This window comes from Nicotiana tomentosiformis, chromosome 9 (genome assembly GCF_000390325.3).
Source record: "Nicotiana tomentosiformis chromosome 9, ASM39032v3, whole genome shotgun sequence".
In the NCBI taxonomy this organism is placed as follows: Eukaryota; Viridiplantae; Streptophyta; class Magnoliopsida; order Solanales; family Solanaceae; genus Nicotiana; species Nicotiana tomentosiformis.
This window is the reverse complement of record NC_090820.1, coordinates 76,521,097-76,582,044: the sequence shown is the minus strand read 5'-3', so window position 1 is coordinate 76,582,044 and position 60,948 is coordinate 76,521,097. Positions and strand designations below refer to the sequence as shown.

The following is a 60,948-nucleotide window of genomic DNA, read 5'->3' as shown; positions in this document are numbered from 1 at the left end:
AATTATCATAGCCAACCACGTCAGTACTAAGAGAGCCTTCGAGGGCTGTCACGTATCGTCAGTATGATTCCAACAAAAGACAGATTCAAGGTCGAAGTGATATGACAAGATATGAAAGACTAGGTCGAGGAGTCAACAGAGATCAAGATCGAGGATGGGCACTCTCCTCAAACAGAGTAATAACAACTTGTTTTGGGATAAGACTTTAAAGAGAATATTCTAGTGAATATTCTCTAGATTTGTACTACTAGTGTTTTGTGGCACATGTCCCCTTATAAATAAAAAGAGACATAGTTATAGGAAACATGTAACACACATTTGTAAGACAACATATTGATATTCTCTGAAAACTCTTGCTTTATTATACACATACAAAATATACCTTTTTCTTAAGACCCTTGTCTAACTTTTCTCCCACTATCCAAGGAAAATCCAAATATTCAAAGGCTCATCAATCATTCATCATCGTTAGAAAGAATACCAAAGAATCTCATCCTTTTCGGGTGACTCACATGCTTTTATTTACTTAAATGCCATTTATTGCTATTTATTGTTATTTAATGCTATCTCTTTCATTTTTGGATCATCGAATATAATAGCGTTGTCACCATTTATTGCTACTTAGATAATACCCGTATTATCTTGCTACAAAATTGGTTAATATATCTTTTGGATATTAATATTTGTTAAGGTTAACTCTATTTTATTAGAAAATCTAATTGTTTAAACCTAGATCTAAATTTTAGGTCAAACAGTTTGACGCCGTCTGTGGGAATTTCTTAGCTAATCTTTTAGTTTCCATTAGATCTATAACTCACATGATTTTCTAACCCAATGAGCCACAAAGGTTTTATCCTCTCTGCACGTATAGAAATTTCCATGGCAGGTAACCAAGGAAACAGAACAAGGGAAACAAATGACGTTCCCTGTAACCTCATGAACGCCATCAATGAGAGCTATGAAACACAGGGCGAGGATGTGACGCCAACTGCCTCCCCAGGCATGAGAGGTCGCCTCCTCCTCACTGCAGTACAACAAAACCAAATGGGAAAGGAGCTTCCATGTCTGCAGGAGAAGGGACGCCACCTGCTATGAAATGGTTGTTCGAAGCATGGCTAACCGATACCCTACTAAGCATGCTCAACAAACAAGACCCATGCACAACCGTAGAAACCACAAGAGCCAACACAGTACATCGTGGGAACGAACCAAGCGATCAACCAGACCCCCCAACTCCAGGTATAACTCACAATGTTACTGACAGTGCAAGTGACAACATCCTCACTGCTGTTTTGAAAAGAATGGAAGAAATGGAGAATGAGAATAAGACACTCAGACACCAAATGAAAGAACACCAATAGCGAGTAGACAAGATACTGAGCGCCCCTAAATTACTGCCAAAACGGGACGCCGGTAGGTGCGTAGAACAGCCATATAGCAAGGAAGAGGCCTCGCATACCATACCAAACACCTTCAAAATGACACCGTATCTCAGAATATATGATGGGACAACTAACTCTGAGGACCATGTGACTCATTATGTCACCGTCATGAAGGGAAACGACCTCACCAAAGAACAAGTGTCCTCCATTTTGCTAAAGATATTTGGCGAAACCCTCACTGGAGGGGCACTAATATAGTATTCACAGCTGTCAACGCGTTCCATAGAAACGTTCAAAGAAATGGCTGACAAGTTCGTGATAGCATATGCCGGGGCCAAGAAAGCCGAAACGAGAGTAAACGACATCTTCGCCATCAAGTAATCCCTAGATGAGGGGCTGATGGACTTCCTCGCCCGATTCAATAGGGTAAGGATGACCTTGCCAAATATCTCCGAGGGGATGGCAGTCGTAGCCTTTCAGAATGGGTTGAGTAGAGAGGGTTCAAGAGCAACCAAAAAGCTGCTGAGCTGATTGACGAAGTATCCTCCAACCACTTTGGATGAAATACATAATGCCTATTGTGCCGAGGTCCGAGCAGATGATGAAGACCTCAACGGACCAACTCAATGACTCATCTTGGTTCAAATCGAGCCCAGGAAAGAATGAAGAGATAACATGAGGAGGTATCACCCAGTCTCATAGCCAAATAGGGAATGACATTAGCCTTATGTTAGGGAACCCGCCTATCCTTCCCTTCTTTATGATAATGGCCCATTTAGGCCGAGGTCTTTCAGGAACGAGAGATGTATGCCCTTTTTTTTATCTGCTCACAGTTTTTGTGTTTCGCCTACAGAGATAGTCTACGCCCTGGAGAAGTTTGGAACAAAGGTAAAGTGGCCACCAAAGATGAGGTCCGATCCGAGCACCAGGAAATCTGACGCCCTCTGCGAATTCCACTAGGAACGCGGACACAAAATAGAAGATTGCATCGCCCTAAGGCAAGAAGTAGCGAACATGTTGCAGCAAGGACACCTCAAAGAACTGTTGAGCGACAAAGGAAAGAGCACCTTTGCCAGGGGTCGAGAACGTCAAGGCCCGCTGAAGCCGTCCTCACCAACTGACATCATCAATATGATTATTAGAGGCAGTGATGATACCTCCATTAACGGCATTAAGTTCGCTGCCATCCACAAACTCAAAAGATCGATCACCCACGAAAAATATGACGGGCTCAAAGAAAGTATCATCTTCGACGAGTCAGATACCGACAACTTGACTTTCCCTCACAACGATCCTCTAATCATCACACTAACCGGTTTTAACAATGCAGTTGAACAAACCCTGGAGGAAATTACACTCCCCGTCCTTGCCGGTGGCATAACTCTGGAGACAATGTTCCACATCATGGACCAGGCCACCGCATACAATGCCATAGTAGGACGACCATGGATACATCCTATGGGAGTCCTCCCCTCCAGCTTATTCCATGTGATCAAGTTCCCAACACCTTGGGGAATATTTAGCATATGAGGGGAACAACGCACGTCCCGGGAGTGCTATCGCATCGCCATGGATAGCACGACAATTCAACAAAAGAAAGATAAGGAAAACTAAGCATAGAAATTAGCAGGGTTGAGGTCACCACAATAAGGAGCTAGGGATGTCATTATGGACCCCGAAACGGTCGAAGCCGCATAATCAACTATAAAGGACCCCGACTCCGTTCAATTAGACCACTGTGACTCTCGCAAAAAGTCCTACATCGGCTGCAAACTCCGAGAACCAGGTAGATTAAGTCAGTTCTTAATAACTAACGCAGATTTGTTTGCTTTCAAATACGCAGATAAGCCATGCATCCCCAAAGAGATCGCCACACATAAATTTAATGTCGAACCCTTCCATCTCCTGGTAAGGAAGGTCAAACAAAAGTTCAACCCCACCATCAATGATACCGTCCACAAGGAGGTAGAGAAGCTATTAGCAAATGGATCCATCGGGGAGTCAAAGTATCCCAAATGGATAGCCAACGCGGTGATGGTCGAGAAAAAGAATGAGAAATGGAAGATGTGTGTGGACTTCACAGACCTAAACAAAGGATGCTAGAAAGATTCATTCTCGTTGCCACATATCGATCAACTCATCCACGCAATGGCCAGGCACGAGCTGCTAAGTTTCCAAGATGCATACTCGGGCTATAATCAGATACTCATGGAAGAAGAGGACCAAGAGAAAACCACGTTCATCACCCACATGGGAATGTATTGTTATAGGGTCATGACGTTTATGTTGAAGAACGTAGGGGCACCTATCAGAGGTTGGTCACAAAAATGTGCAAAGATCAACTCGGCAAGACCATGGAGGTATATCTCGACAACATGCTGGTTAAATCCGTAAAGGCAGAAGACCACATCGACTACTTGAAGGAAGCCTTTTACATATTGAGACAATAAAGAAATGTATATTTGGCATAGCCTAGGGAAAACCTTTGGGTTTCTTAGTATCACAGCTAGGAATTAAGGTCAACCCAGATCAAATCAAGGCTATCAACGGGATACCTGAGCAGTTGACTACTAAGAAGTAAGTTCAATGATTGACTGGTCGAATCGCCGCCCTATTGAGATTTATCTCGCAGTCGTTCAACAAATGTCATAGATTTTTTGGCGTACTCAAAAAGGATAACGGCCTTGAGTGGAAATCTGGATGCGTACAAGCATTACAAGAACTAAAGGAGTATCTGTCATCGCCGCCTCTACTCTCGAAGCTTGAACTCGGGGAACACCTCCTTGTCTACCTCGTCGTCTCCGAAGTAGCAGTAAGTGCGGTTGTGGTTCGAGAAAGCAAAGGTACACAATCTCCTATTTATTACATAAGTAAAATACTTGTCGATGCCGAGACCAAGTACCCACACCTTGAGAAATTGGCCCTGGCATTGGTCGTAGCTTCACGAAAGCTTGGACCCTATTTCAAGTTCCACCCTATCTCAGTCGTCACTACTTTTCCTTTAAGAAGTATTTTACATAAACCTGAGCTATCGGGGAGGCTGGCCAAATGGGACATCGAGCTAAGTGAGCACAACATCACATACCAGTATCGAACAACAATAAAGTCACAAGTGCTCGCCGATTTCTTCCTAGACTTTAGCGCAAAAGTAATGTCCGAGGCTGAGAAAGAAGCCGCTCAGGTTTCTCTTCAAATAGAAAACCTCTGGGTCCTGTACACCGATGACACATCCAATGCTTCCGGATCCAGACTAGGACTCGTACTCGAGGTCCCTACTGGTGAAGTAATTCCCCAGTCCATAAGATACCCGAATATGACTAACAACGAGGCTGAGTATGAGGCTGTAATCACAGGGTTAAGGCTAGCACTCAAATATGGGGCAAAGCAGCTGAAACTCTGCTGTGATTTTCAGCCCGTGGTCAACCATGTTACAGGGACTTATCAAATCAAAGAACAAAGGTTGCAAAAATATCAATCCGAGATTTGTACGTTGCTGCTTAATTTCAACGAATGCCAGCTCGACCAGATTTCGCGAGCTCAGAACATCGAAGCAGATGGCCTTGCCAAACTGGCTGCCACCACCAGAAGCATTACAATCAGGGATAAAAGCATAGTCCATCTCCTCAACTCGTCAGTAGACCAAATTGAGGTAAAATTTGTAAGTTTGATCTGGGACTAGCGCAATTGTATTATTACCTACTTGCAGGATGGCACCCTCCCAAATGACAAATAGGAAACTAACAAACTAAGAATGCAAGCGGCCAGATACAACCTTCTTTATAACGACTCATACAAAAGAACATATGATAGCCCTTTGGCGAAGTGTTTAGGTCCGAATGAAATCCATCACATCCTCGAGGAAGTACATGAAGGCCACTATGCTCATTCTAGTAATCGAGCACTCGTCAGGTGTCTCATACGGGGCAGGTACTACTGGCCCACCATGAAGAAAGATGCCTAAGAATATGTGAAGAAATGCGAGCAATGTCAGAAATATGCCACAATAATTCAGCAAGCGGGCGAACACCTTTATTTGGTCACCTCTCTATGTCTATTCATCAAATAGAGAATGGATATCGTAGGTTCACTCCCGCCAGGGTGAGGTAATGTACAATTTCTTTTAGTTTTAACTGACTATTTCTCTAAATGGATTGAAGTAGGAGCGTTCACCCAAGTGCGCGAACAAGAGGTAATCACCTTCATATAGAAAAACATCATCTGCCAATTCGACCTACGTATTCAAGGAAATAAGCTGCGACAATGGGCCCAGTTCACGAGAAAAAAACCAGCAAATTTTGCGAGAAATAGCACACTAAGAGGATACTTTCAACTCCTTATCACCCAGTGGGCAATGGGCATGCAGAATCATCCAATAAGTCCATATTAAACATCATGAAGAAAAAACTTGACGAAGCCAAGAGACTGTGGCCAGAAATACTCCCAGAAGTATTATGGGCGCACAGGACCACACTGAAGACGAGCACAAGAGAGACGCCCTATTCACTGGTCTACAGAACAGAATCAGTTATATCGGTCAAGGTCGGAGAACCCAGCCTGAGGTGCTCCCATGAATGCATCACCAACAACGACGAGAGTAGAGGACAAGAGCTCGATGAGGTACATGAATGAAGAGATATGGCATACATAAAGATGGTCACCCAAAAACAACGAGCGGAACATTACTACAACAAAAAAGTAAAGGTCCGACCGCTCAAGATCGGGGATTACATACTCAAAGCCAAAACCCAAGCAAACAGATATGCACGAGAAGGCAAATTGGGAACCAATCGGGACGGACCATACAAAATTGTAGGCAAAGCGAACGAAGGTTCATTCCAACTAGAGAAAATAGAAAGAAAATAATTACTAAACAATTGGAATACCAGCCACCTCAAGTACTTCAACTTCTAGAAAAAAAGAAGTGCCCCCAAGTCGTACTCTTTTTTCCCTCACTTGAGTTTTGTCCCATTAGGATTTTCTCAAGGAGGTTTTTAAGGAGGCGACAAGTGGGCCACTTCGAGTTGGAGGGTACGAGAACATACTGATTTTTTTATTGCCTGACTCGTCAAGATTTTCCAAGTCTACCAATGAAAGGGACTAGATATAATGGGACTGGAACACCATCCAATACCCAAAATTGTAACTTTCTCCAAAAATTTCCCAAGGGCAAAAATAATGTAATCTAAGCAACGATGTCAAAGTAATAGAAATTCACGTTTATCGAAATTGCTCTAACAAAAGTTTAAGTTTGACCAAGCTCGAACAACACCTACCGGCCCTCAGCTACAATATACCAACAACAACAACAATCCAGTAGAATCCCACTAGTGGGGTCTGGGGAGGGCAGAGTGTACGCAGACCTTACCCCTACCCCAGAGGGATAGAGAGGCTATTTCCGGGAGACCCTCTTTTTAGAGACAATAGATTCTTAAAAACAATAGAAACCAGAAAAATAGTATCAGCATCGTAAAAGATAACAAATAAATGAAAAGGCCAAAATTTGAAAGACATCAAAAATGTGAAACACAAAAAAAAACTCTACCAGTCCTAGACAACATACTATTAGACTAGCCGGCACAACAAGGAGAAACGCTCGACTACCCCCTAACCTACAACCCAGACGCTAGCCTCCATTTCATCCACCCCACCCAGATACGGTGCGTGACATCCCCGCCGATCTCCCCATATCTCTGGATAACAGAACCTAGGTACTTGAAACTCTCTCTCTTAGGGATGACTTGTGAGTCAAGCCTCACTTCCACGTCCACTTCCCCCGACACTTCACTGAACTTACACTCCAAATATTCTGTCTTGGTCCTACTCGACTTGAAATCTTTAGACTCCAGGGCTGGCCTCCATACCTCTAGTCTCTCATTAACGCCGCCTCACGTCTCATCAATCATAACTATATCATCAGTGAACAACATACACCATGGCACCTCCCTTTGAATATGGTGTGTCAGTGCATCTATCGCCAGGGAAAATAAGAACATGTTGAGCGCAGAAAAGGCTCTGAGTCACCTCCCATAGTCCGAAACCGAGTCTTAGCACCATCGTACATATTTTTATCGCCATAATATAAGCTATCAGCACACCTTTCACCTCCAGGCATCTCCAAAGAATGTCCCTAGGGACCTTGTCATACACCTTATCTAGGTCAATAAACACCTTGTGCAAATCCCTCTTCCTATTTCTGTACTGTTCCACTAACCTCCTAAAATGGTGAATAACTTCCATAGTAGAACGACCGAGCATGAATCCAAACTGGTTCTCTGATATAAACACCGCCCTCCTTACCCTCAATTTCACCACCTCTCCCATACTTTCATGGTATGACTCAGTAACTTGATACCCCTATAATTGTTACAATTCTGGATATCGCCTTTGTTCTTGTAAATCAGAATCATCGTACTCCACCTCCACTCATCTGGAATCCTCTTCATCCTCAAAATAACATTAAATAGCCCAGTCAGCCACTCCAAGCCTGCTCTACCCACACACCTCCAAAATTCTAGTGGGATCTCATATGGTCTGGTAGCTTTGCCCTGACTAATCTTACGCATCGCTCCCAACATCTCCTCAACCTTAATACACCGACAGTACCTAAAGTCTTGGTGACTATTGGAGTGACCCAATTCCCCTAACAAGATGTTTCTGTCCCCCTCTTCATTCAACAGTTTATGAAAGTACGACTGCCATCTTTGCTTAATCTGGGCCTCTTCCATCAATAAAAAACCTTCATCGTCTTTGATGCACCTAACTTGATCCAGATCATGAGCCTTCTTCTCTCTCGCTCTGGCCAGTCGAAATAACTTCTTGTCCCCACCTTTGGCCCCCAATTCCTCATACAGCCGCCCAAACGCACCAGTCTTAGCCTCTATGACCGCTAATTTTGCCTCCCTCATAGCTTCCTTATATCTTTCTCTGTTCGTTCTCCTCTGCTCCTCGTTGATGCTCTCCACTAACTTAAGGTATGCTGCTTTCTTTTCTTCCACTTTACCCTGGACCACGTCATTCCACCACCAGTCTCCTCGGTGCCCGCCAGAGTAGCCCTTCGAGACCCCTAACACCTCTCTCGCCGCATCCCTTATACAATCCGTCATCGCCGTCCACATAATGCTAACATCCCTACCACCTTTCCAGGATCCCATATCTGTTAACCGCCTCTCCAACTCCTGTGCATTGTCCTTAGTCAATACTCCCCACCTGATCCTCAGTTGACCCTGTACAAACCTCTTATTTTTCTTTACCATGATACCGACGTCCATCACTAGGAGCGTATGTTGTGTCACGAGGTTTTCACTCAGGATCACCTTACAATCCTCGCACAACCCCTTATTGCACCTCCTGAGGAGGAGATAATCAATCTGAGTCTTAGCCACTATACTCCGAAAAATAATCAAATGCTCCTCCCTCTTAGGAAAAATAGAGTTTACAATCACCAACTCAAAAGCTCTAGCAAAATCCAACACTGAAGTTCCTTCTCCGTTCCTATCCCCAAAGCCGAAACCACCGTGCACCTCACCATAGCCACCAACAGACAACCCAATATGACCATTGAAATCCTCTCCTATAAATAACTTCTCTGTAGGTAGAGTACCCCATACCACCTCATCCAACACCTCCTAGAAGTGACTTTTAACCTCCTCGTCCAAACCCGCTTGCGGTGCGTAAGTGCTAATGACATTTAGAGTTATCAATATGTCTTTCACCCGCTTAACCTATACCATTGACTCTCTGATCTCTCTATCCACCAAAATTCCCACTCCGTTCTTTCCCTTCAAGCCTTTGGAGCACCACAACTTATACCCATCCGCATTCCTCACCTTCGATACTACCCTCATAGTATCCTGAACACAAGCTATATTGACCTTCCTCTTCTGGAGAATCTTTACCAGCTCTATAGACTTACCCGTCAACGTCCCTATATTCCATGATCTAATTCTCAACCTATAAGAACCCTTGCTCCCATTTCCCTCCTTGGACCCCGTCCCCCCTTCCCCTTGCCCTACCCCCTGCTCTACCACCCGCTCTCCCCGAGGACATGGCCCTACTCTTCCATTACAAACCACAATCGCTATACCTACGAAAGTCTAGAAGGAAAAAATGCCAACACAGATCAAGAAAAGGTCCAAACTCGAAGGAAACAAATAATAACTACAGGCCCACTACTAGAATGCCTAGAGTAAGTATGAACTGCTACGACGACAAATTAACTACAACAGGAGAAAGAGAAACAGGGGGCGGGAGGAACCAATTCTCGCGAATATAACCTGGACTTTCGACATAGTGTACTCCGTTAGCTGAGAAACCCGATGTACTGCCCTTGTTCCTGCCAGCTGACCTACTCTGCTGCTTTTGCGAGTGCGCTTACCGCCCATCACCAAACGGCCACAAAATTCTACTTGCAAACATAAAACATGCCACGGGACCAAGAAAAATAAAGGTTATGTTCGACCAAGCTCGAACAACACCTACCGGCCCTCGGCCACAACTTCACGAAAGGTTAAGTTCGACCAAGCTCAAACAACACCTACCGGCCCTCGGCCACAACTTCACGAAAGGTTAAGTTTGACCAAGCTCTAACAACACCTTACGGCCCTCGGCCACAACGTAACGAAAGGTTAAGTTTGTCCAAGCTCGAACAACACCTACCGGCCCTCGGCCATAACTTAATGAAAGGTTAAGTTCGACCAAGCTCGAACAATACCTATTGGCCCTCGGCAACAAACTAATGAAAGGCTAAGTTCGACCAAGCTCGAACAACACCCACCGGCCCTCGGCCACAACTCAACAAAAGGTTAAGTTCGACCAAGCTCGAACAACACCTACCGGCCCTCGGCCACAACTTAACAAAAGGTTAAGTTCGACCAAGATTGAACAACAACTACTGGCCCTCGGCCACAGCTTCACGTAAGGTTAAGTTCAACCAAGCTCGAACAATAATTACCGGCCCTCGACCACATCTCAACTAAGAGACATACTAGACCTATATAAACAAAAGGACGATATGGACCACGGATGTTCAACCCAAAGGCAATGGCCACCTAGAGAACGACAACAATAAAAGGATAAGGAAGAAAAACATGCAAACAAAAGCAAAACATACAAGTACAGAAACAAATCACAACAAATGAAAAAGGTACAAGTAAAACAAATATCAACTTTGATATTCCTAAATAAAGAGTTATTTTACAAAAGCTCTTGATGACGCCATCAAAAACACATAAAAAATTTAAAACAAAACTACTTGACATCGTCATCATGACCTTCAACACCCTCTCCAGCTCGGTCTTCAACGACGTCACCACTCTGACCATCGACATCATCACTGTCTCATCCCCTAACATCCTCTCCATCCTCACCGTGAGGTTAAACGAAATCATACCAGGCATCATCCTTGGGCTAATATATGCCCTCTTCCTCATCCTCCTCGCCAGGACGAGGCATTGCAGGGTCATAGCCACAAGCAAGCCGAGCCTCGCAAACCTTAACCCGAGCACCCTTAAGATCCATCTCGAAAATGGAGCCCGTTGCATGCAAGTCACAAGTCAGGCCTTGGCATGGATCCAATATTCGTACAACTCCCAAGGGATGTAGGGGAAATTAGAAGCATTAGATGAAGAAGGTCACGCATGCAGTTGGGATTTCTCAGCCTCTAGAGCGACAGGTCGATCATAAAGCTCAGAGGTTTGCTTGTCTAGCTCCCTGATATTCTCCTCAAGCCGGTCCTCTTTAGCCTTTGCCATTGACATGTCATTCTCCCGCTCAGAATGAAGGAGTTTATTCGCTAGTTCGAGGATCTCCACCTTCCTCCGATCATCCAACTGAGAAGACTCCGCTTACTCGAGCTCCTCCTGCTTCTTGGCAATCTCACCTAGAGAGGCTCCATCTGAAATTGACACTCATCTAACTGGCCTTGAAGCTGGACCACTTGAGCTTGAAGGTCACTACATTAGGCCTTCACGCCCTTACTGAGCTCCAGCTCCTCTTCTTTGGCCCTCAACATTCCCTCAAGAATACTGAATGTTTCCACGGCTGCCATCAGCTCCTCGTCTTTCTTCTTGAAATATTATATCAAGGCCAAAAAGTTCCCTCCCTCAAGAAGCCGATCTAGAAGCTCTCGAGACTTCCCACGACACGCTATATATTTTCCTCTAAACGTCACATAAGTTACTTTAGGTCTATTCTCCCTCCGAGCACTCTCAATCCCTAGAATAATCGTCTGCAAAATAGAGAAAAGACGTTAGAACTTGAAAAGAAGCTAAGGCATAAGGAAAAAGATGGATAACAGTCATACTTACCCTGAGAGCAAGAACGGCGATGTTCTTCGATAAAGTACCGTCGGTTATATTCTTGAGGGTCTCACCATCGGCTTCAAAATAAAGAGGACCGAGAGTGGGGACTACCTCCTTGGTATTTACAAGAAAATCATGATCCATTGGGATATCGATGGTCCTAGAGCCCCCCTCCATCCTCACCTCAAGTTGGGTGAGCCCCTCGTTAATCATTCTTAGCTCGTCTAGGTCCATGTTGGAATCAGATCCGACGTCCTCTTCGGTGACGACTTTCCCTCTATCACCGACTGACAAAGAGACATCCACTATAGCCCTGGAAGACAAAGTCTCCTCTTGCCTCAAAAGTGCGGGGCCACCGTTAAGTGCCCCCATCACGGCCGTCTCCCCCTCGAGACGTACCAACACATCCACGACCACCTCTTCCAGTAGCGGAGCCTCGATGCTTGCCCCAGCATCTTCTCTTATATAAATCATCGCCGTCTCTCTAAGGATCATTTATTCCTCCATCGAGTCAACGGTCACCAGGATTTCCCAGCATCCACGGCTCTTATCTTGCGAGGTCTTAGATCCTCATCACTAGGGGAGATTTCATCATCCTCATCAATCAACGGAAATAGCTGAGGGGGAGAGGCAGCAATTGGGACGGGTGTAGATTCTTGGGTCGCGGTAGCCAGGACAAGGGCGGGTAGCAACCCTTCTCCTAAACGAGGGCACATGTGCCCTACTGCTCCGCGAAGACCCCCTAACCGGACATGGAAAATGAAAAAACATGAAAGTTAACAAAGTCAACCAAACATACAAAAAGTGGCAATGATCATGACCAAAAAGGAAAGATACCTGTGGAAGGGAGAGTCGGTCTGAACTTCTTAAAGAATCCCATCCAATCACGAATCCTTTTGGTGTGAGGGAGAATTTGCTCGACCTAGTCGGTGATGCGTATGGCTAGAGGGGGAGGATTGTTGTTGGCTACAAGAAAGGAATAATTACATGGCTATCACAAAATAGGCGAAGAGATGCAAAAGGTAAAAATGAAAGGAACGTAGACACTTACGTGTGTGATTCCAAGCCTCGGGGAAGCCGTCGGCGTTGGTCACGATGTCCTCGATTCTGACATAGAGGAAATCGAGTCAGAATTGGCGGCTGCCCTTGTTATCCATTTTTACCACCAGGCACTTGCCTCCATGGTGGCGGAGGTTCAACATCTTTCCTCTATAAAAGCTAGGGGCGAACAAGTGCACAAAATGCCGCACTGTCACCCCGACACCGGCGACTTCGGCAAATTTGGTCAACATTTTGGTGACCTTATAGATGTAGGGAGCGAATTGAGTAGGTCAAATGCTATAGTGGCGAAAAAACTCTTCCACCAGTAGGAGAAGGGGGAACAAGTAATCGATAGCCAATGGGTAAACGTAAAAAGTACAGTACACGGGGCGGTGAACATGCACTTCGTCCCCCTCAGCGGGGATCGGTTCGATATGGCCTGGGAGGCCTAACCTGGCATTAAATTCAGCCAACTGATTGGGCGCCATTGTTGACAAGAATTTTCTAGGCACCGCATTCGGCGACCGTTGGAAATCGGACCTGGCTTCGGGGTTGCGGGGGATAATCTCCTCCACTGAGGGAAAAGATTCATCCTCTACGGTGGCAGCTACATTCTCCTCTTGATCAGGAATCACAACCACCAACTGAACGACGTGACTCCCTTCACCAACATCAAATGATACATTCGACATGTTTATGAGAAAGCAAAGAAGGATACTAGGAAGATACAAAAGAGAGCAACAATGCAGAGAAGCGAGGTTCAGAAAGGAGGTTTGCAGTCTCAAAAGTTTGGGAGAATAAAGTTTCTAATTCGGGTTTGGCCATCCCTATTTACAGAGATTTGAGGCACCAATTCCGAAACAATTTGTCATAATGAGCACCAAACACGAAACGACTCATCATAGTTGGAACTGGAATTGAAACGAAAGATCTAATCAAAAGTCACAAGCAAATCGACGCAATGCATCAGGAACAAGCATCATCATGACGCATGATATCACCCCCTCTCTTGGACCAGGTGGTTCCAACAAATCAACCGGGAAATTTAAGGGATTTGAAATACGCGACCCATAGAGAGTCACATTGCTTGGTCGCTACAACGACCACTGCCTATTTTATCTGTTCGGCAAGCTCGACCATGAACGACATTATACGCTCATTGAACTTGCCTGCAAAGACGACCTCAACAAGCGGGGGACTAACTGTATGGGCCAAAAATTATCTTAGTCAACCACGTCAGCACTAAGAGAGTTGTCAAGGGCTGCCACGTGTCGTCAATATGATTCCAACAAAAGACAGATTCAATATCGAAGTGATCTGACATGCGATTAAGCACTAGGTCGAGGATTCAACATAGATCAAGGTTGAGGACGATCACTCTCCTCAAATATAGTAATAATGACTAGTTTTAGGATAAGACTTTAAAGACAATATTCCAGTGAATATTCTCTGGATCTGTACTATTAGGATTTTGTGGCACATGTCCCCTTATAAATATAAATAGACATAGTTATAGGGGACATTTAACACTCATTTGTAAGACAACACATTGACATTCTCTGAATATTCAAAGACTCATCAATCATTCATTATTATGAGAAAGAATACCAAAGAATCTCACCCTTTTCGGGTGACTCACATGCTTTTATTTATTTAAATGCCATTCATTTTTATTTATTATTATTCAACGCTACCTCCTTCATTTTTGCATAATTGAATATAACAATGTTGTCACCATTTATTGCTACTTAGATAATACCCGTATTATCTTGCTACAAAATCGGTTAATATATCTTTTGGATATTAATATTGATTAAGATTAACTCTATTTTATTTGAAAATCTAATTGTTTAAACCTAAATCTAAATTTTGGGTCAAACAAATATCTTAACTTTTACCAATTTAATTTTTATTAATCAGAATTTGATAAACACAAAAGATATGAGAATAAATAGTATTACAATATGTGTCTGATAAGTAACATGGAATTTTAAGAGTAAAACTACAAGCTCAACAGAAGAAAAAAATAATAAAAACAAGAAATACCAATATTTTTAAAGGCTATTAACTGGGGTGAATAAGGCAAAAAAATATAGAAAATTATTTAGTCACGGTGGGATTCAAAACAATGATATAGAACCTCAGAAGAAGAGTTTAAAGAGAGATTACAAATCATAAGACAAAATTGAGCCCTCTCCCAAAAAAAGAAAGAATCTTCTCATATTGAAGGAAAATTAATAGAATTTTACATGCAGCTTGCAAGGTGAAGTTAAAAAGGAAAGAAAAAACATCTTTTTTTTGCCATGCCTCATCATCCATCATTCTTATACGTACTACAAATGAGAATGCACCAGCTTATAGTTTGAATAAATATTTTCGCATTCGGAAGAAACTTTGCAAAATTACACAAAATTTTAGATCCAAGAAAATCAAATCATATCACTCATTGGAGCTTTTTTGTGGATGTTGCCAAAGAATCTACCTGGAACATAGAAACCAAAAGTGGGTGAGAACCACCAAAGTTCATAAAAAAGGTTAAAAAGCTTAGCTCCCAGTTGAAGATGAAAGAAACAAAATGAAATGTGCTTCTAACTAATAATTAAGAAAATTTATAGCATACAATAGTATTAGTGTGTGTTGAGAATTAGGGTTTTGATGCTTAACAGAGTGTGTTCAATGAATGTGTGCTAAGAACTAGGTCTTCAAGGTAACTGCTGAAGTACTCTAAACACTAGGTCCTCAAGGTAGCTGTTGAAGGTTCTTACAAGGCAGTAACTTTCGCACAAAGTTACTATAGTTCGAGATTGCTGGAAAATGGATGTTAATGTGATAATGTGATAAGGTCCTTTGTCCAAGAAGATATGCTCGCATAAGTGATAGACAAGAGTCACAAGATTTGTGGAGTCCTTGGAGCTGTAGGAGTCATATCAAATGAGAAGTTGAATATGCATAGGACTCTCAAAAGATCTCGGAGTCCAGTGAAGTTAAATGCTTTCCTGATGGACTGAGAACACTATCCTTTTGCACGTCAACTGTGGAACTACATTTTCAATACTCAAGTTGATTACTAGTCTTAGTGTTCTTCTTGAATCTGTTAGTTAGTGTGTATTAGGAAATCGAGTTGTAACCAAGATGTCATTCATAATCTGTTAGTTGGAGCAAGTGTTTGAGTGTGCAAGTTAGAATAACTTGTAATTCATTCAAATAGTTGAAGTAGGAGAATTGTGTGGGTATTGATTTACAGGTCTTGTAATCAGTACATTTGGCTCATTTAGTTTAGTGAAGTTGAAGCTAAAATCCTACGTGGTAGGTCGTAGTTTTTACACCTTTGAGCGGAGTGATTTTCCATGTAAAAATTGATGTCTTTGTTTTTATTGTTTATTCTATTTACACTTAAGGAGTAAGGTAAAGAACCAAGTTCTTTAGTAATTTAGGAAGACACTCAAACTAATAATTGGTATCAGAGCATGTTTTCTCAAACGTGGTTAACACCTAGAGAGATCTTGAAAGTAAAATTAGTGCTCCACCTAGAATTAACGAAGGATAGTAAACTACTAGACCATCTCTATTCAACGGAAAATACTACAGTTGGTGGAAGAAAAGAATGGAGGATTTCCTAATGGCTGAGGACTATGAACTATCGACAATAGTGAATCGAGGACCACTGACTCCCACCAAACAAAATGGACAAAATGAGACGATTCCCAAAGACCCCTCTGAATTTGTGGCAGCAAATTTCAAGATGATGGAGAAGAATGCAAAGGCCAAGAAGATCCTCATCTGTGGAATTGGTCCTGATGAGTTCAATAGGATATCCTTCAAACTGCATATGAAGGAACTAATCAAGTGAAAAGATCAAGGATTGAGTTGCCTATGAGAAATTATGAGCTCTTCTCTATGAAGGAATCTGAACACATTCAGGAGATGATGACTAGGTTCACTATAAAAACAAATGAACTAAAGTCACTTGGAAATGTATTCACTTCTGAAGAATTGGTTAGCAAGGTTCTAAGGATTCTCCCAGCTTCATGGGAATCAAAAGTGACAACCATCCAGGAAGCAAAGAAGTTGGATAAGATTTCATGAGACTCATTGATTAGAAATTTAAAGACTAATGAGATGAGAAAGCTAGAACTACCGAAGGAGGAACCAAAGAGGGATAAGGCCTTGGTTCTTAAGGCATCTGAAGAATATATATCTAACAATGATGAACTGGACTTAGAAATGCTTCCTAAGTTCAAAATGTTCATGAAGAATTCCAAAAATGTATGTAAGAGAGAAAACAGTGGCAAACCTAAGCAGATTGACTAATTTTCATATGATGGGTGCTACAAGTGCAACAAACTAGACCACATGGTCATAGACTGCCCAATGTGGGAAATTGAATGAAAGAAAAATAACCGAAAAAGATAAAAGGGAAAACTAAAAGAGAGGGGCCTAAACAAAGGCAAAATCCTAGGCAAAGGATTCACTGAAGCCATGAAACAAGCCTTTCTAGCAGCATATGAGGATATTGGAAGTGATAAAGAGGAAGAGAAGGAGGACGAGTCTACAAGTCTTTATGCTATGATAGATGAACACAAGGTAGTCGAGACTGAACCCCCTGTATAGCTAGGAATGCACATTGGAAGACCTCCTCTGTTTGATAGACACCACTATGGTGAATGGAAAATGCGTATGGAAGTGTTCCTTTAGGCCACTGATTTTGATCTATGGATAATCATTATTCATGGACCAATTACCCTTACCAAATTGGATAGTGATCGAAACAAGAGTGTCAAGAGAGGATGATTATGATGTTGAGGATCGTCAGATGATCCAGAAAAATGCTAAGGCCAATGATCTGCTCTAGAAGTTTACCAAGAAGTGTCCTCTACAAGGTGTCCTCTTGCATCTCTACTCATGATATATGGAGGACGTTGGAGGCTGATTTTGAAAATAAAAACATTAAAGTTGCCCTAATGGTGTTTGAAGAAATCCAAATAAAAGAGGAAGTTATAGGGATGATGGCCATGAGCGATTCGGAGGCTGATGAAACAAACCAGGTAAGTATTTCTAACTTAAAAGAAAATATCCATACTATGTCTAAAGAGCAGCTAATGGCCATAATAGTGACCATGATGAGTGAGATGGAAAGGTTAAGTGCTGGAAATGATCAGTTAATAAGCAATCTTTCAAGTGTTAGGCTTGACCTTAAAAAACTTGAATCTGACAAAAGCTGGTCTTGAAGGACATGTCAAAGATCTTAAGAACCAGGTTCTTGAGGTCACATCTAAAAATGAGCAGCAATCTGCTGCACATAGCAAGGGAATAATGAGTGATCTGCAAGACAATCTTGAAAAAGAATTAAAAGAGCTCAAAATAGTCTTTATGATGCTGACTGCAGGAATAAAGTATTGCAAGAAAATCTTAAAAAGGCAAAGTATGAACTATCTAGGCTAAGCAAGTGGCATAGATCCTCAGATGCACTAAATTGGCTTAATGAAAATTGAAGCACTAATAAATCAGGAGTTGGTAATAGGAAACTTGTACCTAGGTTTGATTCCAAGTATGTAGGAGTTTCTAACAATTAGATGTTCACTCAATGTGGGAAGGTAGGATACTTAAAAGATATTTGCCCTGCATTAATTCTTGCTCAGTTCAAAAACAACTTTGGGCTACTTAAACATGTGGAGAAGAAAGAAGAACCAACCATCAATTACCTTATTCAAACTAAGTGGATTAAGGTCAATAATAAAAGGACTGTTAACACTCCCCCCCTCTGATCAAGAAGAGATTTGATTCATCATTTTTCCAACAAAAAAGGGCCCAAGCTTGTCTAGGTTCCCAAGGCTAACTTGTGATATTTGTTGCAGGCTAAAGTGAGAGGAAATAATCAAGATTGGCATCTGAACAATGGATGCTCAAGACATATGACTGGTGAAAAGAAAAACTTTTTCTCACTGACAACCTTCCAAGGAGGAGTGTGTCATTTGAAAATGAAAAAAAGGACAAATAACAGGTATTGGCAAGGTTGGTAAGTCACTCTCTCATACTATAGAAGATGTGTACTATGTAGTTGGAATTAAACATAATATTCTCAGCATTTCTCAAATGTGTGATAAAGGTAATGAGGTAATGTTTAATTCCAACATCTGCACTGTCACTAAGCTGGATATTGAAGAAATTGTTCTGATAGGTACGAGACATAACAATGTCTACAGGATATCCATTATGTCTCTTCCTCAGTGTGAGCATACATGTTTGAGTGTAGTGGAAGATGATCCATTATTATGGCATAGAAGACTGGGACATGCCAGTCTATCTTAACTCAACAAGTTGACAACAAAGGACCTGGTCCTTGGAATACCAAAGTTAAGTTTACCTCAGACAAAGTATGTGATGCTTGTGCCAGAGGCAAAAATGTAAGGCCATCCTTTAAATCTAAGAAGGTTGTTAGTTCTTCCAAACCCCTGAAACTTCTTCACATGGACCTATGTGGACCAATGAGAGTTAAGAGTAGGGGAGGAAACAAATATGTGTTTATGATTATTGATGATTACTCTAGGTACACATGGACCTTGTTTCTGACATATAAGGATGAAACTTTTGATATTTTTTGAGTGTTTGTCAGATTGATTCAACAGAAACTGAGGAGTGTGGTTTCAAGTATAATAACAGACCATGGAATTGAGTTTGAAAGTTCCAAATTTCTTGGTTTCTGTAGCACTCATGGAATTGATCATAAATTCTCTACACCCAGAACTCCACAACAAAATGGTGTTGAAAGAAAAAATAGATCTCTAGAAGATATGAGCAAGACTATGCTATTTCTAGTGGACTGCCTTAAGAGCTTTTGGGTTGAGGCTACTGCCGGTTACTTGTTAAGCAGATGTATGATCAGACCCATTCATGAGAAGACACCCTATGAGTTACTTAGAGGAAGAAATCCCAACATCACTAACCTAAGAGCTTTTAGATGCAAATGTTTTATGCATAACAATGGCAAAAACAACTTTAGGTCAGTTTGATGACAGGCGTGATGAGGGAGTTTTCCTAGGTTAAGCACCATATATTAAATCATACAAAGTTTTTAATAAAAGAACTATGTGTGTTAAAGAAAATGTTCATGATAATTTTGATGAATCTAACAACATGCTTGAGAAAGGTTTGTAGGATAAAGACTTTGATACAGGGCTCACTGATGAAGGAACCTCTGGAGAATCTGAACAACAACCTGAAGGGGAATCGGGAAATCATGAGGGAGATGAGAGTGATCAGGAAGAAGATGAAGAAGGGGAAACTACATTGACTGATAATCTAACAGGCGAAGCTACAACCACTGACTCTGGTCCTTTAGGTCACTACCTGCCTGAATCATCTCTGGGTATGCAAGTTAGGCCATGAAAACATCAAATATCACACCCCCTTAAGAACATTATCTCTGATCCAAATGCAGGAGTGGAAACCAGATCATCTCTGAGAAACCTGTGTGCACTAACTGCATTTCTCTCACAAATTGAGCCTAAAAGCATAAAGGAAGCCTTAAAGGATCCAGATTGGATAATAGCCATGCAAGAGGAGCTAAATAAATTTGAGAAAAGCAAGGTCTGGCATATGGTGCAAAGACCCAAAAACAAAACTATTATAGGTACCAGATGGGTGTTAAGAAACAATCTGGATGAACAAAGAAAAAATCACAAGGAACAAGACTAGACTGGTGGTTCAGGGTTACAATCAAGAAGAAGTCATTGACTATGATGAGACATTTGCTCATGTATCCAGAATTGAAGCTATATGAATGCTAATTACTTTTGCTGCACACATGGAATTCACTTTATATCAGATGGATGTGAAGAGTGCATTCCTGAATGGTTACCTGAAGAAGGAGATATTTGTAAACAACGTCCTGGTTTTGAAAGTGAAGAGTTCCCTGACCATGTTTTCAAGTTAGACAAGGAATTGTATGGACTTAAGCAGGCTCCACGATCCTGGTATAAGAGGCTTTCAAAATTCCTCTTAGCTAATAACTTTTTAAGAGGTAAGGTGGACAACACATTGTTTCTGAAAAGCAAAGGAAAAAATATTCTGATTATTCAGGTGTATATGGATAACATTATCTTGGGCCTACTACTAAAGCTATGTGCAAGGAATTTGCTGAAATGATGGGCAGTGAGTTTGAAATTAGCATGATGGGTGTATTAAATTTCTTTATTGGCATGCAGATTAAGCAGACACCTACTAGAACCATGATCCATTAGTAAAAATAGATCAAAGAACTTTTGAAAAAGTTCAACATGGACTCTTCAAAATTAATTGATAGTCCAATTGCCATTGCAATAAAGCTGGATCTAGACGAAGAAGGCAAGGGTGTGGAGAAAAAGCTGTACAGAGGAATGATTGGATAACTGATTTATCTTACTACAAGTAAGCCTGATATTGTGTTCAGTGTGGGTCTGTGCGCAAGATTTCAGGCAAATCCCAAGGAGTCGTACCTAAAGGCAGTCAAGAGAATACTGAGATATCTTAAAGTGACTCCTAATTTGTGTCTATGGTATCCAAAAGTATATATCTTTGATCTAGTTGGTTATGCTGATGTAGACTATGCATGGTTTCACGTTGACAGTAAAAGCATTTCAGGAACAACACATTTTCTTGGTTCTTACCCAGTGTCTTGGGGAACAAAGAAGCAAAACTCAGTGGCTTTATCTGCAACTGAAGCAGAATATGTAGTAGCAACATCTTAATGTGCTAAATTGTTATGGATAAGGCACAACTCAAGGACTATTATATTTTTGTTTATTGTGTTCCTATTTTTGTGACAATACCAATGTCATAAATATTGCCAAAAATCCTTGTCAGCGTAAGAGAACCAACCACATTGATATCAAACATAATTTTCTGAGAGATAATGTTGAAAAAGGGAATATCTCAATCATTTTTTGTAAAACTGAAGATCAAATTGCTGATATTTTCACTAAGGCACTGAGTAGTGATCACTTTGACAGAACACACTAGAACCGGGATTAATCAATATCTCCAACTAGGTTAAACCCAAATGACTGGCTATAAAAGAAGTCAGTAAGAGTAGATAGTTGAGTATAAAATGCTTGATTCAGTCTCGTGCCTGTCCTAAGCACACACGCTCGCCTAGAAAATCTAGCTGATGAATATTCTTATGATACTAACTTATTGTGCTAAAGCTTTAGTGTAGAAATAACTAAGGAGTTGCAGAGGAGTTGGTTCTAAGACTCAGGTACGTGCGATTTTGTTTTAAATCATTGGAACTTAATGACTGAAATTACTTCTACACTCAGACTCCCTAATCTTGTTATCATCATTCCTATTTGTTATCAAATTCGAGGATCAAGAGGAAATGCTAGAGTAATTAGAGTCCAATTAATTCTAAAACTCCAGCAGTCAAAAGTAACCGTTATTAGAGTTCCGTTAGAACTCAAATTCAGTAACCTTCTCTCTTCTAGTCTAATTAGGACTACCCTCTTTAAAAATCCTCTCGTGGTACATCTCTCAAACCTCACTGTTCCCTTCAAAACCTAAGCAAGAACCAAAGAAAATTCTTCGTTCTATCACCACCATGACTAAGTCCAGCCAAACTACCTCAAAAGCAAAATACTCATCTAAGACTAGGAGATAAAACCACAATTATGAAGTCCAAGCCTAAGAAGAGTGCAAAATTCTATCAGTGGTCTTGAACCCACACCTATTGCATCTGCACTCATATCCTCTAATGTACCTACACCATCATCTTCTGGTACTGTTGCACCTACGATTCATACCTCCACTGGACTTTTATCCCTAAAAACAACTACTCATGCACTTGTATCCATCTCATAAATAACCTCCAAACCCACTAAGGTCAAGGCTACCTCAAGGATATCAGTAAAAAGTGGCAAGGTAGCGATTCATGCTACTGTTAAGGGGGGATCGGAAGTTAAGGGAGCTACTGCTCTAGGGAATCTGTACCTGTCAAGGTTGATCAAGTAAAATCTTCTCCATCAAAATTTAATGTTCTAGTCTCTGCTATCGAAGTTTCCCCTTTGGAGGTTGTTGCACCCCTGAGTGACACACCACATATAGAAAGCACTACTGTAGAAAAGGAAGTGGCGACTCAGGATAGAAATTTGGACACAATTAATGACCTACCATGGTTGATGGGAATGTGAGAAAGAAATAGAGGTTAAAGAAGGTTTCGATGAAACTTCTTACAGTTGGACTGATGATGAGGATGATGAGGAAGTTCATGGACTGATGATGAGGATGATGAAGAACAACAGGTGCACGTGAGAACTCTTAGTACTTGTGAGAAGATGAGTGAGAATGAGGAGGAATCAGGTGAATAAAAAGTAGGAGAGGTAGAAGAATAACTAGGTGAGCAAGTGGGTGACTCTGAAGAAGAAGAAAAGGAAAGTGAGGGAGAAGGCTGACTCTGAGAGTGAAGGTGACGAAGATGAAAAGGAAAGTGAAGGTGAGGGTACTGAATCTGAAAGTAAAGGGAAAAATGCAAGCAAGAAATCTTAATGCTCCATGACTATTGGGAACACAGTCATGGCCCCTATAGAAGAAGTTCATGAAGTGGAAAGGCTGGAAGAACCTAGGTCTTCTTTAACTCCTTTTGTTGGAGATGAGGAGGCTGACAGTGATAAGGATGATATGCCTTTGTTTGAGTTAGGGAAAAAGGGCAGGAAAGCCTCTATAAAATCTGCGAGATCAGTTCCACATGCAAGAAAGGAAGTGGCTCCTCTCATAAGGACTCCTCTCACCAGGATCAAAAGAAAGTTATTTATAAACAAATGGTCAATGAGTCTAGGAGTTCCAAGAAAATAAGAGAGAAAAACTCTAATGTCGAAACTATAGTTGAGTTGGATGAAGAGGATGAACCTGGTCCTTCTCAAAAGGCTAAGAAACAAAATAGTGAAGAAGCTTGCTGCTAAATCCACCAAAGCAACTACTATCTCTTAGAAGGACATCAAAGGGAAGAAGAAAAATGTTGTGTCTACTGCAGTTGACAGGTTCACTGAGTTCAAGAATAGAAAAGTGTTGAATGGGAAGATACTTACCAATACTGATGAAAAGGGCATGGACCAGTTGGTTGAAAAACTTTACTTGCAGGGTTGGACACATATGTTTGTTAAACCCTTTCCCCTATGTGGGTTCCTGCAGTAGTCGAGTTTTATGCTAATCTCTAGTCTGTGAAAGATTTTGAGATGGAGTTTGATGCTGAAGAGCTTGGGCTGCTACTGAAAATTCCCTACCTTGGATTTGAAAACTATTTGAAGAATAAGTGGCATGTTATTGACAATGATGTGGACACATGCATTATAGTTACCAGAAAGTTTTCCTAGAAGTTAAAGCCGGATGCTCCACAGAAGGTGTACAAGACTGACATGACACTTTTTCACAAACTGCTATTTCACTTTGTGAATTCCTGCATTCTACAGAGATCTGAGAGAAGGCATGAGGCTACCCTACTTGATATGGATGTAATGGAGTTGTTGGATACTGGTAGAGCCATAAACCTTCCCAGCTTGATGATTCAGCATATGGCAAGGGCTGCAGACACCTCCAAGCCTAAGCATGTGATGCCTTATGTCTTCATGTTAACTAAGTTATTTGACAAACTCAATATAGCCTTGCCTGAGCTGAATTTTGGAAATCATAATGATGTTATAGATGCTATTACACTCAAGAAGTGTGATTATGATAAAATCATGGCTAGAGGGCCAACTGGTTTTCCCGATTTAACTGGATGCAGCAGGGCGACTGGACTCTCTAAAAGGCTTGAATTGGCTTTGGAAGAGAATGCTAAGCTTGGGGAGAATAATGATGAACTGCGAAAGGAAACTAGGCAGCTTAGGGAGGAGCTTAGAAAGGATAGATAACCCCATGCTCAGCAGATTTTCACCCTTGTGAAAGCCTTGACCCCCTCATCTTCTCACCCTTGATCCTGGTCCTTTACCCCTTATCTCCAGACTGTGTTGTTAACCTAATGGTGTTTACTTTTGTTGTTCTAGTTCTGGACTGTTTGCAGGATATTTAAGCTTATTTTGTTTTAATGTTTTGGTTCAATTTCTCACTACTTAATGAACTCTCTTATGTTGTTTACCTACTTCTAACATAATTTTTATCATCAGCTTTGTTTATTTCTCTTGATATATATTGTGCTTGTGTTGTAGCCTCGATGGCCATGAATCTTGCATTAACTATACGTAGATTGTCTAACAACTTTATTTTTATTTGAGGATGCCAAAAGGGGAAAGATAGAGTTGGGGGGTGTTTGATACACTTGCTCTGAATTGGGTTCCAATGTATTTGTGTCACCTTGTGTTGGTGTTGTGTTGTTCACATGTTGCTACTGTTGTGATGAGATGTTTATGAATGCCATTACGCCATTACCTCGTTTATGCACACAAAGTTTGTCATCATCAAAGAGGGAAAATCCGTTGAGAATTGTGGTTTTGATGATTAACAAAGTGTGTCCAGTGAATGTGTGCTAAGAACCAGGTCCTCAACGTAGCTGCTGAAGTACTCTATGAACTAGGTCCTCAAGGTACTTGTTGAAGGTTCTTACAAGGTAATAAATTTCGCACAGAGTTACTATAGTCCGAGATTGCTGGAGGAAGGTTATTAATGTGTTAATATGATAAGGGTCGTTGTCCAAGAAGATATGCTCGCATAATTGATAGACAAGAGTCACATGATTTGTGGAGTTCGTGGAGCTATAAGAGTTCTATCAAATGTAAAGTTGACTATGCATAGGACTCCCAAAAGATCTTAGAGTCTAGTGAAGTTAAATGCTTTCCTGATCGATTGAGGACATTATCCTATCCTTTTGCACGTCAACTATGGAATTACATTTTCAATACTCAAGTCGATTGCTAGTCTTAATGTTCTCCTTGAGTCTGTTAGTTAGTGTGTATTAGGAAATTGAGCTGTAATCATGATGTCATTCAAAATTTGTTAGTTGGAGCAAGTGTTTGAGTGTGCAAGTTGGAGTAACTTGTAATTCATTCAAATAGTTGAAGTAGGAGAACTGTGTGAGTATTGATATACAGGTCTTGTAATCAGTACATTTGACTCATTTATTTTAATGAAGTTGAAGCTAAAATTCTACGTGATAGGTCGTGATTTTTGCATCTTTGAGCCAGGTGAGTTTTCACACAAAAATTGCTCTCTTTGTTTTTATTGTTCATTCCGTTTACAGTTAAAGAGTAAGGTAAATAACCAAATTCTTTAGTAATTTAGGAATACACTCAAACTAACAGTGTGGAAGATGAAAAAATCGAAACTGAAATGCGAAAACACTACTGGCTAATAATTATGAAAATTTAGTAGCTAAGAAGCCATTTTTTTCTTATGGACAAAATCGTTAGCTAGTAATTAAAAGGAATAATTTCAATAAATTAACTTTTGAGTTAGTAGGGTATTTTGATCATTTAGTTTTTAAAGAATGTTGTAATAAAATAACTTCATCTAAAAAATTTCATACTTATAATATAGTATGATATGATGATGATTGGCAAGCTGTGGAAAACATGACTCATGTTCCTCTGACTTTTATATGCCTTAATGAAGTCATGTTTCCTAAAAGAAGAGTGTTATTTGTACATCATACCCCTTTACAATTTATAACTTAAGAAAATAAATTTTTTAGATCTCTTATATGTAAAAGACATGTCTCTTACACGTAAAAGTAAATCTCTCATGTGTTAAAAAAAAGAGGTAGGGTCATAAAACTAAAAACAAGTTTGTAAAGAGCCACAAAACCAATTGACCTATTTGACAGTATAATAAACTATATAGGTGATGAAACTCGAGACCGTTGAAAAAATCGCATAATTAGTATTAGTATTTGATTTTTTCCGCAAACAATTACTTATTTAGCTGTGGGGACGAATGATTTTAAGATAATAAGACATATGAAGACTAAGGGCGTTTGGTGAAAGAAAAATATTTTTAACAAGATTTTTCAGTTTTATTAATTTTGGTAGGCTTAAATATTTTGGAAAATATTTTTCTCATGAATTCATGTTTCTCCAATTGGAGAAAAATAATTTCCCTAACAAAAAGAGGAAAATACTTTCCAAAACTCCTTTTCAACCTTCCCCACCCTATTTCCCACCCTCACCCTCCACTCTAACCCCTTACCCGATGCCACCCCCACCCAGACTACCCCACACCATTCCCCCACGCATACCCTCACCACTGCTATCCCGACCCATAGATCGCCACCTACCACCCTCCCTTGCCCTTATCCATGTCTCCCAAAGTGTTTGTCTAAATTATATATTTAAAATAAATACTACTACCTAACAAACACCAAAAAATAAGTTAAAAAACCACTTATTTTTCAAGAAAATATTTTCCTACGTGCCAATACTCCCTAAATGATTTTTAGTGAGATATTGTATTTGCTAAATAAGGAAAAATTAGCTTAAATTAAGTAAAGTCAAACTGAGATAAAGCTATAGCCATACTATATTCAAGAAACAAGTTTGTGTATGGGTAAAAACGAGGCTAACGAGTACCCCGATGCAAGGAGTTGGAATCGAGGCAAGAAGCCTCTCGCGTCAAGGCCCAGGAAAAACACATGCCCTCGGAACCATGGAGACCTCGCCCCCGGGTCCGATTCGAGTTCTACTACCCTGGAGTGCATTACCAAACTGCCGCACACGATTAACGAAGGGCCGTGATATCCGTATCCAACTGGATATCATGGCATGAATCTCGGCCCGTATTGGCGATGGATCAGTGATTAGCGAAAAAGAAGATTTCTTACCTTTCTTAGAATTGTACTTAGGGTAAAACTCCCCTACTATATAAAGGGGAATCTGATTATTCATTAGACACATTGTAATACATATACCAAGGCAATATATACCTATTTTTCTCTATCTCTAAAGGATTGTTCAAAGTTCTTATTTTGGTTCACAAGTTCTTCATAAGCATTGGTTCGGAACCGAAAACGAGATTCTCGTTAAGCCCTTAACCCAGCCTGGTCATCATTGGTTTGGTTATTTATTTTATCTTTTATTTTCTTATCTTACGTAGTTAATCATTTGTATTGAATTAATTCACATATTCTTAAAACAACATACAAATTCAATTTTTATCCATTTTTAAGGGGAAGCATTTTGGTGCCCGCAGTGGGGCTAAGGATAATAGTGGTAATTTGATAAATATTTTCATAACACACACTATATTTTACGCTTATTCTTTAATATTTTAATTTCGTATTTACCTAAGGATGTCGAACTCTCAATCTGCTCACTTCAATGTTGATATTGAGTCTGGCCATCATGGCGAAAACAACAATATAACACCTAGGAAAAATGTGCCTCATGCCGATCCCAACAGAGCCCCAGTCACAGACCCTATCGATTCTAACTCGTATGTGGCCATCGACGCCAACCTTCCGACCGACCTTTGAGAACAACATTTGCGGAGGAGCCTGACCAATGACTTGAGGTATGCCCAAAGGCAAAGGCGGAATGATTAATCTGGGGGTGATCTCCGAAATGTTACAAGCTCAACATGCGGCGATAGCGCAGCTGCAGAACCAAAGTTGCACCCCCAGTAGAGTTGAGTCCAAAGAATATCGGGAAAACACCCGAAGGAATGAGCAAGTCACGGAGAGGCCGGGTGAAGCTGAGCCCGAGACCAACCCTGAAATCATTAAGATGCTTGAGGAATTGACAAAGCGGGTGGAATCGGGGGAAAAGAAAATTGAGGCCAACGACAAAAAAGTGAAGACCTATAACTCTAGAGTTGATCAGATCCCACGAGCACCCACAATATTGAAAGGCCCGGACTCCAAGAAATTTGACCAAAAGCCTTCCCCCCCAAGAGCAACACCGAAACTAATCACGAAGAAGTTTCGTATGCCCGAAATTATGAAGTATAATGGAACCACGGATCTAAACGAACACGTGACCTCCTACACGTGTGCCATCAAGGGAAACGACTTAGAAGATGACAAAATCGAGTCGGTTTTGCTGAAAATATTCGGAGAAACCTTGTCAAAAGGAGCAATGATATGGTATCACAACTTACCCCCTAATTCTATTGATTTATTTGCTATGCTCACAAATTCCTTTGTAAAAGAGAATGTCGGGGCCATCAAGGTCGAGACCAGGAAATCAGACCTTTTCAAAGTAAAACAAAGAGAGAATGAAATGCCCAGGGAATTCCTATCGAGGTTTCAAATGGATCAAATGGATATGCCTCCGGTAGTGGACGATTGGGCTGTTCAGGCATTCACCCAAGGATTCAACCCCCAAAGCTCCTTGGCTTCACAACCGTTGAAACATAATTTAATAGAATACTCGGCGGTAACTTGGGCCGATGTCCATAACAGGTACTAATCAAAAATTAGAGTTGAGGACGATCAGCTCGTGGTCCCCTCTGGGTTCATTTATCCCGTCAGAACTAATGACACGACTAAGAGGGTCGTCGATCATGAACCAAGACCGGACAGAGACCGGTATCAACCATATAATGGAGATCAAAGGGGTAATGGATATGGACGTAACCCTGTAAAAATGAAAAAATGAACAATCGAGGCCACACTAGCCGCGGTCTCATGAGCAAAAACGGTTTCAGCAGGTCGCTCAGGGCCAGGGAGGCACCAAGGTTATCAAAATACAACTTCAATGTCGATACTGCCAGCATTGTATCATCTATCAAACACATCTAAGACACCAAGTGTCCTCGACCATTGCAGTTCGACCCTACCCGGAGAGGCCCTCACTTAGTGTGTAACTATCACGACACTCATGGCCATATAACCGAGGACTGGCTACAGTTAAGGGAAGAAGTGACCCGTTTATTCAATAACAGGCATCTCCGGGAATTTGTGAGTGATCGATCCAAAAACCACTTCAGAAATAGGGACTCCAACAAACAGATTGAGCAAAAGGAACCTTAGCACGTCATCAACGTGATCATTTGTGGAGTCTACGTCCCCCAGGGACCAATGCTAAAGCGCACTAAGGTGTCCATTACAAGGGAAAATCGAACCCGGGATTATATAACAGAGGGGACCATCTCTTTCAATGATGAGGATGCTAAAGGCATCGTGCAACCGCATAATGATTGTAAGACCCCGTAAACTTTTACCTAGAATCCGAGGTTTCGTGTTGCTAAGGTAGGCTCATGTGTTTGAATATTGTAGAAAATGAGCCGCGGTACATATGTTTTTTGGTTGCTCAATGCATTGGAGAGTTGGAAGAAAATTGTTGCAGAACATGGCGTTTCAGTGGTCCATTATGCGACCGCAAAATCACTCCACAGACCGCAGATCCGCAGCGGAGTGGAACAGAAAAGGGACAAATTTTGAAAAGTATTTTTTCTGGCCACATAATGATTATGCTGGTCGCATAATTATTATGCTACCGCAAAATTGCATCGCGGAATGGACCAGACCCAACCCAGAATTTAAAAATCATTTTGTGGTCATTATGCTACCCGTATAACCATTCTGCTGGCCACTTATCTATTTTGCTGGCTACATGTCTATTCTGCTGGCCACATATCCATTCTTCTACTACAGAATTGCACCACATAATTGACTACGGGGGTTATTTTTGGAGATTTTCTAACTCGACCCAATTTTAATAAAAAGGCATAAGGGGGTTATTTGGGAGCAAAAGCATATAATATTTTAGAGAGAGTAAAGGGATCTAGAGAGAGAAGGAAGGGCACAAACATCTTCATGGTTCAATTATTTCTTAAGCTTTGGGGATTAAAGGGAGAAATCCACTAGATCTTCATCTAAAAGGTAAGGTTCTACTCCCTAGCCCTAGATTATGGTTCATTTTTTGTCATATCTTTAGTTGATTGGAATTGATAGAAGTATTGGGACGTTATGGTAATCTAAGGGAAGCTTAAGAAAGGTATGTTGGCTAAACTTCTCTCTTAGAATTGAATTCCATGATGTTCTCGTAAGTTTCAAGTATGGTTGGCCCAGGTTCCTAATTCCCATGTTCCAAGTTGTTTCTAATAAATTAGATTATCCCACGTAAGCAAAGTGTCGAAATATGTATGTAGTCAAAACGTGTTCTAATTACTCCTATCTCATCATGATCTCCTTCGGGAATGTGTTCAAGTATGGTTTATTTGTTAAAGCGTTATATAACTTCAATTCATGTTTCAAATGAAAGTACATTATGTTTAATTTGAAAAGAATACTCAATGTGCCTAAAACTCCTATTGCTCATATATATATATATATATATATATATATATATATATATATATATATATATATATATATATATTTAAGGCCTTAATTTCAAATGCTCTCATTGTTCATACTCTATAAAGATGTTTGAAAATGAAAGAAGTGAGTTGGGGATATAAAGTGTGGCCACCGTGCCAAAAATCAAAGTTATACTTGTGGCCAGTGGTGCCAATGAGATTAAATGATGTGTGAAAGATTATGAAATGAGCCTTGATTCAACTGTTCCAATTTGACTCCGAAAGATAGATTTGCCTAAAAGCATATGTACTCAGGTAATGTTGAAATGGGATTGTTTTAAAGTTATACATATGATTTGAACCACTGTTTCAGTTGTAAATTGCCATGCTATCTTTTATAAGAAATTTCAATGTGATTTGAGTTCTTACATACTCATGAGTTGAAATTGTTTATTGCCCTTTTCGGAAAAAGTATATCAAGAATAAGTGGTGTATCACTCATTTATGATTTTAATCCGTGCTTCAATTGCTAGTTATTTTGCTCCATTCTTTGTAAAGGAATATATTATGTTCAAACCTTTCATTACTAATGAACCTAAAGTTGTGATTTCCGGAATATTCTATATGTTGATGTTTTTGATGATGATCCTTGAGAGTAAAGAAATGAAAGTGTGGAATATGAAATACGGTCAACGTTCCATGAATGAAGAATCATATGTATGGCAAAGAGTACCAAGGAAATAATGATGTTGTGAATGGTTGAAAGTACTAACGAAGCTATATAAATGGTGCAAAAGGTTATAACGTGAATGTATTTGTATTTCTGTATTCCTTTGTATGCAAAGCAAAAAAAAAATTTTTTTGGGAGTGTCGATAGTCACCGAGGAAGGGTAGGTTGAAATAACCTAACCTACAAACTACATGTGTCAGTGTAGGAGTGCATTGTTATTATTCCCCTTATTTAGGATGAGATTGAGGTGATGAGAATATTCCCGTAACTTGGGATGAGATGATTGCTAGCAGAGGGTGATATCGATCCACACAACATTGGGGTGAGGCGGCAGGGCCGCTTTGTGTAGAGATTATGATTGTGATTACATCTTCACCTGTACACATTAGGGGTGAGGTGGAAGGGCTACTTTGTGTAGAGATTGTGATATTGTGATTACACTTCTACCCGCACACATTAGGGTGAAGCGGTAGAGCCACTTTGTGTAGAGATTATGATTGTTATTACACCTCCACCCGCACACATTGGGGTGAGGCGGCGGGTCCGCTTTTTGTAGAGATTATGATTGTGATTACACCTCCACCCGCGCAAAATGGGGTGAGGCGGCAAGGCCGCTTTGTGTAGATCTTGTGATATTGTGATTATACCTCCACCCGCACACATTGGGGTGAGGCGGCGAGGCCGCTTTCTGGAGAGATTGTGATTGTGATTGTGACTGTGATTGGATGTCTTGGGGTGAGACGGCCTAGCCTATCGGGCCGTGATCAAACTCCTTGCTAAAATTACGGTGGTATATCGGTACTAAAGATCTCCCAACCAAAATATATATTATTTCCGTACTTTAAAAATTGTTATGTTTTAGCTTGGCATTTGGATATCATTGATTATTGTTAGCTATTTCCATGGTCTTCCCTTCCTTATATTGGCATTCTATTCCGAAATATGACATTTAGCTTCACATACTAGTACTATTTCATATTTACTAACATCCCTTTTGCCGGGGGCGCTGCATCTTCAGTGGATGCAGGTGGTTCGTCAGCGACATCTTTGGTCCTCGTTAGCAGTTACTCTCTATGCAGCAGGTTTGGTGAGCCCTACTCTATTCCGGTCCTGATGTCACTTGATGTTGTACTTTATGTTTTGAGGTATAGCCGGGGCCTTATCGCCGGCACTTCCATCCTACTCTTCTATTGCACTTAGAGGCTCTGTAGACATATTGTGGTTTGTACATTGGTATTAGGAAAGTCAAAAGTAGAAATGTTATATTTGTACCACATGTTACACTTCAAACTATGAATGGGTAATATATTTTTGGAATTTTAAATGAAGCTACTAATGGTAATGGAATTGGTGTTGATTATGAAATACCCTCAATGTTTAAATAATGGAATATGTTTCCACTCTATTCATGGGAAAGGTCGGGTAGAAAGTATCTAGCAGGCTTGCTTGACCGAGTTGTCTCGGTTGAGCGCCGGTCGCGCTCCCCGAGGTTAGGGCGTGACAAACTTGGTATCAGAGCCTATGGTTTTAAAGTGTCCGAGGATGTCTTGGAGCCGTGTCTAGTATATTCCATCTTATCGGTGTGTTGTCGACCATATCTATAATTAGGAGGCTACTTGGGCATTTAGGAATGTCACTCATCTTTGATACTTCAGATCGTACGATAGAGCTCAATATAAGAAGCTAATTTCCTTGTCATGTCTCATTTTCCTAGATGAGTAATCCACGAGTTCGAGGCAATGAGGAGGGATTGAAAGAGCTAGTTGCTTGGGTAAGTGTCCTTGATCCTATTAATGTTACCGTGCCACCGGATCAAGTGGTGGGAGCACTTAAGAAACCAAAGAGGGTTGTTGGTACCAATAAGCGGGAATATTTGATTTGTAAGAAGCGCCACTTGGGTTTATGTTGGATGACCCTTGAAATATGTTATAGTTTTGGAAGGAGGGGGCACAAGAAGAACAAATAGCCTAGGTTGGGTACACCTAAACCGGTCTACCCGATATGGGGGCAGGAATATTTTGCATCGTGTTGTGAGTATGTTCAGAAGCGTGTTAGGGGTGGTAAGCTTGGGAAATTCCAAAGGCCCACACCACAAAGTGATATGGAGATTGTTACTCCCGCCATTAAGGTTTGGAGAAAGGATGGGGGAATGCTTATGATGTATGCAAAAAGGGTAAATATCAGATCAGTGGGGTGAGTCCGTTTAGTGGACCTCATCCCAGTTGCGTGAAGTGTAGGAGATGTCATTCGGGGGTATGTCACTATGGTACCAATGTATGTTATGGATGTGGAGTCAAGGGGCATCAGTTAAGGAACTGCCCTGTCAACCTAAAGTCACCAAGTAACTCACTCCTTAGAACATCATTATTAACACCACATAATGTTCTTTGTCGTATATGTACATCTGCATTGAAGAGCCTATAGAAATATTGTCTTAACATGTCACTGGATCATAAAACATTGCATGTACATACTTTCTGCACGAGACGCATTATTCATGAAGTCTCTTTATCACAATTCACTTACTTACAATCTTTTGAGGAATTGATTTATAACCCTAGGCTAATATTTCCCACTTGCTTCCCTAAATTCTCAACAAGGAACTATACCTGATAAATTTCTTACACAACCTTTTGATTCAATTGGATAACATCTACTCACGTGTGCTTATGCATGCACCGTCATAATATTTACCTATGTGGTATCAAATCTAATGTAAGGCAGCCTAGTTTTGAGATATTTCTTGAGCCACTCTCTTTCTCTCCTGTGTATGTGGCTCCTATGGTTCGAGCAATTACTTTACTTCTTTGTGAATATTATCATAGACTCTTTTTCACTGTCTAGTAAAATAAGAGCATGTTTCAGCACCTATCATATGTGTACATGTCAATTGAAATAGTCACTTGTCTGTGTAAAGTTTTTACATCTTGGGATCATGTACATGATTCCCACATTATCAATGCCTACTAGGAAACTCTATGCATCATTTGTCGAATCAATGATGTCATCACAATGATTAAATATGTCAGCGCTATTGGTAGTAACCTTCATGTCTCTTAGGATATAACCTCCTGAAATTCCCTTGCTCAACACATTGATGGATTCATGAATAATTCCAGCTCAATCTCGAACCCCGTAGTTCCTCTTTGTATTAAATCTATGGGTGTTGAAGGTTCAAGCATGTCAAAGAAGAAGCATCATTCAATGGTCAAACACATTGGGTAGGAAACTTTATGGTCATATTCATGCTAGCACATCTTATAATAATTGTTGAAGGTCACCAAAAGTTTAATTCGGGTGTTCAACGTAGAGATTTAGAGTTGAAGAAAGTGAATGAGTTATTCTCAAGATTTTTTCCATGAAGATATTATGTGAGATGTTAATAAAGGTAAAGTAAGTGTAATCACAATAAGACTTATGGAATCTTGAAGGAAATAGCTCAATCAATGAGTATGATGTTTCCCCATCGTTGTTCTCCATGCACCTAGTGTTTCATGTGTCTACGTCAAAGAAGGTAGTCGAGAATCCTTTGTCTATCGTTCCGGTGGAAGCTATTGAAGGTGAAGTTAACGGATAATTGGCTTATGAGAGGTAGCTAATTGTCATCCTTGTTAGATAATTCCGAAAGTTGGGTTTTCATCCGTTCAAGTGCTACGGTGAAGTCTATTAGTCGAGGAGGTTACCTCGAAGGCCGAGGGTACTGTGGAAAGAAAATATCCGCACTTATGTGTATAGCCATATGGTTGTGGTTCGAAAGGTACTTTCTATGTGTTATGATTCAAATATGTACAGTTCATGTCCAGACGTCACTTTTGATAATATAATGTCGGTAGTGTTGAGATTTGTGTTATGTATATATACTGTGATGCTTTGCTGAATTATGGATGTATTGTTAGGAGCGGTTTTGGTGATTCTCTGGCAAGTGGATAGCCCAAAATACAGGGGAAGCTCTGCCGTAATTTCTGAAACATTTGGGACTTCATCAAATTTGCAGTTTGAGACGTGTGAAAGAAGACACGAGTTATGTTGGGTGTGTTGGGAAGACTCTACTCCTCATTCGAGGACAAATGATCCTATGCAGGGGAGGATGTAAGACCCCGTAAAATTTTACCTAGAACCTGAAATTTCATGGTGCCGAGGTATGCTGATGTGTTTGAATATTGTAGAAAACGAGCTGCGATACAGACTTTTTAGGTTGTATAGTGCATTGGGGAGTTGGAAGAAAATTATTGTAGAACATGGCATTTCTGCGGTCCATTATGCGACAACAGAATTACTACGCGGACCAGAGATCCGCCGCGGAGTGGAACAAAAAAGGGGCAAATTTTGAAAACTATTTTTGGTGGCCACATAATGATTCTATTGGCCGCATAATGATTATGCTACCGCAAAATTGCATCGCGAAATGGATCAGACCTAACCCAGAATTTGAAAATCATTTTGTGGCCATTCTACTGCCGCATAACCATTATGCTGGCCACATATCCATTCTGCTACCACAGAATTGCACAACATAATTGACTTCAGGGGTTATTTTTGGAAATTTTCTAACCCGACCCAATTTTAATAAAAAGGCATAAGAGGGGTCATTTGGGAGAAAAAACATCTAATATTTTAGAGAGAGGAAATGGATCTAGAGAGAGAAGGAATGGCACCAACATCTTCATGCTTCAATTCTTGCTCAAGGTTTGGGGATTCAAGGGAGAAATGCACTAGATCTTCATCTAATAGGTAAGGTTCTACTCCCTAGCCCTAAATTTTGCGATTTGGACTGAATGTAGGTAATGAAAAGTATGATTCTTAGGTGTGGAAGTCGCTCTTTGTGCATGAATGTACCCATAAGGGTGGTAGGGAGGTTGTTGAACTAAATTGGGTGAATGATTTGTTGTGGGATGAAATGATTCCAACATAGAAACCTTGTAGTGGAATTTGCACACCTAGTGCTTGATGAAATACCTAGTTGAGCTGAAAACATGAATCTCTTCCTAATTATGGTTCAATTTTCATCACATCTTTAGTCCAAAATAACCGGGTCCACCGGGCCCAGTGTGAAGGGATAAGCGTAAACACTTAAATACCCCTCCACATGGATAGTAATGGCGTCCTCAGGCCTGGGGACTACCACGTTCTTACCTTCCCAGTATAGTTCTCTCGGACCACTAGAAGGACATCTTCGGTCACGGAGCATATGTCCATTGATGCTCTCTCACCCCGGTCCTGCTTGGACGAGGGTTTTTCGACCTTAAAGTCACCCGCAAAAGAAACACCCCCAGGAATAAAAGCTTACAAAGGGGACTCGGGAGCCGGTTCAGCGGCTGCCGACTCGATGGCTGCCATATCAGAAAAAGCTGTCTCAAGGATGTTTATTCTGGGATCGGCCGTCTCAGTACCAGCGGCCTGTTGGGAAGATGAAGAGGCAACCTTTTGGGGAACTGATTTGGAAGTTTTAGCCATTGTTGGCTGGTAATATTTGATGATTTGAAAAAGAAGTATAGAGGTTTTGAAGAAATAGCTTGAAAGTTGAACAACAGAATATGAAAGATTTAAGAAGATTTGTGCAAAAATCTAAGAACAATTATGAAGATTTGAAGATCAAAAGATAAAGGTATAAAGATGTGAAAGAAGTTGATGACAGTCGGAATGTTTGAAGGTAAAGGCTTGGCTGAAAAGTGGAAAAAGAACAAGGGATGGAGGCTTTTATAGGGAAGTAGGCGACGCTTCGGATTCGGAGGCAACCAGTAGATGGTTGACACATGTACGTAGTCAGAACGACGCGACTGATGGGACATTTCGGCTCATTCGTTGTAATATACGAAGGAAGGAACCGGAGGGCATCTATCGTTTTCTATCATTTCGGAAAACCTACTCTCCGAGAAACGAGGGGACTATTTGTGCACGGATAAAACCGAGGCTAACGAGTACCTCGGCTTCCTAATGAAGCAAACGAGGTAAGGATATGACTGCAAGGAGTCAGAATCGAGTCCAGGAGCCTCTCGCATCAAGGCCCGAGCAAAACACCAGCCCTCGGAACCATCGATACCTCGCCCCCCGGTGCCGGTTCGAGTTCCACTACATAGGAGAGCATTACCAAACTGTCGCGCATGATTAACGATGGGCAGTGATATCCGTGTCTAACCGTATATCACGGCGTGAATCTAGGCCCCTATCGGCGGTGGATAAGTGATTAGCGAAAAGGAAGATTTATTCCCTTTTTTAGAATTGTACGTAGGGTAAAACTCCCCTACTATATAAAGGGGAAGAGGATTATTCATTAGATACATTGTAACACATATCACAAGGCAATATATACTTATTTTTCTCTGTCTCTAAAGGATTGTTCAAAGTTCTTGTTTTGGTTCACAAGTTCTTCATAAGCATTGGTTTGGAACCGAAGACGAGCTTCTCATTAAGCCCTTAACCGATCCCGGACTCGCTATCATCATTGGTTTGGTTATTTATTCTGTCTTTTATTTGCTCATCTAACGTCATTAATTACTTATATTTATTTAATTCACATATCCTTAAAATCGCGTATAAATTTAATTTTTATCCGTTTTTAAGGGTAATCAAAGGTAGACTAAAAATTATTATTTTTTCGCTTACGTATGTGCCATAGAATTGTATTAATTGCATCCATCTTAAAGTGCAGCAAGTAGGGATAATACTACGTTAATGTATCAAATCGGAAACATATAGAAATGAAACTATCAGAATAATATGACGAATATTCTAGATATATTTTCCCAATTTCCTTATCTACTAATTTTCTTTTTTCAGAAAAAGAAATCATTTCCTATTTGTGTTAATATTTTTAAAAAAGTAAAGTTGGACTGTCCCCAAAAGAAGCCATCCGATCCTTTAAGGCTCCGTCTGTTTCAACTTGATGGAGATGTGACTCTAAATACTTTTCCTCTATCAATCAAAAACATATTAAAGGCTGAGGGAAAGAGAAATAGCGAGTTTCATTTATCTATCCCTTTATATATATATATGACAACTACTCCAAAGGAAAGAACTTTAAGTTATTAAACACTGTAAAAGATTTTACACTAATAGTGTAATTTAGTCAAGTATGTACCTTTTCCTCAAATTAGCAATCCAGCCTTACACAATTAAATGTAATTAATCTTTAAATTACCTGATGTTCAAACTTATTAAAGAACTTTTATCAAACGTTCACTTACAAATGACCAATAATTTCTAACACAGAAGTGTAGGTATTGCGGCCATAATGGCAATGCCCATTATCACCATTTCTGTAAGACATGACCTAAATTTGTCCGTGGCTAATCTTAGCGACAAAGCAAACTTGGAGCCAAAGTACTCAAACTTGGAGTCAAAGCATTCTATCTTGGAGCAAATGAATAAAAGTATTTTCTTTTATTCTTTTTTTCTTTACCTGGGGACCAAGAACTTTTCCTTATAAACGGGCCATCTTACTTCATTTGAATCGTCCAATATTTTGATTAAAAACTCATTTTGAGTATTCATGTAATAGAGAGTTTTGTTATATTCCATAGAGTTAGTGTTGGGAAACACTTTGAGTGAACCTCTACTTTGTGAGTGATTGCAGCAGGTTATTCTCTTGGAATATATTTTGAGATAATTAGATTTTTATCTCTAATTTTGTACTCTCTTTTGTGTGCCGGTTGTTATAGCGAAATTACTCCACTCTGCTTATAGACGTAGGTCACCTTGACTTAACCACGTTAAATTTTGTGCCTTCTTTATCTTGTTTGATTACTGTTATTATCAACTTGCATTGTCTTTCTTATTGTTGTTTGACTAAATTCCGCACTACCCGTGTTTCCAATCGTAATAAATTGATATCAGAGCCAGATCAAATCGGGTTAGTGTGAGCAGCCAATATGACTTTAACAAAGACTTATGTTGAGAAATTTGACCGAAATATAAATTTCGGCCGGATATGACAATTAAAGATGGAAGCTATTCTAATTCAGGATGGCTTAGACTTGGCGTTGCAGGGAAAGGAGAAAAAACCGGATAAAATGAAGGACGAGGAGTTTTATGTCATAGACAAAAAGGCAAAATCAGGTATTATCTTAAATCTCTCAAATGAGGTTTTACGTGAAGTTTCTGTACAAAACACAGCCAAAGGCATGTGGAAAAAATTGAAAACCTTATATAGGAAGAGAATGGTGGAAAATAGACTTTACCTGAAGCAGAAACTTTACACAATTCGTATGGGTGAAGGTACCTCTATTCTCTCTCATCTCGACGTATTTGATTCTATTCTTATGCAAACAAAACACAAGTGATGGAGATGAAAGGTATCAACAAGAATCACTACCGAGGTACTGCCTCGTAGTCTCATTTCACAAATCAAATCACAATCGTTTCTTATATCACCGCGAGAGCCTTATACTTAGTTTTGAAAATCATTTTTTTGAAATAGCTACCCGCGTTTTAGCCCACCTTATCACACCGTGTGGTTTCAAGTAGTTCTCCTACTAACAACACACGTATCAACCCCATCTTATCTCACCACATGTGTTTCAACCCCAATCCTTATGCCACCGCATACGTATCAATATCACAACATATCACAAATCACACCTCAAGTGCCCAAACCGTAACTTGCCAAAAGAAGTCAACAACAATAATGTTTCCACAATAAATAGCCCATGGCTCAACCACATTAAGTACAAGAGTCTCAACAATAGAAACCGAAAGTGAATTTTTCAACAAGAATGGTATTCCAATAATTTAAAACCTTGCCTCAATGTGAATCCCAACCTTGCCTCATTGGCCTTCCTGCTCTCCTCACACTCCTCGGTCCATCTGAACGGAGTACCATTCTGGGGAAATCTAGTCATAGGTGCATCAATAGATGAGAAACCCTCTACAAAACGACCATAATAGTCGGCCGAACCAAGATAACTCCGGATCTCAGTAGCTGATGACGGTCTGGGAAAACTCTACATTGCTTCAATCTTCTTCCTATCTACCTTGATCCCCTCACTCGACACCACATAACCCAAAAACTCCATTGAATCAAGTTAGAATTCACACTTAGAAAATTTTGCATAAAACTTCTTTTCTTTCAAGGTCTAGAGTATGATCCTCAGGTGCTGCTCATGATTCTCCCGGTTCCGAAAGTATACCAAGATATCGTCAATAAACATAATGATGAATGAATCAAGATAGGGATTGAATACATTATTCATCAAGTGCATGAATGACGCTGGGGTGTTGGTCAGTCCAAATGACATTACAAGGAACTTGTAGTGACCATACCGAGTCCTAAAAGCAGTATTCGGAATATCCGAATCCCGAATCTTCAGCTGATGATACCTTGACCACAAATCAATCTTTGAGAATACTTTGGCACCCTGTAGCTGATAGAATAAGTCATCAATGTGTGGTAATGGATATTGTTTCTTCATTGTAACCTTGTTCAACTGCCGATAATCAATACACATGCACATGGAACCATTATTCTTCTTCACAAACAAAACCGGAGCACCCCAAGGTGACATGCTAGGCCGAATTAAACCCTTGTCAAGCAACTCTTGCAACTGTCACTTTAACTCATTCAACTTTACTGGGGCCATACATCTGGATAGTCTCTCACTACCGGAACTGACTCAACGGTGGGAGTATCAACACTGACATCTCTCACAAAGGTTAGATATGCATCACACCCCTTCCCAACCATCCTTTGTGCCTTAAGGAAGGACACAACCCTGTTAGGAACATAATCCAAAGTACCCCTCCACTCCAATCACGGTATACTTGGCATAGCCAATGTCACCGCCTTGCCGTGACAATCAAGAATAGCATGATAGGGTGACAACCAGTCCATGCCCAAAATAACATCAAAGTCTACCATACTGAGCAACAATAGATCAACTCTGGTCTCAAAACCACCAATAACAACTAAACACGGCTGATATAAACGGTTAACAATAATAGAATCTCCCACAGACGTGGACACATAAATAAGAGAACTCAAAGAATCACGAGATATACCCAAATATGGAGCACAGTAAGATGATACATATGAATAAGTGGAGCCTGGATCAAATAAGTCTGATGTATCTCTATGACAAACCAGAATAATATATGTGATAACCTCTCTGATGCAACCGCCTTTGTTCTACCTTAAAAAGCATAACATATGGCCTTGGCTCCCCTTCTAGGGTGACCCATACCCCCTGACCTCCACACCTAGCTGGCTGTGCAAGTGGAGCAGCAATTGGAGCAGTAACCATAGCCTGAGAAGTCTGTGGACCCTATGGAATACGTGGAGCCCGAGTGGTCGGTGGAGGTGCACCCCTCCTGAGTCTAGGACAGCCCCTTACCATATGAAGAGTATCACCACACTCAAAACAAGCTCTCAGAGGATGTGGCTGCTGAAACTGGCTCAGGCCTACTCGACTGGAGTGGCCACTAAAAGCACCCCGTGCAGGAGGTAAACTAAATAGTGGCAGTGCATAATAGGCAACTAGAGGCCTGGGAGTAGCCGGAGTACCACTAGAAGCTGGAAGTGCTAAATGAACTAGACAGCTCACATAGCCTCTACCATGACGGGCTACAATTGGGGCATGGGCATACCACTATATCTGCCAGAATCTCGAGGAATCTTGGCTTCCCTGTCCTCCTTCTCCCTGCCCCGCATACCCTCTAATCTCTTTTCGATCTATACCACCTGTTGATATGGAGTATCTGTCTCCAACTCTCGAGCCATGCTGAATCAAATACCATAGTTGAGCCCCTCGATAAATCGATGGACTCGTTCACTGACTGTGGAAACCAAGACACGTGCATGCCTAGACAAATCACTGAATCTTACAAAATACTCTGATACAGTCATAGCACCCTAGCGCAACTGCTCTAACTCCATGCGACATACATCTAGAAGGTTGTAGGGAACAAACTCTCTCAAGAACATCTATGAAAACTAAGCCCATGTGAGTGAAGCTGCCTCGGGCCCCGCCACCACTGATACGCTGGTCCTGACAACTGGAATGTAGTAAAAGCAACCCAATTCGTCTCCACAATACCCGTGGTACAGAGAATACAGTGGCACTTCTCCAGAAAACCCTATGCATTCTCTGTAGCTAGGTCGTTGATAGTAGAAGGGTGGTACTTCTTGTACCTCTCGAGTTTGAGCTCCTCATCCACATATGATGTTGCCCTAACCTAGGGCTGAACTGGGACAATTGGTTGTACCGGTATAACCTCTGGGACCTGGTCAACATGGACCTTATGCTCTTGGGTACGGGCCATGGGAGTCTTTGATTCTCCCCCAGCCTAAGATGTGGTTGGTGCAAGCAGAATCAACCCTACCTGAGCTAGAGTACCAAACATGCTCAAGAACTAGGTGAGGGTCTCCTGAAGTGCAAGGGTAGCAACATGCGCCTCAGGTGCCGGCCCTCAAACTGGAGATACTGGTGGCTTCTCTATCATAGCTCGGGCAGGTGCTTTGGTTGCACCATGTGCCCCTCCTTGACCTCTTCCCCGGCCTCTCACGACTCTAGCAGGGGACACGGGTGACTAATTGTCGGATCCAACAGTGGGTGTCTTCGCCATCTAAGAGAGAATAGAAAGACAAGGATTTAGAATTTTGAAGTTAACAAATTTGCACGATAAGAAATCCAAGAAGTGAAGTTTCCTAATAGTTCCATAGCCACTCGAAGATAAGTACAAATGTCTCCATACCGATCCGCGAGACTCTACTAAACCTGCTTATGACTCATAACACCTATGAACCTAGAGCTCTGGGACCAACTTGTCACGACCCTAATCTCCCTCCGTAGGATGTCGTGATGGCACCTAGTCTTTAAGAATAGGTAAACCTAACACACATGAAGAATTTAACAGAAACAGTAATAAAACTTCCAATTTAAACCAATAACTGTCACAAAAAAGAACTCCCCCAATACAGCTGAACATAACACCCAACATTTAGTGATATCGAGTCACAAGATCTACATGAATGTACTGAACATTGCAAAACAACAATATATATAAAAAAGGAAAATGAAATAGATATTAGATAGAGCGTGACTCCGAGGCCTGCGAACAACGGCAGGAACACCTTGAAGTCTCTAATCCAAGATTGTCTCGCTGATGCCTAGGATGGTATGAAGTGCCTGGATCTACACAAAAAGATATGTAGAAATGTAGTATGAGTACATCACAACAGTACCCAGTAAGTGTCAAGCCTAACCTCGGTAGAGTAGTGACGAGGTCAGGTCAAGACACCTACTGGGATAAATAAAAAACTGAACAAGTAAAGTATAGTATAATAATGGAAACTATGGAACTGATACGATGAAGAAATAAAACAAGAATATCTACACTGAAATTAAGGCAATGAAGACATCACAGAAGAAAACGCATAATGAGAATGCCAAGGAAACGATGCAAACAAAACACAAATGATGGAGATGAAAGGTATCAACAAGAATCACTATCGAGGTAGCAGTAGTCTTATTTCACAAATCAAATCATAGTCTTTCCTTATATTACCACAGGAGCCTTACATATAGTTTTGGAAATTATTTTTCTGAATAGCTACCCGCATTTTAGCCCACCTTATCACACCGCATGGCTTCAAGTAGTTCCCCTACTAGCAACACGCGTATCAAGCCCACCTTATCTCACCGCATGCGTATCAAACCCAATCCTTAAACAACCGCATGCGTATCAATATCACAACATTTCACAAATTACACCTCAAGTGCCCAAACCACAACTTGCCAAAATAAGTCAACAACAATAATATTTCCATAATAAATAGCCCATGGCTCAACCACAATATGTACAAGTCTCAACAATAGCAATCGAAAGTGAATATCTCAACAATAATGGTATTTCGATAATTTACAATCTTTCCTCAATGTGAATCACAACCATAATGCATCAATAAGATATTACAAAAAATAACATCTTCAAGTAAGGTAACTCAACAGTTAAATAATTAACAAGGAAATGAGAGAACAACAACTTCAACTAAGCATGTAAAGGCAAATAACAATTAAGACATGAGACAAGTATTAACAATATCAAGTAAATCACGTAAGAATAGATTAATGATGATGAAGGTAACATGTTAAGACAATTTAATTAGAGGCATGAAAATAATTTACATAACTCTAGCCGGTAAATTACTACTAGGGGTGGCAAAATGGTTAAAAGAACACAGTTAACCACCCATATTATCCACTAAAAAATGGGTTGGATAATAAACTTTTTAAAAATGGGTCAAATATGGATAAGATCCATATTATCCATTTAGAAAATGGATAACCAAAGGGTAACCAATGGATAACTAATGTGTTTAACTTTTATATTTGTAAAGCCTCAAATTGGGGGTTTCTTCAAGTTTGGGAGACTAGAAATTCTCTCAAAAGTGTTCATATTCAAAAAGTCATGGATAATATGGTTACCCATATTATCCATCAGTTAACCCATTTTTTATCCGTATTAAATATGGGCCGGATCAGATAATTTATCCATTTTTCATTACCCGTTTTTGACCCGAACCATATCCAACCCGACCCGTCCGTTTGCCACTCCTAATTACCACATTTAGCATGTGTACCCACTCGTCACCTTGCGTACACGGCCTTCACGTACCATAATTAATGCAAAACAACACCAATCTTAAGGGGTAATTCCCCCCCAACAAAATTAGGCAAGACACTTATCTCAATACATGATAACTCAATCCATTAGTAAGCCTTTTCCGCGATTATCCAACTCCGAACTGCTCGAATCTAGCCAAAACAACTTTATACCATAAATACAAACCATAGGAAACTATTCGAACAATATGGTTGCAATCTTTAATGAAAAATAAAAAGTCAACTCAAAAAGTCAACCCCCGACTTGCGTCTCAGAACCCGACCAAACCTACAAAATCCGAACACCCATTCGATAATGTGTCCAACAATACAAAAATTACTCAATTTTGATCTCAAATCGACCTTCAAATCCACAAAATATAGCCTATGAAGTTTCACAATTTTTTCCCAAAATTTTCAATTCAATACACTAATAAATAACAAAAACAACGATGGATTCACGTATAATAGCCAAATCCGAGTTAAAATTACTTTCCCCCATAATTTTCTTGATAATCCCTCTAAACATCGCCACAAACCGAACTCTGTAGGTCAAAAGATGAAGTATGAATGAAACCCTCGAACTCACCCTTTTCTCCCCAGAGATCTCGCTTCTGTGAGCCCTTAGCCGCATCTGCGTCTCCAATCTTGCGAAATTTCCATCGTAGGTGCTGCCCTCACTTAGGCCCCTAAAATATCGCACCTGCGGACACCCTAAGTGCATCTGCGGAGGCCAGTCACTTCTGCGCGTCCGCTTCTACTGACAACTGACCGCACATGCGGTCCCAGCTAGCCGGACCAACCTTCGCTTCTGCGGTGCCGCACCTGCGGCCCAAAGTGCGCAGGTGCGATTGCACTAGAACCTCAGTAGCTTCAGCATTCCATTAAGTCAAAAAATGATCTGATTTCAATCCGACTCACATCAGGGGCTCCCTGGGACCCCGTCCGAAAATATCAACAAGTTCCAAAATAAAGAACGGACCTGCTCGAGGCCTAAAATCACATCAACCAACATCAATTCTATGAATCGCAACCCAATCCAAACCTATTGAAACCATGAACATTCAACTTCCAAAACTAACGCTGATTCATACCAAACCAATTCTAATTGATCTCAAATTTTGCACAAAAGTCATAAATAACACAACGGACCTATTACAACTTCGGTAATTGGAATCTGACTCTGATATCAATAAAGTCAACTCTCAGTCAAACTTCTCAACATTCCTAACCTTCAACTTTCTAACTTTCGCCAATTCAAACCGAAATGACCTAAGGACCTCCAAATCAATATCCGGACATGATCTAAATTCCAAAATCACCATACAGAGCTATCGAAATAGTAAAAAGTCCATTCCAGAGTATTCTATACAAAAGTCAAACTTCGGTCAACTCTTTTGACTTAAGCTTCCAACTTAGGGACTAAGTTTCCCATTCCACTCCGAAACTCACCCGAAACCAAAACCAACCACCTCGACAAGTCACAAAATCATAATATAATATAGAGGAGGCAATAAATAGGGGAACAAAGCTAAAATACTCAAAATGGTCGTCCAGGTCGTTACACCATCCTATGAAACTGAAAATGATAATTGGGCCTTCTAGCATTATCATTTGGGCCTTCTATCATCCTAGGCTCTAGTGTCGTGCCCACACAGGTTTGTAGAGTTCCAACCAATAACTACTCCACTAAACAATATGACAAATAACATATGTTTTTCATGTTACAGCTAGCTATCATGGTGTATATAAACATTTTTCATCTTGATCATCAACCCAAAATCAAGACAACCGAATATTATGATTAAATTTAAAAACACTTAATCTCATCCAACCTAGACATGAAAAAAGTAAAACAAGTCGTCATGTGCCATATATATTGAAATTTCTCAAAAGACATGGCACAAGCTCGATTAAAAAAATAAAAGAAAAAAAGCATAAGAAGGGGTAAATTTCATCCATGGTCATCAAACTTAAAGTTTGTAATATTGTCACGACCCGCAATCCCAACCATGTGGCTGTGATGATGCCTAATATCCGCTTGCTAGGCCAGACGATATTAGCTACTCAACTATATGCCTTAACATATTTAAAAGCAGATTAATGAGAAGATAAAGCCGTAGAACTTTAAAATACATAATAAACTCCATAGACGATGTCTAGTCTAATATTTCCATAAGCTGATGTCACAAGTACATGAGCTCCTAAAAGTACTACAAATAAGATCTAAAATAAAATACAACCGTTCGAAACAAAATAAACAACATAGTAGATAAGAAGGAGACTTCAGGGTCTACGACCGCTATGCAGCTCTATCTCAAGTCTTCTCATGAAGTCCGGGCAAATCTCCACTAAGCGCCACTGGGACCAACACCAAAATCTGCACAAGAAGTGTAGAAGTGTAGTATGAGTACAACCGACCCCCTGTACTCCGTAAGTGCCGAGCCTAACCTCGATGAATTAGTGATGAGATTATACCAAGGCACTCATTATAAACATGTACCATTAGAAGTAAAACAACATCAGGATAGAGAAAACAACTATTAATATCAAAATCAGAACAGAATACACAACAGTGGGCCTCAAAATATCATCTATGCTCAATTTCACAGCACAACGCGAATACAGAACCAACAACCAACAACAATCATAATATAACTTCTCTATTGGGATGCACAACCCGATCCACATATATATGTACCAATACTGTTGCGGCATGCAACCCGATCCCATATACAATATCAATATCCGTTACGGTGTGTAACCCGATCCCAATATCATATCAATATAGTTGCGTTGTGTAATACGATCCAAAATATCATATCAATACCAATGCGGCGTGTAACCTAATCCTAAATATCATATCAATACCACAGATAACTACGGTGTATCTCATAGCGTACAAGAAAAAAGAACCAAAACGTATAACAACTCTAAGGCAAACCAATATGACAATTCGAAGTGAAATAGAAAGTAAGTGAAGGCAAATATATAATTAAAGGCCTAGAACACAAATAGCTTCTACCTAGCAACATCTGAGGCTTAGAACAAGTAAAAACGGATAATAAGTAAAAATATGGATTCCGGAAACATGTATCAAATATAGGCATGTAGCAATGAAGACATGTATTTAGCAAGTAAGGACATGTCGCAGTGAAGTCATGACACGAATAGCGATACAGAATTAACAAACGGCTTAATATAATTAAAATACACAATTATTAGCCCACCCCGCATGCTTAAATCAATGATAGCGCATATACACTCTTCACCTTGCATATACGCCATCACCACACATAAATCACGTAGCATATAGACCAATAATGTCCTATTTCCCTCAAGTAAAGGTTAATTACGACAATTACCTCTTTTCAGAATCAAATCAAATAAAAAATCAATCACGATTTTTTCTTTAGAACAAGCCTTCAAACCAACCAAATCTAGCCAAATAACATTCAAACGTCCAAAACAAGTTTTAAAACTACCTACGAATGAAAAAGGTTAAATTTTGATCATCTTAGAAAACATTAACAAAAGTCAACACCGGGCCCGCTTGGTTGAATCTCAGATTCGGACCAAATCCCTATTACCCATTCACCCCGAGCCCGGTTATGTGATTTGTTTCAAAATCCGGCCTTAATTTTATGTCTAAATCTCAATTTTGTAAATTTCCTAGTTGCTACTTTGAAATTCATAGATTTGATGAAGAAATTCATGAAAATGTAATGGGAATGGATGGAAAACAAGTTAGAGTTTCTTACCTATGAATTTGTGAAGAAAAAACTCTTAAGAAATTGCCTGAAAGTAGTCTAGGGATGAAAAATAGTATAAAATTTGCTAAGTCCCGAAATTTTTCACCTTTACCCAGCTGAAGGCGTCGCAATTGCGAACTATTGTTCGCAATTATGACTATTGCAAAAGAGAACTACTAATTGCATTTTGCAATCAGTGTCCCTGCCCATTTGTAGTGGGAAATGCAACATATACCTCGCATTTGCGAAGCCCCCATCCATCGCAAATGCAGTGGAATGCGAAGCTGACAAAGGTTCCTAGTCATCGCACAAGCGAATAAAGAGTCATAAATGCGGAACACTCCCAGTCTGCAAATGCAAAAAATTTCTTCGCAAAAGTGAAACCCAGCCACCAGCTCCCTATTCGTATTTGCGAGCCTGACATCGCAAATGCGAGGCTCGCAATTGCGATCAGGTTCTTGCAAATGCAAGACCTGCAACTAACTTGCACCAACAGTTTCAAAATCAACCAAAACTCGTCCAAAACTCACCCGAACCCCTCGGGCTCCAATACAAACACGAACACAAGTGTAATAACATCATATAAAATTGCTCGCTCACTCACTCAAATCATCGAAACAACATCAAATATAAAAAATTGATCATCAAAACTCAGGGATTTCAAGTTTTAAACCAAAATTTTCAATCTTCCACATAATGCATCAAACCGCCCTCGAGTCACTCGATACCCAAACCAAACAAGCGTACAAGCCTAAAATATCATACTGACCTATAGAAATTGTCGAAATATCAATTGGAGGTCGTTTACTAAAAATATTGACCGTAATCAACTCAAACCTCATTTTAAGTCAAAAATCACATTTGCTTTGAATTTGCACGCATAACCTATCCAAAAATCGACACGGACTATGCACACACCTCATAAATCACCAAATTAAGCTACGAGAGGTCTCGGAACATAGAAAAAGGAGCTGGTGTTCAAAATAACCTATTGGGTCATCACATTCTCTACCTCTAAAAGAAACGCCCGTCCTCATACGGACATAGAAATGTAGTTGGGCTGGTAAAAATGTGTGGGTATCTACTTTTCATGTAGGAATCAGACTCCTACTTCACATCCTCGATCAGCTGACCTCTCCATTGCACTTTCACAGAAGAAAATCTCTTAGACCTCAACCTTCAAACCTACTAGTCTAGAATAGCCACTGACTCTTTCTCATAGGTTAAATTCTCATCAAATTGCACTGTACTGAAGTCTAAAACATGTGACCTATCCTCATAGTACTTCTGAAGCATGGAAATGTGAAATACCAAATGTACCCCTGCTAGTCTAGGAGGCAATGCAAGCCTATAAGCAACCTCCCCAACTCTCTATCAAAATCTCAAATGAGCCAATAAACCTCGGGCTAAACTTGCCCTTCTTCCCAAACCGCATCATGCCTTTCATAGGCGACACTCTGAGAAGAACCTTCTCACATACCATGTAAGCTACGTCGCGAACCTTCTGGTCCGCATAACTCTTTTGCCTGGACTGAGATGTACGAAGTCTCTCCTGAATCACCTTAACCTTTTTCAAATCATCACGGACAAAATCTGTGCCCAAAAATCTAGCCTCACCGGGTTTAAACCAACCAACCGACGACCGACATCTCATCCCATACAAGGGCTCAAACGGAGCCATTTGGATGATCAACTAATAGCTGTTGTTGTGGGTGAACTCCACTAGAGGTAAAACTGGTCCCACTAACCCCCAAAATCTATAGAGCATGCTCGCAACATGTCCTCCAAAATCTGAATAGTATGCTCGGAATGACCATCCAACTGAGGGTGAAACGCGGTACTCAACTCAACCTGTCTTCCTAACTCATGCTACATGGCCCTCCAAAAATGCAATGTGAACTGTGTGCCTCGGTCAGAAATGATGGAAATGGGCATGAACTTTGTCCTGGTTTAATTGATGAGACTACACAGGTGATATATAGTATCATTAATAATTTCTGCTTCTTTTACCTTGCCGTGTTTATTTACGATACTTATTGAGTACATTGGGTCGGTTGTACTCCTACTACACTCTGCACTTAATTGTGCAGATCCAGGTGTGGGGACCAGTTATCAGCACTAGTTTGCTTTTCGGACTATCTGCTAGAGGCGAGGTAGAGTTGCACCCTTGGTCGCAGTTTGACTTGTCTTTTCCTTTCATACTGTTGTTATAGTTCAGACATTGTATTTATTGCTCAGTTTCAGACTTGTATCCCATTGTAGTAGCTCATGACTCCGTACTTACCAGTTTCTGGGGGATTTATTTTGTACTAGCAGTTTTTATTGTATTGAGATCTCAGGTTTATGCTATTTCTTTGAATTTCGTTATTGTGTTGCCCTCGTTATCATGTTTCGGCTTGCCTAGCCGGTGTGCTAGGTGCCCTCATGAAGGGTTGGGATTTGACGTAAGTATCTTGACTAACTTTTTGTGTGGGAACTACCCCTTAGGATTTGGGTTTAATTGTACTATTTGAATGTGAAAATGTGTATACGAGGTGATGAGTGTTTACACGGGCATGTATGTGAAGAATTGACAGGTTTAGACTCTTAGATCACTTATAGGTATTTAATTGAAGTTGCTATTATTTGTCCTATCTTTCGTTGTCAAGTTTATTCTTACATGCATTAGCTAAAGTTTCTATTACATGTTCTATGTTTTATTTGTCGAGGTTACTCTTATATGCATTTAGTGGTAGATGTTATTACATATTTCACTCATAGTTGAGTTATTCTCATGCATTTATTTGTAGTTGTTAATTTTTGTTATCGCTTTCCTTGTCGAGCCTAAGTTATGTATTTGATTTGAAGTTGCTATTTCATGGAATAATCATGAGACATAAGTGAACCTAGTGCTCTGATACTCTGTTGTCACGACCCAAAATCCATGAAGGTTGTGATGGCACCGGACTCTACTATCAGGCAAGCCAACAATAAATACTTAATTAAATCCTTATTTTAATATTTTTGAAATCGTAAATTTACTTCAATTTATCTAGTAAAAGATGAATTTACAAAATAAATAACAATGTTTTCCAATTCCAATAGTGAAAATCCCATAATCATCCCATAACCCGGTGTCACAAGTGCATGAGCCTTTTCTAGAAATTTAAAATAAAACACAATAATTGTCAGGAATACAACTTGGACAGGAAAGAAAATACAATACTCTGAAGGAGACTCTACTGGTTGTGGTGCATCGTATAGAATGCATCTCACCTAAGTCCCCGCCATACTCGCGCCTCTGCGCCCACAAGGCCGCTAAACATATGTGTACCTGCACAAAAATGTGCAGCAAGTGTAGCATGAGTACGTAAATCAATGTGTACCGAGTAAGTATCCCGCCTAACCCCGTAGAAGTAGTGATGAGGGGTCTACTTCAACACTTACTAGTGGTCCATTAATATCAGGTTCAGTAAAGAAGTGAATGTATGTGAGACAGAGTAAATATATGAAACAAACAAGTACAAAATACGTAGTTCAATTTTCCTCTTTACAATTTACTTAAGCCCTCAACTAGCAAGTTCCATCCGTAATTGGAGCATATGTATGGATATAGTGGATTTCATCAAAGAAGTTGTCGTAATCCAAATCAGGAAAAAACCCTCAGACACACTGGCTTCTTGCAAAACGTTACGCACGATTCCATGAGGATAATATATATATAGGAAATGCCGAGGCGTATGACCCGATCCAACATAAAAGTAAATTGTGCACTGCCGAGGGTCGAACAACGTGAACCATAGATGCATCTATTAACCTGCCGAGGAGAACGGCCCGCTCCCTTGAGAGTGTGGTACATAAATCCTACCGAGGCGAACTGCCCGATCCCATAAAAGTGGTAGAAGGAAATACCCCGCTCGCGAATCATACGTGCGACGCGATTAAATATAAATTTAAGGAATCTCCTCTCTAGCGGATTATACTTACGACGCGGTCAAATATAAATTTAAGAAATCTCCCCGCTCGAGGATCATACTTGCTACGCGGTCAAATATAAATTTAACATTAAAATGATAAATCTTTCTTGATTCTTTTCATAATATGGGAAATTCAGCTTGTATCCTTTAAAGGAAATGACCATGCTCGCTAAACATACACACGATGCGGTTACACATAGATTTCTTAAGCTATTATAGCATTACTCAATCCTTTTCGAAATTACGAAGTTCAAATGAAACATTTTAAATCCTAAGTTCTTAAATTTCAATTCCTTTCAAAACATTTAATAAGCAAATTCAATCTCGCTCCCTCTCGAGGCAGACAATAAACATAAATCAATAACAATATCTTGAAGGCATGATGTGAGCCTAAAACTACCCGGACACATGCATAGCTAGTAGCTACGCACGGACTCTCGTCACCTCGTGCATACGTAGCCCCCACAAATAGAAGCACACAATAATTTAGTTCGCCTATGGGGTTAATTCCCTCTTATAAGGTTAGAAAGGAGACTTACCTTGCTCCGAAATTCCATAACCGGCTCCAACGCTCAAAAACTAGCCAAACAATGTGCAAACCAATGAAAATATACTCTAATAATCATAAAAATTCAATTTACTACAATTTCCAACATTACCCATAGCATTACGAACTCAAATATATACGTAAAATCACCCTCGGGCCCATGTGCCCGGATTACGAAAATTTTCGAAGATAAACATTACCCATAGCATTACGAACTCAAATATATAATTTGTTCTGAATTCCTTACCCAAATTCGTGGTCAAATTGCATAAATACCAATTTTTAGGTTTTTCTTCAAAATTCCAAATGTCTTCACATTTTCACGTCTAAATCCTTATATAGACCATGTATTTAACTTGAAATAGGGAAGAAGCACTTACCTTCACATAGATGATGAAGATGGAGCTCCAAAATCGCTCTAAGACCGGCTCCCATGGAGGAAATAAACTGCAAATGAGCCAAAACCTCAATTTTAAAAGAACACTGCCCAGGTCTTTCCCTTTTGCGATCGCGGAAATCCACTCGCGATCGCAAAGGCCAATTAACAGCTGCCTAAAATCTTCTCTTTTGCGAACGCGATGCCCAGACCGCGATCGCACTGCTTAGCCCCTTCCTTTTTCGCGATCGCGAACCCTACTATGCGATCGCATAGAACAACCTTCACCAAACGGTCCAACCCCATTAACACAACACGTTCGCGATGGCCCCGACACGAATGCATAGAACCTCCAGCTCGACCCTCCGCGAACGCGAACTACTATACGCGATCGCGTAGAGTAAAAATTCTACCAGTCCACTTAACCCTTTGCGATCGCGGCCCTTTCTTCACGATCGCGGAAGAGGAAACCAGCTGCCCAGAAACCAGCAATTCCTCAAAGTCTAATATCAGTCTGAACTCGATCCGAGACACACCCGAGGCCCTCGGGACCTGTACCAACTATACCAACACATCCCAAAACACATTACAAACTTAGTCGAGCCTTCAAATCACATCAAATAACATCGAAATCATGAATCACACCCCAATTCAAACTTAATGAACTTTGAAACTTTAACTTCTATAATATATGCCGAAACCTATCAAATCACGTCTGATTGTCCTCAAATTTTGCACACAAGTCATAATTGACATTACGGACCTACTCCAATAGCAAAAAGTCCACTTCCGGTCAAACTTCTCAAAAACCTTCAAATTTTTATGTTTAGCCAGATGATTCCAAAATGACCTACGGACCTCCGAATCCACTTCCGGACGCGTTCCCAATACTAGAATCACCATACGGAGCTAATCTCAAACTCGAAATCCCAAATAGACATTGATAACATTGAAATGCACTTCAACCCAAATTTATAAAATTCTTCTAAATATGCTAATTTCCACAGTAGGTGCCGAAACGCTCATGAGTCATCCAAAACCCGATCCGGACATATGCCCAAGTCCAAATTCATCATACGAACCTGTTGGAACCTTCAAATCCCGATTCCGAGATTGTTTACTCGAAAATCCAACGTTAGTAAATTCTTCCAACCTAAAGCTTTCGAAATGAGAACTTTATTTTCAAATCAACTCTAAACTTTCGAAATTTCAATTACGACAACGCGTACCAGTCATAATACCTGAAGTGAAGCTGCTCATGGCCTCAAACTGTTGAACGACACACTAGAGCTAAGAACGACCGGTCGGTTCGTTACACCTCAGCTAAGAGCGACGCGCTAGAGCTAAGACACATGACCATGCAATCTTGTCGTCGATAGTAGACTCCCCTACTTGGCGCGAAGCCACAAGACCTAACATCCGATGATCCACAATACCAACCTTCATAAGCCCGTACAACACCATCCAGATACCAGAACCCGCTTCACCCTATATGTGAACAACTAAAAGATCAATAAATATATCCCCATCCTCAATCTAGATAACACGTTGAGACAATGATCGAGCATCCATGGACCCCTCGTAGCCCATCCAACGCATCACAAACCGTCGGTGCATGGCTGATACCGAGTGCGCAATATCGTATGAGTGGATGCAGGGGAATGTAAGATATGTCCTTCAAGATGAATCAATTCTGCACGATAAAGATTGAAAGAAGTAGAGTTTCCCAATAGTTCTGTAGCCTCTCGAAGATAAGTACAGACGTCTCTGTACCGATCCGCAAGAATCTACTAAACTTGCTTATGACTCGTAGTACCTATGAACCTATATCTATGATACGAACTTGTCACAACCCACAATACCACATTAGGAATCGTGATGGCACCTAGTCTCTAAGACTAGGTAAGCTTAAAACATGAGGAGATCTAACATAGATAACCATCTTAACTATATAAAACATAAACTGATAAATGGGATAACATAACTAAAACTGAACAAATATTAAATAATCCCCAGAACCGGTAGTACAGAGGCATAAGCTCTATCCACATACACTAGAATTTCTAAATACAACATTGTTCTAAAATGAAGATAAACAATAGTAAAGATAATATCCGAAGGTGACTCTGAGGACTCCGAACGTGAAGCAGGTATACCTTGGAGTCTCCAGCCGCGCAGACTCAACTCTCAAGAACCAACACAATCAGAAGTACCTGGATTTGCACAAAAATGTACAGAAGTGTAGCAGGAGTACACCACAGCGGTATAAGTAAGTATCAAGACTAACCTCAGTGGAGTAGTGACGAGGTTAGTCGAGACACTCACTAGATATAGAACCTGAACAAGATATTAACAAAAAGCTAGTAATGGAAAGAACGATAATGTATGGCTAATAACGTAAAGATTATTAATATAAAACCAACAAAAGAATAATAGAAACACAATTGGCAACAAGAAGTAAACGGGTAATAAAGCAACAACGTAATCAGAACAGAGATGAAATATTAATGAACTCAAATTAGGAAAACAGATGACAATTCACGTAATCAAATCGTTCTCAATGCAAGACTTACAACAAGAAGTAACCCGAGGCACCAAACCTCGTAACTATAAATCATAAGCCACAATTCCGAATCTTACACGCATGGCACCTCGTGCCCACATTATCAATCACCTTCGCACGGCAAAGCCTACATGCTACCATGTACATTTTATCCGTGTCAAATGCTAAATAAAATGTTCAAAAGGTTTATTTAAATACTATAAGGCATAATAACATTCTTGAATAAAGTAAAGTGTCAAATAAGATAATTAGTTTATTTTAAAGAACAAATATAGTAAAGTAAAGTACAATTTATACAAAATAGAGTATCAAATGAGTTTCGTTTAGAAATCAATAAAGTAAAGTAAAATAATATTTTAAAATTAAGAAAAATATCAGATAAGTTAACGAATTAAATATAGAATTTATTAAAGTAAGGCGTGATAACAATTTCATGTAAAGTAAAACATCAAATAGGGTAATGAGTTTAATTTGAGAACCCAATTAAAGTAAAATATTATAATCATTTAAAAATAGCAAAGCACTGAGTGAGATAACGAGTTCTATTTTAAGAGTCACAAAAAATAATGCATGTTAATAATTCTTTTATTTAAAATTGTTATGTTACCAACAACTCAACAGAGTATGAGATAATGACTCCACGCAAGTAAATTCATCTTAAAACACAATTCACCAATAATACAGAGGCACAGGTTGCCACATTAAAGCAATACAACAAATCACGTAGAATGCATGACTCACATAAGAAGTGACAATCGTTCACTCTCAAAAATAACAATAAATAACCAAATGCAATCTAAATACAAGGTAGATGATTTAAGAAAAAATAATAACCGTTCAAATCAACAAGCCTTTCAAATATAGAATGTACAACCAAATCACACTGAGGTACTACGACTCATATCCAGATTTCACAATTCAAAATCAAAAACTTTTCTTATACCGTCGCGTGTACCATACCTATAGATGTTTTTGAAATCATTTTTTTCGAAATAGCTACACGCACTTTAGCACCCTTATGTCGCCGCTTGACTTCAAGTAATTCCCTTACTAGCAACACACATATAAATCCCACCTTATGTCACCGTATGCACAATAATCCCTATCCTTATATCGCTGCATGTGTAACAATATCACAACACAATAATCAACTCGCATCACACGTGCCCATATGCCACAACATTACCAAATCAACAATAACAAGGTTACCACAACACATAGCCCACGACTCAACCACAATGTGTGCAAGAATCTTAATAATAACAAAATAAATGAGAAATAACTCAACAAGGCAAGATATTCCAACAACGAACAATTTCAACCACAACCGTGTTAATAGCTTTCAACAACTACAACTTCAATAACTCATCAATGAAGGTATTTCCATGAAATAACAACTTCAAATCAAATGCATAACTTAGGCTCGACAAGGAAAGCGATAGAACATATAATAACAACTACCACTAAATGCATATAAGAGTAACCCCGACATATGAAAAATAGAACATGTAATAGTCACTTTAGCTAAGGCATGTAAGAATAAACTTGCTAATGAAAGATAGGACAAATAATATCAACTTCAATTAAATACCTATAAGTGACCTAAGAGTCTAAACCGGTCAATTCTGCATATATAAGATCGTGTACACACTCGTCACCTTGTATAAACGTATTTCACATAATTCAAATAGTAAAATTAAATCCAAACCCTAAGGGGTATTTCCCCACACAAAATTAGGCAAGATACTTACCTCAAAGAAGCTAAATCAATACTCTAAGAAGCCTTTCCCTTGTGAAACAACCTCCGAACGGCTTGAATCTAGTCGAAATAACTTAATAACATAAATAAAAGCCATAAGTAACATTTCCAGATAATAAATATTTGATCTTTAATGAAAACAAAAAAGTCAACTAAAAAAGTCAACCTTGGGCTCGCACCTCGGAAAAACCAAAAAAGTCAAACCTAGGCTTGCACCTCGAAACCCGACAAAACTCATAAATTCTGAACACCCATTCAGATATTAATCAAACCATACCAAAATCATTCAATTCTGACCTCATATCGACATTCAAACCATCAATTTATGTTTTAGAAAGTTTTTACTCAAATCCCCAATTTCTTTAATTCAAATCATTAATCAAAACCCAAAAATCGAGGTTGGAATCATGAAATAATAATAAGTCTGAGTAAAACATATTTACCCCAATTCAAGTAGTAAAAATACCCTCCAAAATCGCCCAAAATCCAGCTCCAAAACCTTATGAGAAAAAGTAACTAAATTCCGAAACAAGAAAAAAATAACAGCAGTTGTCTAATCTTGAAGCAGGTCCTAGATGATCTCGCAACTCACGTTTGATAATCCCACCATGATCCTTGCGAGATTATACCCAAGATAGCCTTTTGATTCACCCAATCTGGCCTTAAAATGAGGGAGATATGGTGTTATGAAACACTAAAAGCAATCTTAAAATTTCAGGGATATAAATGGCATTTTCGTAATTACTCACACCAGAAAAAACCAGCAATATGAAAATCTTTGTTTTAGCACCCAAAACATATTTGGAACCTCCCGGACACAAACCATATATGCATTTCGATAATAAAATACGTTACGAACCTGCTTGTGCACTCAAAATACCGAAAAGAAGTCATCTTGACCCGATATTGACCATTCTTTAACATAACTAGTTTCTCAACCAATGATCCGACACACTCGATCCCCTCGGTACCTAATCCAACATACCAACTAGTACAAATACATCATCCAAACTTATCCAAAGCCTCAAAACAACCACAAGAACATCACAACAAAGAATTGAGGCTCAAACCAAATAGAATTTCACTTAAGTTGTTAAATCTTCATTCTTTCAAAAGAGTGTCTGAATCACACCTAAACACTTTGAATTACTTTTAATAACACAAGTTCAAGTAAACTATATAGACCTTTTAAAGTTTCGGAATACCAATTAGAGTTCAATAACATCAAAGTCAACTCTTGGTCAAATTTATAAATTCTTAAGTTTTTTAAATTGCCAACTTTCAACAAATAGTGTCGAATTCTTCTCGGAACCTCCGAATACAAATTCGACCATACATATAAGTCCAAAATTATCATACAATCCTATCGGAACAATCAAAATCCAATTCCGAGTCCGTTTGCCCAAAAGTTAAACATGGGTTAGCTCTTAACTTAAAGCTTCTATAACGAGAATCATTCTTCCAAATCAATCCCGAACCGCTCAAAAACCAAAATAAAAAATACACCCAAGTCATAATATATAATATGAGGCTACTCACAATCTCAAACCACCGAATGAAATGCTAAAACTCAAAACCACCAGTCGGGTTGTTATAAAAATTTCCAAATATCACATTCCAATTTCAACAAATAGGAGCCATGAAGTAATTATAAATTCTCAAGTCATGAAGGAAATATCAAGTATAATCAGACTACTAGCAATATTACGCCCAAGTTATGCCGAGGTCGTATGGCCTGATCCACAATAATTGTGTACATACACTACTGAGGTCGTACAACCCGATCCATGGATGCGTCTCATTATATATATATATATATATATACATTTTTATATATATTTCCGAGCCGTCCAACCCAATCTAAAGGAATAGGGAAACTCATCGGACCACGAGGCATACATTTTTATATATATTTCCGAGCCGTCCAACCCAATCTAAAGGAATAGGGAAACTCATCGGACCACGAGGCATACATTTTTATATATATTTCCGAGCCGTCCAACCCAATCTAAAGGAATAGGGAAACTCATCGGACCACGAGGCATACATTTACAACACCATGATAGGCACATAAAGGAGCATAATGTTCTACCAAAAATTGAATATTCCGCCAAAACTCAAAGTAACGGAGCTCGGTCTAACATAATCCCCAATCAAATCTCAATTATAAATTTACCCGGACATAAACATGATTTTTAGCTACATACGGACTATCGTCACTTGGTGTGTATATAGCAACTATAATTATTAATAAATAATAATTTAAACACCTATGAGGTTAATTCCCTCTTATAAGGTTAGGCAAGAGACTACATCACTTCCAAGTCCACTATTCGGCCCTTCGACCTAACTAATTGCCTCAAATCAATGCCGAGCAATCCGAAATTATCCAAAGGTCATACAAACTAATCAATATATTCCCAAAATCTCATAATTTAACTATTAGAATAATTACCCAACCCAATTCGGAAAAATTCTTAAAAGTCACCCCGGGCCCATGTTCCCAGATTTTAGAAAGTTTTGTAGACAAATGTTAACCATAACCTTATAAACTCAAATATACAATTTCTACTCAATTCCATGATCGTTTTCGTGGTCTAATTCCATTTTTACCAAAACACTAGGTTTTCTAACAAGGTCCCAAAATTTCCACAATTTCTATGTTAAAATCTACCCATAAACTATGTATTAAACTCACACTATGTAAAAATTACTTACCTTGAGATGCTAGGTTAAAATCCCTCTCCAAGGAGC

The 60,948-nt window shown here is 39.9% G+C and overlaps 4 protein-coding genes across 4 annotated transcripts; 3 read left to right on the top strand and 1 right to left on the bottom strand.

Moving 5' to 3' along the window:
* The first annotated feature begins 3,530 nt into the window (after positions 1-3,530).
* On the top strand, positions 3,531-5,061 carry LOC138899030 (uncharacterized). Its single transcript, XM_070185142.1, has 2 exons — positions 3,531-3,742; positions 4,035-5,061. The coding sequence occupies exons 1-2, from the start codon at positions 3,531-3,533 to the stop codon at positions 5,059-5,061; spliced, it is 1,239 nt and encodes a 412-aa protein (XP_070041243.1).
* Positions 5,062-7,687: 2,626 nt separating this feature from the next.
* LOC138899029 (uncharacterized) lies at positions 7,688-10,843 on the bottom strand. The gene is made up of 4 exons (XM_070185141.1): positions 10,652-10,843; positions 10,367-10,429; positions 9,110-9,475; positions 7,688-9,007 (listed from the first exon to the last, which is right to left on the bottom strand). The coding sequence occupies exons 1-4, from the start codon at positions 10,841-10,843 to the stop codon at positions 7,688-7,690; spliced, it is 1,941 nt and encodes a 646-aa protein (XP_070041242.1).
* A 5,482-nt stretch (positions 10,844-16,325) lies between these two features.
* Positions 16,326-16,807, top strand: LOC138899028 (uncharacterized). The gene is made up of 2 exons (XM_070185140.1): positions 16,326-16,512; positions 16,557-16,807. Exons 1-2 carry the CDS (start codon positions 16,326-16,328, stop codon positions 16,805-16,807), a joined length of 438 nt encoding a protein of 145 aa, XP_070041241.1.
* Positions 16,808-20,997: 4,190 nt separating this feature from the next.
* LOC138899027 (secreted RxLR effector protein 161-like) lies at positions 20,998-21,447 on the top strand. Its single transcript, XM_070185139.1, has 2 exons — positions 20,998-21,086; positions 21,150-21,447. The coding sequence occupies exons 1-2, from the start codon at positions 20,998-21,000 to the stop codon at positions 21,445-21,447; spliced, it is 387 nt and encodes a 128-aa protein (XP_070041240.1).
* The last annotated feature ends 39,501 nt before the right edge of the window (positions 21,448-60,948 follow it).

Bases quoted from the DNA above. Each gene is read 5' to 3' on its own strand.
- LOC138899027 (XM_070185139.1), top strand. From the start codon at position 20,998: ATGGACTCTTCAAAATTAATTGATAGTCCAATTGCCATTGCAATAAAG. The intron at 21,087-21,149 runs GTACAGAGGAAT...TATTGTGTTCAG, and splicing joins AAGGGTGTGGAGAAAAAGCT to TGTGGGTCTGTGCGCAAGAT.
- LOC138899030 (XM_070185142.1), top strand. From the start codon at position 3,531: ATGGCCAGGCACGAGCTGCTAAGTTTCCAAGATGCATACTCGGGCTAT. The intron at 3,743-4,034 runs GTATATCTCGAC...CAAATGTCATAG, and splicing joins AACTCGGCAAGACCATGGAG to ATTTTTTGGCGTACTCAAAA.
- LOC138899029 (XM_070185141.1), bottom strand. From the start codon at position 10,843: ATGACCCTGCAATGCCTCGTCCTGGCGAGGAGGATGAGGAAGAGGGCA. The intron at 10,430-10,651 runs GTCATGATGACG...GTCGTTCTCTAG, and splicing joins AGCTGGAGAGGGTGTTGAAG to GTGGCCATTGCCTTTGGGTT. The intron at 9,476-10,366 runs GTATGTCTCTTA...TTTTCCTTCTAG, and splicing joins CTTTTGTTTATATAGGTCTA to ACTTTCGTAGGTATAGCGAT.
- LOC138899028 (XM_070185140.1), top strand. From the start codon at position 16,326: ATGGAGGATTTCCTAATGGCTGAGGACTATGAACTATCGACAATAGTG. The intron at 16,513-16,556 runs GTCCTGATGAGT...CTGCATATGAAG, and splicing joins GATCCTCATCTGTGGAATTG to GAACTAATCAAGTGAAAAGA.